Source organism: Arachis hypogaea, chromosome 18 (genome assembly GCF_003086295.3).
Source record: "Arachis hypogaea cultivar Tifrunner chromosome 18, arahy.Tifrunner.gnm2.J5K5, whole genome shotgun sequence".
NCBI classification, from domain to species: Eukaryota; Viridiplantae; Streptophyta; class Magnoliopsida; order Fabales; family Fabaceae; genus Arachis; species Arachis hypogaea.
The window spans coordinates 76496729-76568817 of record NC_092053.1 but is presented as its reverse complement, the minus strand read 5'-3'; the positions used below and the strand labels follow the sequence as shown (position 1 = coordinate 76568817).

General features: G+C 38.6%; 1 protein-coding gene and 2 non-coding genes across 3 annotated transcripts; all 3 read left to right on the top strand.

Annotated features, from left to right (window-relative positions):
* Positions 1-18276: 18276 nt before the first annotated feature.
* LOC112773729 (small nucleolar RNA R71) lies at positions 18277-18383 on the top strand. Its single transcript, XR_003188264.1, has one exon. It is a non-coding gene; the product is annotated as a small nucleolar RNA R71 (small nucleolar RNA).
* A 21496-nt stretch (positions 18384-39879) lies between these two features.
* LOC112770106 (uncharacterized) lies at positions 39880-40686 on the top strand. Its single transcript, XM_025814525.1, has one exon. It carries the CDS (start codon positions 39880-39882, stop codon positions 40684-40686), a length of 807 nt encoding a protein of 268 aa, XP_025670310.1.
* Positions 40687-63257: 22571 nt separating this feature from the next.
* Positions 63258-63365, top strand: LOC112774023 (small nucleolar RNA R71). The gene has a single exon (XR_003188537.1). It is a non-coding gene; the product is annotated as a small nucleolar RNA R71 (small nucleolar RNA).
* The last annotated feature ends 8724 nt before the right edge of the window (positions 63366-72089 follow it).

Below are 72089 nucleotides of genomic sequence, written 5' to 3'. Positions count from 1 at the left end.
TTGAAAGTGTATCTGTACTTCATTTTCATAATTTAAATTAGTGAAATCCATTTTATATTTCTTCTTGAAGGATTTGTTTACTTTTAACTAAGTAGGTAGAAACATTTTGCATGTAGTTGCATTCATAGGTTGCATTTCATACATTCTACCATTCCTCTTCATTTCCTTATAGCTTCTCTTGAGCTTAGCATGAGGACATGCTAATGTTTAAGTGTGGGGAGGTTGAGAAACCACTATTTTATGGTTTATCTTGTACTCAATTGAGTGGTTTTTATTAACTCTTTACCCACTTATTCATACTATTTGCATGGTTTTACATTTGCCTTCCTAATTATGTGCTTTGATTGAAAACATGCTTCTTTGATCTTATATTTGCTTATTATTAATCCTCTCTTATTACCATTAGATGCCTTGATATGTGTGTTAAGTATTTTCAGATATTATAAGGTAGGAATGGCTTGGAGGATGGGAAGAAAGCATGCAAAAGTGGAAGGAATGCAAGAAGTTGAAGAAATTGCTAAGCTGTCCAACCTGACCTCTCTGCACTCAAACGGCTATAACTTTAGCTACAGAGGTCGAAATGACGCAGTTCTAGTTGCATTGGAAAGCTAACATCCGGGGCTTCGATTTAATATATAATATGCTATAGTTCCCCTGATGCTAGGCAACGCAACCGCGTGATCCATGCGGCCGCATCGCAATGACGGAAACCAGCGCATTTGAATTCGCAACCAGCGAATTCTGGGCTATTTCTGACCCAGTTTGCGGCTCAGAAAATATAGATTAGAGGCTATAAAGTGGGAGAATGCATCCATTCATGGGGAGGCTCTCATAATTTACAATTTTAGGAGTAGATGTAGTTTTTAGAGAGAGAGGTTTTCTCCTCTCTCTTAGGATTAGGATTTAGGACTTTTCTTAGTTTTAGGAGTGACTCTCAATCCCAGGTTCTTTATTTTTATTTATTTTTTCAATTAGCTTATGAACTTTTCCATGTTAGATTTTACTACTTTGAATGTATTTTTTTTGAGGTATTCCAGATATTTATGATTTTAATTTAGCTTTCTACATTCTTGGCTTTGGTTAAGGTAATTGGTGACGCTTGAGCTATCAAATAAAACAGTGGTTGAAATTGGCAGATTCTGATTGAACTAGGATTGCTCTAAAGCTAGTCTCTCCACAGGAGTTGACTAGGACTTGAGAATCAAGCCAATCAGCCCACTTAACTTTCCTTTGTTTAGTAAAGGCTAACCAAGTGGGATTAAAATCCAATTCTCATCACAATTGATAAGGATAGGACTTCCAGTTCTTATACTTTGTCAAGAGTTTATTTTATAGTTATTTATTTATCTTATTCTTCTTATGCAACATACTGCTTCCTTACTTTCTAAAACCCCTAATTTACAAGACTCATAACCAATAATAAGAACATACCTCCCTGCAATTCCTTGAGAAGACGACCCGAGGATTAAATACTCGGTTATCAATTTTAAAAGGGGTTTGTTACTTGTGACACCCAAAACATTTGTACGAAGGGATTTTTGTCGGTTTAGAGACTATATCTACAACACGACTGTTTTTATGACATTCTTTACTGGCAAAAATCTTAACGTCACCCTACCTTGATTTGCTGCTCCAAATCCGGTCACTCTTTGAAGTGTTCTTAAAGCACTTTTTCTTCCTAAAACACATCAAGAACAACTTTAAAACTCTAAACCATCAACTAAACAAACTTCAGTAGCATCTTAGAAAGGTTATCCTCACCTTCAACGTGCAGGAAATCAAAGATCCTTGGCCCACAAGTCAAGCTAAGCAAGAGATCTAAGGAAGAACATCAAGAAAACACTTATTTAAGCATGTTTCCTTGAAAACCGAATTGAAGAAGGAGGCAGACAGCCATCTCACCTTATTTCCAGCCTTGATATGTTATATGGTTATGTAGATGAAGAAAAGAGGATCATTTTGGTGAAATTGGAATTTTGATTTGAGTTTTAGTTCAGAAGAAATCAAGCTTTGAAGATTAAGTGTTCATGAAAGTTTCTCTCTTTTCTCTCTTGTTATTTTCGGCGAAAATGAAGAAATGAGACAGCCTTGGAGTGTCTTGGGGGTGTAGGGTGAGTTGTGATTGGTTGTCTTGGAGGTGGGTTAAAATAATATTAAAATATCTCAGGTGTATAACTACTAAAACTAGATGTATCGGAACACTTATAAAAACATCTCTAAAACTTATTTTCTGAGCTACTAGCATAAATGACACTAGTAACATATTTATTATGAGAATAAAATATGTATAATGAGGCCTTAGCATTGCTAAAGTCATCAGAGAGTGCTGGTGCTAAGCTGCACCAGTAAACTGTGAACCCGGTTAAACCGATTTCCTGTTTTTAACTAAAACAGACCAGGTAACCTTATAATATCATTCACGCATCTTCTAATACTAATATAATACTAATATTATACTATTATCTCTATTCTCTCATGAATCGAGTCTGGTTCGTCAAACTGAGACTACTTATGAAAATCAGAATTAAAACTCCAAACCGGTACGGTTCAAAAACTAGGTTCTTCGTGATTGCGTTATCAAGCTTGCCTCAGAAGAAGTTCTAGCTTAAGGATGACATAATGACAATGAGGATCGAGATACTTGTTGATATAGAAGAGGTGTTCCCTTTACTGATCTTTCGGAGGAATCCGTGCCTTTAGAAAAGATCTTGCATACTCGAAAATCAGGGTTGTTACAATTCCTCTCTTATCTATTCAGATAATTGCTAGTTTGTCTGGCTCAATTGTGTTTCCAACTTCTTGAGGGAAGCTCGGGTCTCCTACAATAAGCTTTGTCGGCTTTTTGTCATTTCTGCAAGCATCGAAGCCAAATCTGATGCATTGTTGGGTTGTGGAGGGATAAGAAGGAGTATTGTTGGCTGCACTCTGCAAGAATTGCACTTGTTGTGTAAGAAAGTTCAGCTTCTTCAGGTGTCTTCATTAGACTTTTCCTTAGCTTCCTTTTTTACTATGGTCTTCTCAAATGAGTATAAGTATTGATTGTTACCAACCATCTCAATGAGCTCATCAGCTTCTTCAGGTGTTTTCTTCATATGTATAGAACCACCTACAGAATTATCCAGGGACACCTTTGCTATGTCAAAGAGTCCGTAATAGAAGATATCCAGCTTGACCCAATCTGTGAACATTTCAATAGGGCATCTTCTAAGCATCAGCTTGTACCTCTCCCAAGCATTATAGCGGGACTCGTTCTCTCTTTGCTTAAAGGTCTAAATATCTATCTTGAACTTAGTCAACCTCCTTGGAGGAAAATACTTGTTCAAAAACTTATTAACTACTTTGCTCTATGTGTTTAAGCTCTTTCTAATTTGAGTATCTAACCATTCATTTGCTTGATCTCTCACAGCAAATGGAAAGAGCATCAGCTTGTAGACTTCCGGATCTACTCCATTGGTCTTTACAGTATCATAGATCTGCAAAAAGTTAGAGATGAATTTATTGGGGTCTTCCTATGGGAGTCCATGAAACTAGTAGTTTTGTTGTACTAAGATAATCAACTGTGGGTTGAGCTCAAAATTATCTACTCCAATAGGAGGCACATGATACTCCTTACATAGAAATAAAGAGTGGAAGTTGTGTAAGATCCCAAGGTTCTTCAAGGTTGTGCACTCCCATTCGGGTCCATAGTGAACTCTCCTTACTCCTGCATATACAAACAAGAGACAAAGAAAAATGGGAGTCTCTATGTGAAAGTCTAAAGAGCTCCTAGTGAGATATCCAAAAAAATAAGAAATAAAATAAATTAAAACAAGCTATTAAACTAAAAATTTTGAAAATAAGAATGAGAAACTAAACAAATTTTCAAAAAAAAAAATAAAAAGGGGGAAACACTAAAAGACACCAAACTTAGAATCAGAGATTAAATGGAAATAAATACAATTACATCAGAAAAAAAAAAACAAAAACACACGATTTTGAAAACAAATGCTAAGACACTAAAGGGACACCAAACTTAAAGTCAGAAATTAAAGAAAACTAATTAAAATAAAAACCAAAAATTAAGAGAAATAAACAAGAGAAATCGAAAATTAAAAAGAAAAATAAATAAACAGAAACTAATAAAAATACCTAATCTAAGCAACAAGACAACTGGTAGTTGTCAATACCGAACAATCCCCGACAACGGCGACAAAAATTTGGTGTGCGAAATTAGAACTCGCACAACTTCACAGGCAAGTGCATCGGGTCATCCAAGTAATACTTCATGTGAGTGAAGGTCGATCCCACAAGGATTGTCGGACTGAGCAAGAAATGGTTATCCTGTTGGACTTAGTCAGGGAAACAATAAAGGTTGTTTGTTGGTGTAAAATGCATAAATAGTGAAAAGCAAGTAAATAAATCAAACAAATAGGTTTGGTGTAAAACAATGATGAGAAAACAGTTAAGGTCTCGAAGATGTTTACTTTTTCGGATTAAAACGTCTTACTAACTTTTTTAACAATGAGTGATTCATTCTATGGCAAACCATAAGTGATTAAACCCTAATCTCTTAGTGCTTTAATCTCTTCTAATTCTCATATAACGCCACTCTCTTGGTCACTCAATTCAAATCAGAGGGTGAAGTTCAAAAAACTAGTTTAATGCCATAAAAACCCTAATTACCCAAAGCTAACAAGATTATATGACACATATCCCAATTAGTTCGTGTAATTCGCAATTTAGAAGGAGTGTTTTCAAGCTAGAGTTCAAGCGAGATAACTCTCTCGAGAATCACCAGAACTCATGTGGAAAAGGGTCATACTCTCGTTCCACCCAGTTCATAAGATTAAGAACGAAAGCAATACCTTAGAATTGAATCAAACATTAATTAAAATAGAAGAATAATAGTTCTAATCCATAGAAATAAACAAAGTTCCTAACCTTAACCAGAAGGTTTATTTGCTCATAACTTACAGAGAAAACATTGTTCTGAACGTGCGGAAGGAAGAAGATCCTTCATGCCCTCTAAAGGGTGGATCTTATTCCATATACTAACCTTGTTTGATATGAGAATAAAATAAAGTAATAATTATGAATCTAAAAGATATTATTTGTAAATAAAAATTACACAAAGAAAATAAAATAGGCTAAGAAGTGCTAAATCCACTTGAGAGGCCCAAAGAGGAGTGATTCGGGCTGCTGCTGGCGTTTAACAACAATAATGGGCATTAAACGCCCGAAAGGGGGTCAAAATTCGTATATGCTGAGATTCCCTACTGGCGTTCAACGCCGGCACGGGGAAGTTCCTGGTGCTGCTTTTGTCCCTCTTCGGTGCTAAATGCCAGGTTCGGTGTTTAGCACCAGATTTGGCAGTGATTCTAAAAGAAAAGTCTAGACTATTATATATCGTTGAAAAGCTCTAGAAATTGGCTTTCTAATGTTGTTGAAACCGCATCAATTGGACCTTTGTAACTCAAGTTATGCTTATTGGAATGCAAAGAGGTCAGAGTTGACAACATCTATTATCCATTTTTTGTCTTTGCACAAAACTCTGCAAAATTCGCCCAAATTTCACCTGAAATCATAAAAACACCAAAACAAATCAAAGTAGCATCCAAAGAGGATTTTTGCACTAAAATGAATTAAAAATAAATAAAATCTAACTAAAAATAACTAGAAAATGCTATGAAAAAGGGTATAAAATATTCACGTATCATCCACATAGCTAATTTGATCCTAAACACCAAAATCACATAATCTCTCAAAATCAAAACATCAAAATTCGAAACTGAAGATGTATGAACTGGGCACAAAATTTCAAGTTTCTTACGAAATTGTTTGTTCGATTTCATAGAGAATTTTGAGACGAACGCGTGGCCGCTGACGGCTCGTCAATCGGAGCTCTGGATTGAAAGATATGGAGGATTGAAGGTGAGGTTAGGGTTTGGGGTTTCCTTCTTGCTCCCAGCCCTCTTCAACGTAAAATGTGGAAAATGGGTAAAAGAAGTGGCTAAACTTGCTTGATATATATTGGGCCATGGGTCTGGTCCAACCGGTTCAGTTTGTCGGTTTGATCTTGGGCCAAAACCTTTAAAATTAATGTCAAAATTCATATTTTAATTATTTCTACGCTTCTAACTTATCAAATTTAATTTCCTAATTTCTTTAAATAAAAATTAATTTATTCGTTAACAACTTATTAATTACCCGGAGTTTAAAAAAACCATAATCAAATTCAATTCAGATAATCACTTTGTTGTCTAATGAGCCAACTTCCATAATTCTCCATTTCAATTTCATTATTAAGTTCAAAACATTCCCACTTTCCTTACAACATGCCATTCAACAACTTTACCTCAAATTCTTTTCCTGTAAAACCAATACCACTTCTTTGTGACATGTTCCAAACTTTTAAAACAATTCCACTTAAAACCAAATCTTCTTTTAAAACTCAATCCTCACTTAACCGAAATTTCTCAAACTACTTCAAACTATTTCAAGATTCAAACGTTTTTCAAAAGAAAAATGAAAATCATTTATTAATTAAACTCCTTGACAAGGTCTCTAGACTTTAAGGGAGCGACAACCAATCTCATCTTTTCAAACAAACTTACAAAACTTCCTAAAGAATCAAAATATCAATTTAAAGTAGCCTCACTGTCTCCAACTGTTGTCAAAATTAAATGAGTTAAATCATAAACAATTTTTAAAACCATTTCAAGTTTTAAAACTTTTTCAAGAAGGTTCAAAGTCATACCAGTTAAAAATTGAAAATCCTAATTGAAAAACACAAAAGCATTGAAAAACTCAAAAGCATTTATCCACAAATCCATTACTTTAATTACTCAAAAATCTTTAAAACTATTCATGACACGTCTGTCTTGATAAAATTGTTCAATCCAAACTCATTTTCTTTTAGCCCAAACTTTCAACCCTTTTTCAAAACCATAACCAAAACTCCCAAAACTCTTCAAAATAGAAAGCTTCAATTGAATAAGTGAACTTCAACTTCTTTCATAATTAATCAAAACCCAAAATAGTTTAACTCTCATTATTAAATTTCACTAAAATGCTTATAAAAATTTTGGCAGCACCTACCTTAAAAATCATACTTTGTCACCTTTCTCGGGTCCTATCCAAACCATTATTCAACTCTTTCCAACGGGTTCAAAATCAAATCATTTCCCAACAAAACACAATTGAGATTTCCAAATATCAAGCCATTTTTTATGTCAAACTATTTTGAAATCAAACTAATTTCAATATCAAGTCATCTCCAATTTCAAACCAATTCGGTATCAAATCATTTTCAATAAATCAGAAAAACCAATCCAACAAAATCAAATCAACAACCAAAAATCCAACCTCATCAATCAATCAATAAATCAAAATTCTCAATTCCACAACAAATACAACATTGTCAAGCGACCACTTCAACATTAACTAATTAAATATTCTAAATCAATTGATAAATCAATTAAGCAAACAATTATATCCATCCAAAGTAGCACAGTTCAATTCATAAGACTCACGTAATAATAAATATATAAAGCTTTCATTGATATCGACTTGTAATAATTCTTGTAAATAAAAATGAGTTTTAAGAAAAATCCCTACCTCGATTATCGAACTCGGTAATTATTAAATACAGCAAACCCCATTTTCTCTCAGCCCGCAACAGTGATAGCCGCAACCACAGCTCCGTACTGCTTCTGCCACAACAACAGCAACTCCAAACGCTACATGCAGATATATAACGAGACAATGATTAAAAGGGTTTTCAGAGCAGAACAACTTACTGCATCATAGGAACCAAGAATGGAACAGCCACAACTCTAGCGGCGAACTGCGGCGGCGTCAACGTTGCTCCCAGCGACTGTGCACGGTGGCAACAACTGCAGCAATAGCAGCGGAGCCCCAATCGCAATTTCTCTCTCCTCTACGAGATGTATCTCACTCCTCGAGCTCCTCAGCAACAGTGTTGATGGAGGGCTCTGCGGCTCCCTTCAATGATGGCCCAGGGCACCATGACAGCGAAGGAGGCTTCGGCTCTAGCAAACGGCTCCTCGTCCTCCAAGATACACCCTCCCTCCTGTGCGTCTTTCTCTCTCTCTTCACAGTTTTGTTTCTCGATGGTAGTGATGGTGGGACATCCCCCTTCCTCTCTTCTCTTCTTCTTCCTTGCTGGTCTCTTTGTTTCTTCAGTGTGGGTGTGTGTGTGTGTGTATGTGTGTGTGTGTGTGTGTGAGAGAGAAAGAAAAGGAGGGTGCCAGCTGGAAGTGGGAGTGGTGAGGGAATGTCAGCGTTTAAGAGAATGTATGTAGATTTGGGTTTGTTAATGGAATTGGAAATTTCGGTAAAGTAAGAATTTTAATAAAAATTGAAGGGTAGAGTAATAGTTTTAAAAACCAAATTAAATAAAAAAATAATTATCTTTGAAATACTATTTTATTATCAACTTGCAAATTATTTTCCAATAAATACTAATGCAATAAAAATGGGAGATAATGAAATTGATTTTTCCTTTAAAATCATAAATAAATATCATAATCAAATTTCTAAAAAATATCTGGGGTCTTACAATGCTATTTGGGTAATTGTGGATATATTAATGAAGTCGGCACATTTTCTTCCAATCTGAGTTGATTATACTTTGGAGAGGCTTGCACGAATATACATTCAAGAGATAGTGCGACTGCAAGGGATACCTTCATCAATTATTTATGATCGAGATCAAAGATTTACTTCCAGATTTTAAGGAGCTTTACAGAAGGAATTCGGAACAGAGCTGCACATGAGTACGACATATCATTGATAAACCACTATTTTATAGTTTATTTTGTAGTGAATTGAGTAGATTTTGTCAACTATTTTCACACTTAACCATATAAATTACAGGGTTTTGTGAATCCTTCCTAATTTGTACTTAAGATTGAAAACGTACTTTCTAGGCCTTAAAATTCCGAATTTTTAATCCTATCTTATTACCATTCGATGCCTTGATATGTTTGTCAAGTGATTTCAGGGTTATAAGGCAAGAATGGCTTAGAGGATGGAAAGGAACTAAGGAAGCATGCAAAAGTGGAAGGAACACAAGAATTTGGAGATTTGAGAAGCTGGTGCCGACGCGTATGCATGACTAACGCGTATGCGTGACCAAATGCAGCATCCACCTGACACGTACGCGTGACTGATGCGTAAGCATGACCTTGTGCAAAGTTCGATGACGCGTATGTGTGGCTGACACATACATGTGACAAAGCGGCACATGCCTCAATAAAGTGAAAAATGCTGGGGGCGATTTCTGAGCTAGTTTTTGGTCTAGTTTCAAACTCATTCTGCAAATTAGAGGCTGGGGAGTGAAAAGGGGGGGGGGGAGGAACCAACAATTCATTCATACACACATTAGCTTAGTTTTAGATAGATGTAGAATTCTAGAGAGAGGGGCTCTCTCCTCTCTCTAGGTTTTAGGGTTCTTAGTTTAATTTCTTCTTAGAACTAGATTTTAATCTTGCTTCATTTTAGTTTTCCTTTCATTTTAATTGTTCTAGCACTTTAGTTTATTTACCACTCTTGTTAATTTATTTAATTTGCCAATTTTATTTCATGAACTCTGTAGTCAAATTTCAATTTCCTTTCAATGCAATTTTATGTTTTCATGTCTTTTTATGTTTACCTTAGTTGCTATTGTTAATTTCTTGCTTATGTTAGTTATAGCCTGATGAACGGAAACTTGTCTCTCAACAATTTTCTCTCGGCAAGTATACCGAATTGTCGTCAAGTAAAAACTCACAATAGAGTGAGGTCGAATGCCATAGGGATTGATTGGTCAAGCAACTTTAATCAGAGGAGTGTTCTAGTTAAGCTACGCAGAAATTGAGTTGATATTTGCAGAAACATAAATGGCGGGAAAGTAAATAACAGAAAGTGTAAATGCTGGAGATAAAGAGCAAAATGTAAATGACAGAAAGTAAATTACAGAATCTTAAATGGGGATTTAGGGAAATGAACATAAAAGTAAATGGCAGAAAGTAAAGAGAATGGGTAAGATCATAAATGGGGAATTCATTGGGCTCAGGAGATGTTGTATTCTCCGGATCAAGTTCATTCTCATCTCTTCCTCAATCAATGCATTCATTGATCTCCTTGGTAATCTTAAGTGATTGGATTCCAATTCCTTGGCAACCCAATCTCTCAAATCTTGATCAATAGCCAATTCCTTGGTCTAATTGCTCATGAGAAGAGATAAAGTATGGTCACTAATTATACCACATGTATTCCCAAATTAAAGTGTTGGTAGGATTATATGTCACCATATCCATCCAAACCCCAATTTGGTCCAACATGAGAAAGCATTTCTAGCATGATCTCTTCATTCCTCTTCCAAGGTCCGAAGAGATCCAAGTATGAATAGCTTCTTTTCCAAGACAACTACCCAATAGGATGAAGATTGAAAGCTTTCTAGTAAAATCAAGAGAAAAGAAAGAAGAAGAATAATGAAAACTATTATTGATCCATCAAATTACAACAGAGCTCCCTAACCCAATTAAAGGGGTTTAGTTGTTCATAGCTCTGGGAATGGAAAGCGTAAATGAAAAGTACATTTTGAAAACCCAAACTAGAAGTTGCAGAGAAAGTAAATATACAGAGTGTAATTCTCCAAAATGCAAAAAGCTCCTTATCTAGTTCAAAACTACTCCTATATATACTACTCTTCTGATGTTCTAGTTGGCTCTTCAAGTCTTGGATATGGGCCTTTGGATCTTTTAGTTGAAGCAGTTACAGTCTTCAGTGGGCTCAGCTTTGCTTGCAGAAAAAGTGTGAGTTAGGCATGGACGTTAGTTAGGACGTTAGTGGCGTTAACGTTAAGTGAAAATGTGGGTTCGAGAACGTTAGTGACGATCACCATTTTCACTAACGTTTCAAGCCAAAAATGGTCCACGTTAACTTCAACGTTAGTGGCACTAACGTGACCACTAACGTTGCCTCTTGGTCCTTCGCAAACGTTATTGGCATTCACCTTTTCCAATAACGTTGCTTACTGCCCCTTTCCCCACGTTAGAGTTCACGTTAGTATAACTAACGTGACCATTAACGTGGGCTTGCCTTTCTTTCGAGAGCGTTAGTGACACTTACCTTTGTCACTAACACTCCAAACGCCCCTCCTTCCCACGTTAGAGTTTATGTTAATTAGATTAACGTGGCCTCTATCGTGGTGGTGATTGCCATTCCCAACATTAATGACAAAGGTGAGTGTCACTAACGTTGGTCCATCAATTCTTCCTCCACGTTAGCTTCCACGTTAATGTAACTAACATGGGCAATAATGGCTTAATCCAACATTAGCGACAAAGGTGAGTATCACTAACATTGGCAATTCCTTGTTCCTTCCACGTTAGAGTTCACGTTAATGTAATTAACGTGACTCTTAACATGGCCAAGTGTGCCCCTTTTCCAACGTTAGTGGTATTCACTTTTACCACTAACGCTATAGCTTCCTTTCTCCTCCACATTAACTTCCACGTTAATATAATTAACGTGGCAACTAACGTGGGCTATAATGGCTTTCGAAGGCGTTATTGGCGATCACTTTTCTCATTAACGTTGCAAGCTAGCTCCCATTCCACGTTAGTGGTCACGTTAATTAGACTAACGTGGTTCTTCCTTGCTTCCTTTGTCCTGGAATCAAGCAATTAAAGTGCATCAAAGCTCTATTCAAAGTCATGGGATCATGCATTATCTAATTTGTCATTCAATTCATGCATAATTTTCATAAAATCATGTAAAGTTCACAATGTTTGCTTGAATCAAGATGTAAGTGAATATCTACCCAAAACTTGCTTATTCACTAAGAAAATGCATGAAACTATCCTAAAACAGTAAAAAAAGGTCAGTGAAACTGGCTAAAATGTCCTGGCATCACAACACCAAACTTAAAGCTTGCTTGTCCCTAAGCAAGTACTGAAACATAAGAATGATGAAAGAACAAGAGACATAAGTTCTTATTAAAGAAGTAAAGCTCTTGGTTTATGGGTTTTCATGCATAGCAACTTAGGTTCATTCCTTTACTGGTTTCCAGGTCCTTATCATGCTTTTGAATACTTGCTTGATTGCATCCTATGAGATCCTTATTCTTTGATCCTCCCCTTTTTTTTTCAGGGTTTATTGCATCCTTATGCTAAGTGCTCTGTGAGGGGGCGACTCTTTAAAATAAGCTTTCAGCCAACACTCCCGAACCAGTTGGTTCAAGGTGCTAGGTGTTGAAACACCCCTAAGGACTTACTCCCTCAAGTCTCTCTCCCCCATACATACACACCACAGGCACATGGTTTGTTATTTTCTTTCCTTGAGGACTTGGTGTCCAGCACCTCTTTAGGTTACTAAATGTTCTGTAGCAAGGTTGCTCTTGATAGTGGATTTTCAGTTGATAATCCCGGGTTAGTTAACCCAAGTTACCAAGTAATGAAGCACTCCTAAGAACTTATTCATCCAAGCAGATCCTTGGTACAGGATCACCACAGACACATCCCTCAAGATTTAAACCCTTGGTGCCTAGCCTTATTTTTTATTACTTTTCTTTCTTTTTCAACTCTTATTGTTCTTTTTCTTTTTCTTATTAGGATCTTGTTATTTGGTTAATCTCATAGAATGTGCTTCAAGCATGTTCTTCAGTACACATAAGTGCCCTCATACCTTATAGGTGATCCAACTTAGCTAATCTATTATCCCACCACCAACCTTGAGGACTTATTTCACCATATGAACTCTACTCTAGTTTCTTTCATAACATTCTCTTTCATTAAATTCAATGGGCAAGCATACAAGTAAGTAGGATGAAGATGAAAACAGGTAACTTGGACCAGTACACATATGACAAAAGCAAGGAAAACGAACATTAAATTCTAGTGATTTAAACTAAAGAGTAACTATTAATCAGGGGCACATTCAGACTTCTAATTTTGAGCATTTCCAAGCATATGAATCAAGCAACAATACAACCTTTTGGTGGTGCCTTCTAGCTATCCCTTTGTTGTCATCATCCATAGCTTCTGCATCCTTCTTTGCCTCCTTGGATGATGGTGCACTGTTTTTTTTTCCAGAAGCTTGATTGAATCCCTACAAAGTTATTGGAAGTTGCTTGTTCCCAAAGCACTTAAGAAATGGTTAGCATGCATGTATGCTCGTGAATGTCTGAACTTAATTTGGTATGTGAACACCAAACTTAGTTCCTTGCCTCATGCACAGATTAAATACATGCAGAGAACCTTATGTGCTTTTATTAATAAGACGGCTATGAACTAGAAACTAAACTATTGTTAAGTGGTTTTCCTGATTGGTTGGGGCTAGCAACTTGCCATTGAAGAGGTGTAATGTGATTCTAAATGAAATCTTTGGTGGAACACCAAACTTAGAATTATACGTTCACTCTTGGATTGTTTTGGTGTGCAACACCAAACTTAGCTCCTCACAATACAGGGAAAATTACTTGTATCCTTTATTGAGATGATCATGAAAAGGAAACTACCTTAGGTTGGGTTGCCTCCCAACGAAGTGCTCTTTTAGCGTCGCTAGCTCGACGATTTCTCCATCAGTTGAGATGATATTTCATTTTGGGGCTTTTCCCCATGTTGCCCATGTAGTGCTTGAGCCTTTTTCCATTCACAGTGAAAGTCCTCCTTGAACTTTCCTCCATGATTTCTATGTGTCCATACGGCGAGACCTTTGTGACAAGAAAGGGTCCTGACCACCTTGATTTGAGTTTTCCAGGAAAAAGTCTTAATTTGGAGTTGTAGAGGAGCACTTGCTGTCCTTTTTCGAAACTCCTGGATGTCAGATTGAGGTCGTGCCTTCTCTTTGCCTTTTCTTTAAAGATCTTGGCATTTTCATAGGCTTGAGATCTAAACTCTTCAATTTACTGCAGCTGCAAGACCCTTTTTTCACCAGCAGCAATGCTATCAAAATTTAGTAGCTTGAGAGCCCAGAGGGCTTTGTGTTCCAGCTCCAATGGTAAATGACAGGCCTTTTCATACACCAGTTGATATGGGGACATCCCAATAGGTATTTTGAATGCCGTTCTGTATGCCCAAAGAGCATCATCTAGCTTCTTTGACCAGTCATTTCTTGATGCTCCTACAGTCTTTTCCAGAATCCTTTTTAGCTCTCTATTAGACATCTCAGTTTGCCCACTTGTTTGGGGGTGGTAACGTGTGTCAACCTTGTATTTTACCCCGTATCGTAGGAGGAGAGCTTCTAGTGGTCTGTTACAAAAATGGCTTCCCCCATCACTGATGAGTGCTCCTGGGACTCCGAACTGGCTAAAGATATTTTTTTTGAGGAAGTTCATGACCACCTTGTTATCATTTATTGGGGTTGCAATAGCCTCTACCCACTTGGAAACGTAATCCACTGCCACCAAGATATACTTGTTTGAATATGAGGTTGGGAATGGTCCCATGAAATCGATTCCCCACACATCAAATAGTTCCAGCTCTAAGATGAAATTCTGTGGCATCTCATTTATTTTGGGTAAGTTTCTAGCTCTTTGCCATTCATTGCAGTTCTTTACTAGTTCGTTGGCATCCTTGAAAAGGGTGGGCCAAAAGAATCCACTTTGTAACACCTTGGCTGCAGTTCTTTCCCCTCCAAAATGGCCTCTATAGCATGAGCCGTGGCAGTTCCACAGGACCTCTCGTCCCTCTTCTTCTGACACACATCTTCTCAGGATTCCATCTGAACACTTCTTGAAGAGATATGGTTCATCCTAGACAAAATATTTTGCGTTATTGATGAGCTTTCTTTTTTGATGTTTGTTGATCTCTGGAGGTAAAGCCCCCGGTTGCCTTGAAATTAGCAATGTATGCAAACCAGGGTGCTCTGTGAACTGTCATTAACTACTCATTTGGGAATCACTCAGTCACACTGGCATTATGTGTTCCACCTTTGTCATGAAGGATTCTGGATAGGTGATCGGCTACCTTGTTCTCTACTCCTTTCTTGTCTCTGATCTCAATGTTGAATTCCTGCAATAACAAGATCCATCTTATCAGTCTTGGTTTTGATTCCTGCTCGGCAAATAAATATTTAAGTGTTGTATGATCTATGAAAATGATCACTTTGGCACCAATGAGGTATGATCTAAACTTTTCAAATGCAAAAACTATTGCCAGCAACTCCTTTTCAGTAGTGGTATAATTTCTTTGAGTGTCATTGAGGACTTTGCTGGCATAGTATATCACATGGACCAAGTTATCTTTCCTCTGTCCTAACACTGCCCCAACTGCAAAATCAGATGCATCGCACATCAGTTCAAATGGTAAGTTCCAATCAGGTAGGGAAATGATAGGGGCAGAGGACAGCCTTTTTTTCAAGTTTTCGAATGCTAGCATGCACTTTTCATCAAAGATAAATGGTGTATCAGATACAAGGAGATTGCTTAAGGGCTTGGCTATCTTTGAAAAATCTTTGATAAATCTTCTGTAAAAGCCAGCATGCCATAAAAAGCTCCTAATTGCCTTGACATCACTTGGTGGGGGTAATTTTTCAATGAGTTCTACTTTAGCTCTGTCTACCTCAATGCCTTGGTTAGAAACCTTATGGCTAAAAACTATTCCTCCTGTCACCATAAAGTGACATTTTTCCCAATTCAAGACCAGATTGGTTTCTTGACATCTTTTTAACACCAGGGCAAGGTGATTTAGGCAATTAGGAAAGAAATCCCCGAATACTGAAAAGTCATCCATAAAGACTTCAATGAATTTTTCTATCATATTTGAGAAGATAGAAAGTATGCAGTGTTGAAACGTTGCAGGAGCATTACATAGCCCAAATGGCATGCGCCTGTATGCAAACACTCCATATGGGAAAGTAAATGACATTTTCTCCTGGTCTCTCGGATCAACCACTATTTGATTATATCCTGAGTAACCATCTAGAAAACAGTAATATGCGTGTCCTGCAAGTCTTTCCAACATCTGATCCATGAAGGGAAGTGGGGAGTGATCTTTTCTTGTAGCTTCATTGAGTTTTCTGTAGTCAATGCACATCCTCCATCATGTGACCATTCTTGTAGGGATGCGTTCGTTCCTTTCATTGGGTACTACAGTGATTCCTCCTTTCTTGGGGACCACTTGGACGGGGCTGACCCATGGGCTATCTGAAATTGGGTAGATCACCCCTCCTTGCCACAACTTCATGACTTCCTTCTGTACCACTTCTTTCATGACTGGATTTAGCCTCCTTTGGGGTTGGATGGATGGTTTGGCATCATCTTCCAACAGTATCTTATGCATTCATATGGCCGAACTGATTCCCTTCAAGTCAGCGAGGGTCTATCTAATGGCATCCTTATGCTTTTGTAATACTTGGAGTAGTTCATCCTCTTGTTCTTGGCTGAGGGCCGAGTTTATGATCACTGGATAACTTTCATTCTCTCCTAAATATGCATATTTGAGAGTGGGTGGTAGTGCTTTGAGTTCAAGTTTGGGTGCTTCTTTTCTTTCATTCTTCTCCTCTGGTGTGCCTTGAACATGAATCTCTGCTGTTGCAGCCTCTTCGCTTGATGCTGATTTCTCTTCTGTTAACCCCTCAAGTTCTTCTTCTTCAAAAATCTCTTGTACTGCATCTTCCAGTGAATCCAACCTCATACATTCTCCCAATGGTTCTTGTGGGTAACTCACGGCCTTGAACACATTGAATGTCATCTTCTCATTGTGTAATCTCAGGGTAAGTTCACCTTTTTGGACATCAATGATAGCTCCAGCAGTGGCCAAGAATGGTCTTCCCAGGATGATAGAGGCCTTGGCTCCCTCCTTCATATCCAACACTACAAAGTCTGCTGGGAAGATAAAATCTCTTACCTTCACCAGCAAGTCTTCTACTATGCCGTGAGGAAACTTGAATGATCGGTCTGCCAGTTGTAGGGCCATTTTTGTTGGCTTGGCCTCCTCAATCCTTATTTTTATCATCATAGCTACAGACATTAGATTTATGCTGGCTCCTAAATCACATAAGGCCTTTTTCACTATGACTTCCCCTATAATACAAGGAATCTGGAAGCTCTCAGGATCCTTCAATTTCTGGGGTAGTTTGTGCTGAATGATGGCACTACATTCTTCGGTTAGTATTACAGTCTCGTTGCTCTTCCAGCTTCTCTTCTTAGTCATTAATTCCTTCAAGAACTTGGCATAGAGTGGCATTTGCTCTATTGCTTCAGCAAAGGGTATGTTAATCTGTAGTTTCTTGAAGATTTCCAAAAATCTTGAGAATTGGTTGTCATCCCCCTTCTTTTTCAATTGCTGAGGGTATGGAGCTTTTGGAACATCTGGCCTCAGCATTTCTCCTTTTTGATGTGAATTGAGAGTGGGAACTTGAACTTCATCTTGTTCCTCTTCCCCTTCATTTGAGTTCTTTTGATGTGGTTTATTGGAAGTTTTCTTCAATTCCTTCCCACTTCTGAGGGTGATAGCTTGACATTCCTCCCTTGGGTTTGAATCAGTGTTGCTGCATAGGTTATGGCTGGGAATTTGCTTAAATAGGTAGCCAATTTGTGTCTCAAGTTTCTTGATGGCAGTATCTTGATTCTGCATATTGGACCGCACTTCATCTCGGAACGTCTTACTGTCTTGAACTTCTTTGCATATACGTTCAAGTAGAGTCTCAATCCTTGAGAGTCTATCTTCGGATGCTGGTGAGTTAAGATTGGAGAGATGAGAAGGGCCATTTTGGTTTTGATATGGATGTTGAGAGGTGTTGTTAGGTAAGTTCTGATATGATCTCTGTGTGGAATGTTGGTGAGTTGCATTGTTGTTGGGGTTGTGACGTCTCTGATATTGGCCTTGATCTTGTTGATTTTCCCACCCAAAGTTTAGGTGGTTACTCCAACCAGGATTATAAGTTTTGGAGTATGGATCATGAGTCTGCCTAGGTGAGTTCCCAATGTAGTTGGCTTGTTCCTGATCATCCCCTGCCTCTGCATTCACTCCTTCTTGAGCTACTGATGAGGTAGTGATTACTGCTACTTGGTTCCTTTCCATCTTCTTGGTAAGGTCAGCCAGCTGCTTAGTGATCATCTTGTTTTGAGCCAGCAGTGCATCCACGTTGTTTAGCTCTATCACTCCTCTAGTGTTGCCTCTTTCAGAAGCATAGAAGTAGTCATTCTCAGCTACAGTCTCAATGACATCTATGACTTCTTCAATGGTCTTCTTCTTGTTCAGAGACCCCCCAGATGAGTGGTCTACTGCCTTCTTTGATTCATAAGAAAGACCTTCATAGAAAATGTGTAACTGTACCCATTCATTGAACATATCTGGCGGGCACCTTCTTGTCAAGTCCTTAAACCTCTCCCATGCTTCATAGAGAGTTTCACCATCTTGTTGCCTGAAGGTTTGTACCTCAACTCTCAACCTGTTGATTCTTTTAGGAGGATAGAATCTCGCCAAGAATTTGTTCACTACATCTTCCCAGGTTGTTAAACTCTCCTTCAGGAAAGACTCCAGCCATTTAGATGCCTTGTCCTTGAGTGAAAAGGGGAACAAAAGCAATCTATAGGTGTCAAGATGAACACCATTAGACTTCACAGTATCACATATCCTCAGGAAGGTGGTTAGATATTGTTTGGGGTCTTCTTGGACACTTCCTCTGAATGAACAGTTGTTCTGAACAAGGGTGATAAGCTGTGACTTTAGTTCAAAGTTATTGGCATGTATGGTTGGCTTTTGGATGCTACTTCCACAGTTTCCTGGGTTTGGATTAATATAAGAGCCTAGAACTCTTCTCTCTTATCCAGCATGATGCACTGGACCTTCTCTGCCATGGTTGTGAGCCTCTTCTTCATGACGGTTCTCCATATTCTCATCCATGTCTGGTTCAAAGTACTCTTCTTCTTCCTCAGCACCAACGACTCTCTTTCCTCTTGCTTCCCTCCTTAATCTAAGGAAGGTCATCTCAGGTTCCGAATCAAAGGAAGTTGAAGCCCCGCTTCTTCTACCTGTCATACAACCAACAAGGCAAAAGCAAGAAGGAGAAAATAAATGCAGAAAGTATTCTTATCAGAAATGCTATTAGTGTGAGTGATGCAATATATCAAACAGTTAGTGGATTAGTGAACTAAATTGTAACAAGTAAGAGAACACCACAAACGGGTAAGGGATAAAGGAAAGAAAATAATTAAAACTGAAAGTAAATCACTCAAACAGAAATTAAATCAACAAAAGAAAAATGCTCAATCTAGTTATCCACCAATTTAATCATTGTTGATACAAAATCAATTCCCGGTAATGGCGCCATAAACTTGCTGCACGGAAACTTGTCTCTCAACAATTTTCCCTCAGCAAGTATACCGAATTGTCGTCAAGTAAAAACTCACAATAGATTGAGGTCGAATCCCACAGGGATTGATTGGTCAAGCAACTTTAATCAGAGGAATGTTCTAGTTGAGCTACGCAGAAATTGAGTTGATATTTGCAGAAACATAAATGGCAGGAAAGTAAATAACAGAAAGTGTAAATGCTGGAGATAAAGAGCAAAATGTAAATAACGGAAAGTAAATTACAGAATCTTAAATGGGGATTTGGGGAAATGAACATAAAAGTAAATGGCAGAAAGTAAAGAGAATGGGTAAGATCAGAAATGGGGAATTTATTGGGCTCAGGAGATGTTGTATTATCCGGATCAAGTTCATTCTCATCTCTTCCTCAATCAATGCATTCATTGATCTCTTTGGCAATCTTAAGTGATTGAATTCCAATTCCTTGGCAACCCAATCTCTCAAATCTTGATCAATAGCCAATTCCTTGGTCTAATTGCTCATGAGAAGAGATGAAGTATGGTCACTGATTATACCACATGTATTTCCAAATCAAAGTGTTGGTAGGATTATATGTCACCATATCCATCCAAACCCCAATTTGGTCCAACAGGAGAAAGCATTTCTAGCATGATCTCTTTATTCCTCTTCCAAGGTCCGAAGAGATCCAAGTATGAATAGCTTCTTTTCCAAGATAATTACCCAATAGGATGAAGATTGAAAGCTTTCTAGTAAAATCAAGAGAAAAGAAAGAAGATGAATAATGAAAACTATTATTGATCCATCAAATTACAACAGAGCTCCCTAACCCAATGAAAGGGGTTTAGTTGTTCATAGCTCTGGGAATGGAAAGCGTAAATGAAAAGTACATTTTGAAAACCCAAACTAGAAGTTGCAGAGAAAGTAAATATATAGTGTAATTCTCCAAAATGCAAAAAGCTCCTTATCTAGTTCAAAACTACTCCTATATATACTACTCTTCTGATCTTCTAGTTGGCTCTTCATGTCTTGGATATGGGCCTTTGGATCTTTTAGTTGAAGCAGTTACAGTCTTCAGTGGGCTCAGCTTTGCTTGTAGAAAAAGTGTGAGTTAGGCATGGATGTTAGTTAGAACATTAGTGGCATTAACGTTAAGTGAAAATGTGGGTTCGAGAACGTTAGTGACGATCACCTTTTTCACTAACGTTTCAAGCCAAAAATGGTCCACGTTAACTTCAACGTTAGTGGCACTAACGTGACCACTAACGTTGCCTATTGGTGCTTTGCAAATGTTATTGGCATTCACCTTTTCCAATAACATTGCTTACTGCCCCTTTTCCCCACGTTAGAGTTCACGTTAGTATAACTAACGTGACCATTAACATGGGTTGCCTTTCTTTCGAGAGCATTAGTGACACTTACCTTTGTCACTAACGCTCCAAACGCCCCTCCTTCCCACGTTAGAGTTTACGTTAATTAGATTAACGTGGCCTCTAACGTGGTGGTGATTGCCATTCCCAACATTAGTGACAAAGGTGAGTGTCACTAACGTTGGTCCATCAATTCTTCCTCCACGTTAGCTTCCACGTTAATGTAATTAACGTGGCAACTAACGTGGGCAATAGTGGCTTAATCCAACGTTAGTGACAAAGGTTAGTGTCACTAACGTTGGCAGTTCCTTGTTCCTTCCATGTTAGGGTTCACGTTAATGTAATTAACGTAACTCTTAACGTGGCCAAGTGTGCCCCTTTTCCAACGTTAGTTGTATTCACTTTTACCACTAACGTTAGAGCTTCCTTTCTCCTCCACATTAGCTTCCACGTTAATGTAATTAACGTGGCAACTAACGTGGGCTATAATGGCTTTCGAAGGCGTTATTGGCGATCACTTTTCTCATTAACGTTGCAAGCTAGCTCCCATTCCACGTTAGTGGTCACGTTAATTAGACTAACGTGACTACTAACGTGGTTCTTCCTTGCTTCCTTTATCCTGAAATCAAGCAATTAAAGTGCATCAAAGCTCTATTCCAAGTCATGAGATCATCCATTATCTAATTTGTCATTCAATTCATGCATAATTCTCATAAAATCATGTCAAGTTCACAATGTTTGCTTGAATCAAGATGTAAGTGAATATCTCCCCAAAACTTGCTTATTCACTAAGAAAATGCATGAAACTACCCTAAAACAGTAAAGAAAAGGTCAGTGAAACTGGCCAAAATGCCCTGGCATCATAGACTTTATTAATTCTTTCATTTTGTGATGTTTATCTTTATTGCACTCTAGATATTTGATGAAATATTTCTTTTAGCTATAGAGTAGATTTTTCTATTCTTGGCTTGGGTTAGTTACTTGGGTGACCTTGAGTTGCTTATGTCCAAGTGATTGATAATTGGTGTCCATTGACACTAGTCTTCACTAATTCAATTAGTGAGTGGCTAGGACTTGTAGATTAGGATTGATGAAGCTCATTTGACTTTCCTTCAATTGTTAGAGGATGATTAAATGGGGTTGATCCTTGCAATTATCATGTTGTGGTTAGCAATAAGGATAGTGATCCTTAACCATCAACCCTTGCCAAGACCTTTTGACATTTGATTTTCTTTCCTTTATTAGTTAATTGTCATTTGCTTTCTTGTTCATCATCTTAAAACCCAAAAGACACCTAATAACTAATAGTATGCATACTTTCCTGCAATTTCTTAAGAGACAACCCGAGGTTTGAATACTTCGGTTTATTTTTATTGGGATTTGTACTTGTGACAACCTTCTAAACTTTGATTGGTAGATGAATTATTGGTTTGGACTATGCCTGCAACGAAATTCCTTTGAGAAATTCTAGACCGACATTTATCCCCCATCAATCATCCTCAAACAGATGGACACTCAGAGCGAATAATCCAAACGTTGGAGGATATGTTGTTGTCTTCTGTAGTGGATCATCAAGGCCATTGGGATAAGTATTTACCAATGGTCAAATTCGCCTACCACGACAGTTACCAATAGAGTATTAGAATGGCACAGTATAAAGCTCTTTACAAAAGATGATGTCAGTCACTGTTGTGTTGGTACGACCGAGGGGAAACTAGCATCTTGGATCTAGACCTGGTGCAAGAAACTAGCAATTAGATAAAGAAGATCCTTGAGAAGATTCAAATACCTCGGAGCCGTCAAAAGAGCTATGCTGATAATAAACGTAGACCTTTAGAGTTTAGTGAAGGTGACCATATTTTCTTAAAAGTAACCCTGACTACCGGAGTAGGTCAAGCCCTTATGACTAAGAAACTTAATCGTCGATACGTAGGACCTTTTCAAATACTTAAAATAGTCAGTCAAGTGGCATAGCAAGTAGCCCTTCCTCTTTATCTATCAAACCTTCAAGATGTTTTCCATATTTCACAACTTAAGATATACATTCCCCACGAGAAGAGTCATATTTTACAACCAAAGATAGTATAGTTGAGAAATAATCAGACATATTAAGCATCACCAGTCAAGATCTTGGGAAGGAGCAATAAACAGCTGAAAGGCAAGACAGTTCCTTTAGTCAAAGTAGTGTAGGGACGAAGTGGTGAAGAAGAACACACATGAAAGCTAGAACCCACACGAATAGAGCTCCTAACCCTTTGACAAAAGTTTAGTAACTCATGGAGGAATTCAAAAACAAAAGCAAAGGAGAGGAAGGTGTGGAATCAGATCCAAAGATCCTCCCCTCTCTCGGATGTCCACTCTATGAACAATCTCATTTAAATCCTAAGATTCCTAATAATTCAAATTCAAAAACTAAATCTTTATCTTATCTTTTAAGAAGAGTAAGATAACTAATAACAATAATTCAAATCCTAATAAAAAATAATTTAAATCAAATCCTATCGTATAGAATCTTCCATAATCTTAACCAAAATTACATCATTTAGGGGAGAATGGGCTTCAATTGGTGTGTAAGATGGTCTTGGGCATGTACTGGGCTGTCTGGGTGTGCCACGCAGCTTTCTAGGCATGCCACGCTATTGTCTTGGGTGGTTGGGCGTGCCACATGCTTGTTTGGGCGTGCCACGCCCTGCATCACAGTTCTGATTTCCGAGCCAGAAAGATGAGGGTTGTTTGTGGCCGAAACTGAAAATCCACCATATCGTTCTGAAGCTCTGGGTGTTAGCTTTCCAACACCGTTAGAACCGCCTCATCTGGACCTCTTTAGCTCAAGTTATGATCACTTAAGTGTGAAGAGGCCAGTATTAACAACATTGCAATTTGCTCCCAGTGTTGATTTTCTTTAAGCATGCCACACCGATTTTTCATGTGCATGCCAGCTTTGTTTCTTCAAGGGTGTGGCATGCCTTCACCTAGCATGGCATGCCTAGTCTTCTTCTCCCTAAGTGGTGCATGAATCCCCACACTTCGTACAACTGTACCAGTAAGTGCACTGGGTCGTCCAAGTAATACTTGAGCGAGTCAGGGTCAATCCCATGAGGATTGTGGCTTGAAGCAAGCTATGGTTATCTTGTAGGTCTTAGTCAGGTGAATCAAGAGGTTGTTGGTTTGAATTTGGGTGAAAGCATTAGAGGAATAAAAAGTGTATAAAATATTTTGTAAATTTAAATGGAACCAGTGATAAGAAGATGGTTAAGGATTAGAACTGCTTTGTCTTTCTGAATTAACTCTGGTCTAACTGTCTCCTTCAAGTGTGAATGATTTCTTCTACGGCAGGCTGTATGTGATCAGTGCCGTATGGCCGTGATCATTAATTTCCTCTGCTTCAGATCAAACACTGTAGGCTGCGGTCATCTAATCTGAACGAGGGTGAAGCTCTAGCAGTTCATTCTCTTTGGTGATTCTACTCAAAACGCCACAGACAAGGTCGAATCTTTCGGATCGAGAATGTTGCACCTTTGGGTTCTAGCCTCTAGCACAGAGACCTTAATCTCCCCGTAAATCAGATAAACTAGTGTCTCAAGAAGTCCCTAACGAAGTCATGAATTATCTGTCTGAGAGATGTATAATCAAGCTGGCGGTTCGATACTTTCCAGTCACACGTATTCACATGAACCCAAGAAGACATGGGTGGTTGTCAGGCACGCTGTCTTGGTATGATAAACAGAGCTGATTGTCACCGATCATCCCATTCACCATGTTGAAGAAGGAATACATCTTAGAATCAAATCAAACACGGATTAAAGAGAAACAGTAATACTTTTATTAATTCATAGAACTCAGCAGGATTCCTCCCCTCAACCTAGGAGGTTTAGAAACTCATACAGATAGAAAATACAATGATAAATGAAATATGCTAGAAGAGATCCTAAACAAGTGTGATCTTCTTCCTTAAATACTTAACTAATGACTAGTAAGGATAAGACAGCCTTTTTAGTGCTAAAATCCACTTATGGGGCCCACTTGGTGAGTGTTTGGGCTGAACTTTGATGAGATCCAGATGCTATGAGGCCAGTTTTGGGCCTTCTAATCTGAAGCAATGTATGGACTATTATCCATTGATGGAAAGCTCTGGAAGTTAGCTTTCCATAGCCGTTAAGAACGCTCCATTTTTGGACTTCTGTAGCTCTAGAAAAGCTCTTCCGAGTGCAAGGAGTTCAGATCCGGACAGCATCTGCAGTGCTTTCTCTGTCTTTGAATTAGACTTTTGCTCCAGCTCCCTAATTTAAGCCAGAAAATAAAATTACATAAAAACACACAAACTCAAAGTAGAATCCAAAAATGTGAATTTAACACTAAAACCTATGAAAACTTAATAAAAATTAAACAAAACATACAAAAAATTATATGAAAACAATGCCAAAAAGCGTATAAAATATCCGCTCATCACAATACCAAACTTAAACTGTTGCTTGTCCCCAAGCAACAAAAAACAAAATAGGATGAAAAGAAGAGTAAGATCCAATAAATCCCAGAGTTTTCAATGAAGCTCAGTTTCAATTAGATGAGCGGGACTTAATAGCTTTTTGCTTCTGAATAGTTTTGGCATCTCACTATCCATTGAAACTCAGAATGGTTGGCATCTTTAGGAACTTAGAATTCGGATGATATCATTGATTCTCCTAGTTCAATTCTTTTTTATTCTTGAACACAGCTTTTAGAGTCTTGGCCATGATCCTAAGCACTTTGTTTTCTAGTATTACCACCGGATACATAAATGCCACAGACACTTTAACTGGGTGAACCCTTCCGGATTGTGATTCAGCTTTGCTAGAATCCCCATATAGAGGTGTCCAGAGTTCTTAAGCACACTCTTTTTGCTTTATACAACGACTTTAACTGTTCAGTCTCAAGCTTTTCACTTGACACCTTCATGCCACAAGCACATGGTTAGGGACTGATAAACCCATATTTTATGATGTATTTTGTGCCCAATTCAAGTGATTTATTCAATCCCTCACCCACTTATTCATGTAAATTGAATGGTTTTACTTTCCCTTCCTTATTATGTGATATATGTAAAAAACATGTTTCCTATGCTTTAAAAATATTAATTTTAATTACCCTTTATTACCATTCGATGTCATGATTTGTGTGTTAAGTATTTTCAGATCTCCCAAGGCAGGAATGGCTTAGAGGACATAAAGGAAACATACAAAATTGGAAGGAAAGCACAAAAATGGAGTTTTGAAGAAAAGGGCAGCGACGCGAACACATGGACGACGCGGCCGCGTGCCTAGCGCGAAAAGGCAGTGACGCGAACACGTGACTGACGCGGATGCGTGCCTTGAGCAGAACACAAATGACGCGTACGCGTGACTGAAGCGAACACGTGACAAGGAAAACTCCCAGTTGACGCGACCGCGTGACCCACGCGGACGCGTGACAGACGCCACGTGTAGAAACCGCAGAAAACGCCCCCAGCGATTTCTGGACCCTTTTTCAACCCAATTCTGAATCCAAAAACACAGAATATAAGCCAGAGAATGGAGGAATCAAAAGGATATATATCATACATTCATAATTTTAGGATGAGATGTAGTTTTTAGAGAGAGAGGTTCTCTCCTCTCTCTTAGGTTTTAGGATTAGCATTCCTCTTAAAGGATTTAGGATTTCAACTTTCTCTTAGGTTCAATATTCCTTTTATATTTTTATTTATTCTAGTGCTTTTATTCGTATCTGACTTATGTTACCAATTTGGCTCATGAACTCTTTATGTTTAGATTGATTTTCTTTTATTAATGCAATTTAGGTATTTCAGATTTATCTTTAGCTTTTTCATATTCTTGGCTTTAATTGATTAATTGGAGACTCTTGAGTTATCAAACTCGTCGTGATTGATAACTGTTATTTTTGCTAATTGAATTGAATCCCAATAACTCTAGTCTTTCCTTAGGAGTTGGCTAGGACTTAAGGATCAAACTAATTAGTTCACTTGACTTTCCTTTGCTCTAGTAAAGGTTAACTAAGTGGGATTAAAACTCAATTCTCATCACCATCGATAAGGATAACTAGGATAGGTCTTCCAAATTTTCATACCTTGCCAAGAGTTCGATTAGATATTAATTTATTAATTTCTGCAATTTATTTTCCTTGTTCAAACCTTTTGAAACCCAAAAACACTGTTTTTCATAACCAATAATAAATCATACTTCCCTGCAATTCCTTGAGAAGACGACCCGAGGTTTGAATACTTCGGTTTATAAATTTTATTGGGTTTGTTACTTGTGACAACCAAAACGTTTGTAAGAAAGGAATTCTTGTCGGTCTAGAAGCTATACTTACAACGCGAATTTATTTGCGAAAATTCTAGATCGCGCGAGAGTTTCGTTCTTTCAAAATGGCGCCATTGCCGGGAATTGCAAACGTGTGCCTTATTATTGGTTATTGTAAGTATTTTTCTTTTGCTTGTTTATTTGTTTCTGTTTTCATTTTTAATTCTTATTAGCTACTATGAATTCTCACCCCTCTCGGTTTGAGTTTGGTTCTAATATTGTTGAAGGGAATGAAAGCTATAGCAGGAACATGCATCAAGGTCAGAGCAATCAAGGATGGATGGAGCCACGAGGACTTGATCAACCCTTTAGGCAACAACACCCTCCACAGTATCACAGACGACGACCATTCTACAATGCATGCCAAGGCAATAGATACAGTGGATCCTGTTGTAGTTACCAACAAGTTCCACCCTGTGCTTATGAACCACCCTCTCAAAATAGCTTTGAACCACCACACTCACAATTTCCTTTTCACCATTCACCACCATATGACCCTTATCCACCACAATTACAATCCAATTACTCCCAAGAACCACCACATTCTTATTATGAACCCTCTCTCCCAACCAATGAACCCTCATATCTACACCAATCTACAATGGATGACAAACTTCATGTTCTTCTTCAAGGGCAAGCGAAGATGCAAAGGGACGTACTGGAACTCACTACTGCCTTAACCGAGGTGGTAAATAAATTAGCTTCCCAACATCTGAGCACTCAAAGTACTCCCATGGCTACATGTGGAGAATCAAAAGAACAGCGTAGCATGAAGGAAACACTAGAAACTTCAGTGGACAATGAGGAGCATGGCTCCGTACTGGAACAAGTGGAGGAAGCCATAATAGCTGTAGAGGAAGAAGTGGCTGAAGATTTAGGAGATACTGAACCTCCATGGGAATCGAGAACTGTAAAGGATTCCACCGAGAAGTTCGAATTTGATGCCAAGGAGAATAGCGCACAACCTCCAAAGCATATACCTTGTAAAAAATTGGACGGAACAGACCAAGAAATTGATTCCTTATGCAGTGATGATCATGAATCAAGCTCTGCTAGTCATGAACTTGCATCTGCAACTGAACTCCTTGAGACTGAAGAACCTTATCCAAGTAAATACGAAGATGATGTCGAAGTAGATTTCTCTCAACCTCCAACTTATGACTTGAGTGACGAAGAAGACATAGAAGGCTTTGATCAAGACGCAGTTGCAGTTGAAGAACTTTGCAAAGAAGTGGAGGAATTCACAGTAGAAAACAAGGGTGTAAAGCTTACAGAACCACTGGAAACACCTATCCCAAGGCCATTACCACCTAATACAAGCTTCAAGTGGGTACAATCCTTAACCTTTATCTTTACTTTTCCACTTGAATATGGTTTGCTTGAAACAGATGGCTAGTTTAGAGCTCTCTGCAGCTTCAAGAGTAAGAAGGAAATGGCTCGTAGTCAGAGCTGGTGTGCAAGGTTAAATAAGGTTCCACGCTTCAATTCGAAGTGCACGGATTGGTATCAAGTTCAATTGAATGGATCTCGGAAGGCGTTTGGTCATCTTGGTGAGAATACAATTTCTAAACCGCATGGATGGAAGAATATAGATCAAGACAAAGGCGGATTTAAAAGCAAAGTTTGGGATCCTGAAATCTATTCTGACATTCGTCACCCCGGGATCCTGAGAATCTATTTGAAGCTGCTCAGAAACTTTACATGCCTAGTTTGGAACCCCGGAGGCTGTTGGCATTCCAATCATTGGTGGAGATTTCTGGATGAATTTAAGCACAAGCCACCATAACAGGAAGCTCATCAAATGTCCAACTTAAGGACTTTAACTAAAAGTGCTAGGTGGGAGACAATCCACCATGGTATGATCGTTTCTTTTTCAATCTTATTTTGTGTTGTTTGTTTTTATTTTATTTTATTTTCATCGAACCTGGAAGTATTCATAGCATCTACATTAGCACTGCATATTGAATACTGCATAATTGTAAAAAAAAAAAAGAGATCACCCCACGCGAGCGCGCAGGCCACGCGTGGGCTTGAGAAGGAAATCGGCGTAAAGATCCAATGCCCAGAAAGTTGGGCTAGAATCGTGCGGCTGGTGTGCGTTTAGCACAAAACGGCCCACGCGTTCGCGTCCCTGACGCGAACGCGTCACATGCAAAACACTCATCCCACGGAAAAGCCTGAGCGACGCGTCTGCGTCGTATGGATATAATGGCCCCCTAAATGGAAACAGAGAGTTACGCTGAAATGACACTGGAAGTGTCTGTCTAGCACAATCTTCAGCGACGCGGTCACGTGCCTTGCGCGTCCGCGTCACCCATCTTTTATCCAGCCCACGCAATTGCGTCGATCACGCGACCACGCCAAATCCATTTCACCCTAGTCACGCGAACGCGTGCTCCACGCGTTCGCGTCGATTCAAAAATACTAACCCACTTCACGCGAAATCCTACCCGTCGCGCCCCGATACCCCCCCTTCTCCTTCTCTTCTCTGCAACCCCCTCCCTCCTCTGCCACCTAACCACCACCACTCCCAGCCACCACCGCCGACCACCGCACCCCACCACCGAAACCCACCCTCCCTCCTTCTCTTCTTTCTCTTTTTTCCTCCACCATTCTCTTCCACCCCTCTCACACACCGCTGCCCTCCTCCGCCACTCCCCCCCACCGCGGCCAACCTCAGACCGTCGTCTTGCACCACCACAGCCCCCACAACCCTCGCCCCCTCCTTCTTTCCTCTCCCACCTCCTCCAACCTAAACTCCAACCTCCACCCCGCCCCTGCGCCACCGCAGAACGCCGCCGCGCCACCCTCCCGGCACCGCCACGTCTCCACCACCATCTCTCTGTCCTCATCTCTGTTCATACACATACCAGATTCCACCAAACACCAATTTCTCTATCTTCCCTAGTTAGTTGCATATTTTTCAGATTCTGTTCAATTTAGGATAGTTAGAGATGCATGTTTGTAGTGGATTCTAGGTGGTTAGGTAGCTAGCATGTGGTTAGTGGATTTAGGCCTGATAATTGTGCCGTTCTTGTTACTTGTTTTTCCTATTCTGCAATTTTGATCTGTCTGTGATGTTAATACTATTCATATGCTATTCCTTAATGTTTCATGCTGCTATTAGATTGTTCTTTACTGTTCCTACTGTTTATGACTCTTTCAACATTTCTTTTTATCTCATATGAACTGTTTTTCTTGCTGTTTATTACTCGGGAACATCCAATTTTAGCTGGAATGCTGCCCAATTTTCTGCAAATTATTTTCATGTATTGAGTTTGGAAACTTACTATTTTGCCTTACTTGGCTCTAACCAAACCAATTCATGACTGCCCAGGCTAGCATTCTTATTCCTTTTGATCCCCTAGTTAATAACTTGCACTATTGATGATTTCATGTTAGTTTTGCAACTTTTCTATCCTTATGAATTATCATCAATACACTGAAATTTTTGCTCGAATATGAGTTGATTATTTTTTAAATTTGTGGATTTATTGTTACCTAGGAAACATTTATCATCCCACTCACTTTAACTTTCTTTTACTAACTCACGGCTTTCACTTTCTAACTTCTTTTTCACCTATTAACCGACTTTAACTTTCTAACTTCTCTTTTTGCTTTTAACCTAACTACTTCAACTTTCTAACTCAGGGAATGATAATTGTTTTCCCTATATAACTTGAATTCCGCTTATCCTATATTTTGGATTGCATTTTTTTTATTTTCAGACTTTTTTTTCACTCGCATACAATCCAAATTGTACATATATTCAACTCATTTCATGCTTCTCTTTCTCTTTTGCCACTATGTGCTCATATTGCCATTATTCTATTCGCCTACTTATTTTCCTGCTTTTGTTCTTCAATTATATCCTGGAATTTCTGCTTTTCAGGATGTCTGACCCTCAGTGCAAAGGAAAAGGCAAAGCAACCACTGGCAAGAGGAAAAGAGGCGAATCCTCTATGACCATCCTCGATATCTTGCATGATGATTCCTGGCGGGAAAAGAACTTTACCGCACAGGAAAAGGCTGACTAGTTGGTACCTGCAGCTGACCCGGTAAAATTTGCAAACAAATACTGTGAGCTGAAGTACCCAGTTTTGCCACTTCCAGGAACCTGTACCTGGAGAAAAATCTAAAAATTCCAAAAGAATTACAGCAGTACACCTCCGAATAGATAAACCAGAGAGGCTAGTTCTTTTTGGAACGAAACTTGACAGAGGTCAATGCTTCCTGGGACAGAGAGTTTTACTGCAACTATTTCAAGACTTCCCTGGATGCAGTGCACCTCAGAGGGAAACAGATTTTGGTCACTGAGGAAGCTATTGAGAACATCGTCCACCTTCAGCCTAAGTCTGATCAGCTTGACGGTTACCAAAAGGCTGAAGAGGATATGCAATTTATGAGATTTGACTGGATGCTGTCAAGCAGAGAATAGCCCTTGATCCTACTGTCCCATGGGCCATGGGAAAGAATACAGCACTGCCTAAGGGAATCAAGCTAATTTACCTGAATGATGAGGCTCGGCTCTGGCACCAGATTCTGAGCAACTATGTGATACCGAGCACTCATGAGACAGAGCTGTCCGCTGCTATGATCACGCTCATCTGGTGTGTGATGGAGGGTAAGGACCTGTATCTTCCACGTTTCATCAAGCATTATATGGCCAGGGTCCATGTCAGAGGCACTCTCCCTTTCCCTTATCTGATCACCAAGCTAGGCTACCGAGCTGACGTGCATTGGGAGCTGGCCGATGCGAAGCCAACTGCTGGAGATTGCAAGAAGATCATTCCTCACAGTAGGAAGATCATATGGAGCGTCGCAACAAGCGGCACTATGAGCACCTTAAGTTGATGATCCGATCCGGCAGTGACATCCCCTCTGAGCCTGACACCCCTTCTGATACATCTGAGGCGGAGGCGAGCGACCCTGAGGCAGAGACACATGCCCAGGTTGAGCAGGCAGGACCAGAGCATGCTGCACCACAGCATGAGGAGCCACACCAGATTCAGGTCGCAGACCTGGAGATTTCTCTACAGTCAGAGCCTCCACTGCAGCAGACTGATCCTCCTACACTTATCCAGCCTACAGATATTCAGCCTACCATAGAGACACCAGCAGCACATCCTTCTGGTGGTGACGCTTCTTCACACCCAGCTTGAGTGAGCATCGAGGAAGATGCTATATTTTAAGTGTGGGAAGGTCGCCATCCCTGGCTTATCTTTTTGGTAAACCAGTACAGACTCTTCTATCTTATTTTGTTTATTCTTCTGTATTTTTATTTTTATTTTTCAATACTTACACATTGTTCTTTTGTTGTATTTTTACTTTATTTCTGCAATTTGCACTTTAGTTTATTTCTTAGACATTTAGTTTAGTTTACAATTCTAAACTTATTAGTTATTTAAAAATGTGGATTAATTAGTATAGTTTACCCCTTTAGCATATATTAGTTTGGTTTAATTGAAAATAAAAAGGAGTAAACTAGAAACTTTAGTAAATTAAAACAATCCACACACCTTGTATATATAGCATTACATGTTAGTTAGTTAACAACATTTCATCAAGGAGAAACACTAAGATTTTAAAGGCCACCCTAAGATTTACATTGAGAATAATGGGAACTCTTGATTTCTACTTGCATGACATGTATAACTGAGATATGATTTTTGAGCTGGAGAACACACAGCCTGTGAGTTTTGAGCTTAATTGTATGGTTACATTCAAACCATAAATTTCATTCCTGTGTGTTTTGCCCTTCTTTTTCATTTTGATGTTCTTTTCTTTGTTTTAATCTATATATCCAATATAGAATATAGATACATACCAAGAGATGATTGAGACCATCATTTGAATTTTTCCTCACTTATCCCAATTTAGCCTACCTTTTACATCACCCTTGTTAGCCCCCTTGAGCTTTTTAATCCCCTCACGTTCTATAACCACATTACTAGCCTTAAGCAGAAAAACAAAATAAAAATCCCAAGTTGAATCCTTGGTTAACTTAAGATAGATATTGTGTACAATTTAAGTGTAGGGAATTTTATGGGAACATGGGATGATAGAAACAAAGTAGGGATTTAAAATGAATAAGTTATTTCAGAAATTTGGAAAGCATGCTCATGTGAAATCAAAATAACTAAATTACCATGTGCATAGATTTAAAAAAAATAATAAAATAATAATAATAATTCTATATTTTCAGTACTCAAATAAGGGGATACAAAAATTCCCCAAGTGCAAAATAAAAAAAAAAAATCAATGCACATGGGACAAAATTTCAAAATTAAATTTAATGCATGAGCTTATAAATACAAAGTGGGAAAATTTGGGTAAATAGGTAAAGAAACTTTAAATTATATAAAGTATGTAATGTAGGTGAGATCTTAGACTAATCAAGGATTCACTTTGTTAGCTCACTTAGCCTTATACATATACCCTTACCTTTACCTTGGCCCCATTACAACCTCGAAAAAGACCTCATGATTTTTGTATGTCTGTATTCCATATCTGTTGATTGGTTAGATGAAAAACAATGTTTTAGAAAGCAAGGATAGAAAGAAGAATAGAGTGATTAACCCAATAAACACTGAGTGACTAGAGAGTAAACACAAAATTCAGTGAGGGTTCAATAGCTCATCACCATATATCTCTGCTTAATTGTTAATTGTCTTGCAAGTTTCTGAAATACTTTTACCCATCTCAATTGTAAAAGTGCTTTAACATTATCTAGGGTTTGGCTATGCATATATGATTCCTTGAGGACATGAATTAATTGAATTACATGTAAGCTTTATATACAAGTGGATAATAATTAGAATTGCATGATTCATTTAGGTAGTTGCACTTAGAATAGAATGCATTGCTTGAGATTCCACCATTCTCACTTTACCCTTTCTCTTGGATTTAGCATGAGGACATGCTATTGTTTAAGTGTGGGGAGGTTGATAAACCCATATTTTATGATGTATTTTGTGCCCAATTCAAGTGATTTATTCAATCCCTCACCCACATATTCATGTAAATTGAATGGTTTTACTTTTCCTTCCTTATTATGTGATATATGTGAAAAACATGTTTCCTATGCTTTAAAAATATTAATTTTAATTACCCTTTATTACCATTCGATGCCGTGATTTGTGTGTTAAGTATTTTCAGATCTCCCAAGGCAGGAATGGCTTAGAGGACAGAAAGGAAACATACAAAATCGGAAGGAAAGCACAAAAATAGAGTTTTGAAGAAAAGGGCAGCGACGCGAACGCATGGACGACGCGGCCGTGTGCCTAGCGCGAAAAGGCAGTGACACGAACGCATGACTAACGCAGACGCGTGCCTTGAGTCGAACGCAAATGACGCGTACGCGTGACTGAAGCGAACGCGTGACAAGGAAAACTCCCAGATGACGCGACCGCGTGACCCACGTGGACGCGTGACAAACGCCACGTGCAGAAACTGCAGAAAATGCCCCCAGCAATTTCTGGACCCTTTTTCGGCCCAATTCTGAATCCAGAAACATAGAATATAAGCCATAGAATGGAGGAATCAAAAGGATATATATCATACATTCATAATTTTAGGATGAGATGTAGTTTTTAGAGAGAGAGGTTCTCTTCTCTCTCTTAGGTTTTAGGATTAGGATTCCTCTTAAACGATTTAAGATTTCAACTTCCTCTCAGGTTCAATATTCCTTTTATATTAAAATTTATTCTAGTGCTTTTATTCGTATCTGACTTATGTTACCAATTTGGCTCATGAACTCTTTATGTTTAGATTGAGTTTCTTTTATTAATGCAATTGAGGTATTTCAGATTTATCTTTAGCTTTTTCATATTCTTGGCTTTAATTGATTAATTGGAGACTCTTGAGTTATCAAACTCATCGTGATTGATAATTGTTATTTTTGCTAATTGAATTGAATCCCAATAACTCTAGTCTTTCCTTAGGAGTTGGCTAGACTTAAGGATCAAACTAATTAGTTCACTTGACTTTTCTTTGCTCTAGTAAAGGATAACTAAGTGGGATTAAAACTCAATTCTCATCACCATCGATAAGGATAACTAGGATAGGACTTCCAAATTTTCATACCTTACCAAGAGTTCGATTAGATATTAATTTATTAATTCCTGCAATTTATTTTCCTTGTTCAAACCTTTTGAAACCCAAAAATACTGTTTTTCATAACCAATAATAAATCATACTTACCTGCAATTCCTTGAGAAGACGACCCGAGGTTTGAATACTTCGGTTTATAAATTTTATTGGGTTTGTTACTTGTGACAACCAAAACGTTTGTAAGAAAGGAATTCTTGTCGGTCTAGAAGCTATACTTACAACGCGAATTTATTTGCGAAAATTCTAGATCGCGCGTGAGTTTCGTTCTTTTAGGGACAGCTTAGTTGAGCCGCTTAGGCCAGGATTTTGTTTCCTTTAGACCCTCCTAACCATTGATGCTCAAAGCCTTGGATCCTTTTACCATTGCCTTTTGGTTTAAAGGGTTACTGGCTTTTTGCTTTTGCCTTTTTGTTTAAAGAGCTAATGGCTTTTTCTTTCTTTTCCTATTTTCTTTTCTTTTCACGATTTTTTTCTGCTTTTTCTTGCTTCAAGAATCAATTTTTGGATTTTTCAGATTATTAATAATATTTCTTCTTTTTTATCATTCTTTCAAGAGCTAGCATCCTTAATTTCAACTTCAAATATATACTGTTTATTCATACATTCAGAAAACTAAAGCAATGCCACCACATCAAAATAATTGACTATTCTTTACTGTAGAACTCGAAAATTTATGCATCTTTAATTCTTCTAAAAAAAATCCACTATTTTATTCATGTTTAATGATGATAAGAGGAATATTTTTTAGCAAATTAGAAAATAAAAATTAATTAATACTAATGCTTATTTAATTCTAAAAATTAAAAGAAATAAAATAAATAAAAACGTAAATACTACTAGTGATCATGTAAGCCTAAATATGAGACATAGGAATTAGAATAATAGAAAATATGAGAAATAGGAATTAGAATAGCCATGGAGTTGAAACTCAACAACCTTCAGCTTGAGGGGCATTGGGCTCTTCAGTTTAAGGGGCGCTGGGCTCTTCAGGGGAGAGCTTCTGGCGCTTCAACTCATCCATTTCATGCCCCTGCTTCTCTTGCTCCTTGATCAGTTTGCAAATCATGCTAGTTGATGACAAGTCATCTTATGTTAATTTTACAAGCATTTTTCATTAGTTTCATTAGGTTTTATGTACTTTCTTGCATAATAAGTTAGTGATTGGAGTGGATTTTCATGACTATGTTCAATTAATCAAACATCAATTATTTTACACAAACTCATAGGTTTTATGCTAGAATTAATTGATTTTATAAATGATACAAGATCTTGTGATTTTGGTGAGACTTTGATGTATTTGTTTGGTTGATAATAGGTAAAAAGATAAAGAAAAAGAAGCAGAAAGCACAAATTTAGCCCGAACAGAGGAAAGGAGAATTTTGGGGCACACTTTGAAGTTTGAGCACGCTTTGGACCTTAGGCCACGCTTTTAAAAGCATGGCCCATGGTAGTAAAGCGTTGCGTTCACAAGGAAACCAACCAAACCAAGGCATGAGCATTCAAGCAAGTGAACGCTACGTTCACTTTAGTGAACGTTTTCGAGCGCTCAATCAAGATGCACCAAATGGTGCAACAAAGCAACAAGGGTGGCGCTCAAAAGTCCCAACGTAGTGTTCAGTTTTGTGAACGTTTTCGTGACCTCTCAACCAAGGGAAGCTGGGCTCAAAGTAATCAACCAAGGTAGCGTTCAAAGAAGTGAACGCTACGTTCACTTCTCCACCTTTGTCGTGGATTGCTAGCCTAGGAAGAAAGGCACGCACCAAAGAGGCAGCGTTTGGAAATTAGAACGTAGCATTCTCTTGTAGCAATGTTTTCGTGCTTCAAGCCTTGGGGAGGAAGACTCAGCAAGAGCTACGTTCAAAGAGTGAACATAGTGTTCACTTAGTGAACACTATGGGCAAGGAGGCTTGGCACGAGGAAGGCATGCAAGGCAAGAGTGAACGTAGCGTTCACAAAACCAAATAGAGCACTCGACTGGAGCTAGTACCCCTGACCCATTTTCAATGAAATGCCATCCGGATCCATTGGTTCTTCAAATCCAAAATCAAAAGGCCCATTGCAAGATCTTAAGACCAAAATAGAAAGTGTATAAATAGGATCAAATTCAATTTGTAAAAGGACCTTTTAGCTCACTTTAGTTTCTTACTTTTTAATTTTTATTTTGAATTTGGGAATTGGGATTGGATCTATTTTCTTTATTTTTTTTCTTTCTTCTGCAACTTCTACTTTCTATTTTAAATTGAGATTGAAGAGCTCCATTGATTCTTAATCTGAGAATCATCTTTACTTTTCTTCTCATAGTTCTAAGAATTGGATCTTAATTTTCTTTTCTGGTTTTCATTTTCATTTTCTTCTGCAATGTCTCTTCTGCTTAGTCAAGAGAGTAATTGAGATCTAGATTTACTTTCTGATCTCATTGCTCTTCTTCGATCTTCAATTTTTCTTTTAGAATTTCATAACTGAGCTAAGTTTTCTTGCTGTTTGTTTCTTAAATCAATTTTCCATTTCTGTTTTGCTACTGAGCTGGATATCTTCATCTCATAGCTCTCTGATTTACTTCAATTTACATTTTCTTGTTCAATTCTGAATCCCAATACCCAAATTCCTTTTATTCTTCAAGCAATTTACATTTCCCAGCAATTTAGATTCACCAATTTACATTTTTTGTACTTTAAGTTTCAGTCATTTACTTTTCTTGCAATTTAAGTTTCAGCTCTTTTACTTTCTTGCTCTTTAAGTTTCTGCAATTTACTTCTTCAGCACCTTTAGATTCTGTCAATTTACCTTCTCCCTTTTATATACTTGCAATTTAGCTTTTGTTAATCAAGTTTCACTCATATCATCAAATATTCGCTTAACTAAATTCATCACCTAACAGAAATTGCTCAATCCATCAATCTCTGTGGGATCGACCTTACTCTTGTGAGTTATTACTACTTGATGTAACCCGGTACACTTGCCGATGAGTTTGTGTGGAATTGTTTTTTCCCTCATCAAGTTTTTGGCATCATTGCCAGGGATTGATTTAGATTGACAATGATTAAGTAGGGTGATAATCTAGATTGAGAATTTTCTTTTTATTTTTACTAAGCATACTAACTGTTTGAGTTTTTGTTTATGCTAACATTCACCTCACTCTAGCTGTAGAGTGAATTGCTTTTGGTTTCTGGTTTTGTGCTTTATGTCTGGAGGAGGAAGAGGTGAATCCACATCTTTTAACCTTGACGAGAGAACCCTCCGAAGATTGAGAAGAGAAGCAAGAGGAAAGGGAATTATTGGTGAAGAGGAGTCAAAGGAGGAAGATCAAGTGATGGAGGATAACATCCCAAATCACAATGATGGTATGGCCAACAACAATGGCCAGCCTCATAGAAGAGTCTTAGCCTCCTATACTATCCCCAACCCAAAGAATTATGGGAGTAGTATCCAAACCCCCAATGTCAATGCCAATAACTTTGAACTCAAGCCTCAATTGATTACCCTGGTTCAAAATAATTGTCAATATGGAGGTAGTACTGCTGAAGATTCAAACCAACACCTCTCTGTGTTTTTGAGAATCTGTGACACTGTCAAAACCAATGGAGTCAACCCTGACATCTATAAGCTTCTTTTATTCCCATTTTCACTGAGAGACAAAGCCACACATTGGTTAGAAACCTTCCCTCAATAGAGCATTTTCAGCTGGGATGATTTGGTTAGGAAATTTCTAGCGAAATTCTATCCACCGCAAAGAGTCATCAAGCTAAAAACTGATGTTCAAACCTTCAGACAACAAGAAGGAGAATCATTGTATGAAGCTTGGGAGAGGTACAAAGCTCTAATCAGAAGGTGTCTAGAAGGAATGTTCAGTGAATGGGTGGAGTTGCAGAATTTCTATGAAGGCCTGTCTTTACCTTCAAGGAAAGCTTTGGATTATTCATCAGGAGGATCTTTGCAAATAATGAAAACTGCTTAAGAGGCACATGATCTCATAGACATGGTGGCCAACAATGAGTATTTTTATTCCTCTAAAAGGTAAGCAGCTCCAAAGAAAGGTGTATTTGAGTTTGAAGGAATTGATACCATATTGACTCAAAACAAACTCATGCACCAGCAGCTCCAACAACAAATTGAAACAATGTCAAAGAGAATGGATGGATTGCAACTTGTAGCAGCGAGTACAACTAACCAACCATCAGTGGTGTGGGGATAGCAGGAGGAAAGTTATGAGGAATAGCAGCCTGAACAAGTGTAGTACATGCACAACCAAGGTTCTAGATCAAATGACTTCCATTGAGACACTTACAACTCATCCTAGAGAAACCACCCCAATCTGAAATGGGGAGAGAACCAAAACCAGCAACCTTGGTAAAGAAATTCAAACCAAAACAACTTCAGAAAAACAAACCATCAAAACCCGCAAAACACTAACCAAAACCAATACAAAAAACCACAAAACAATCAACCTTAACCCAACTACTATCCACCCAACAACTCATCCACTAACCAAAACAACTATCATTCACCCTCAACATCCCATAATCAGCCACAACCACCCCAAGAATCTCAAAGGATCTCCAACTTGGAGATGATGATGGAGAAGATGATCAAGCATCAAGAACTGGTCAACAAAAACCATGAAGCTTCACTACGAAATCTAGAGAGGCAAATTGGTCAGTTGTCCAAGCAAACAGTGGCTGAAAGAGCAACCAATACATTACCAAGTGACACCATTCCCAACCCCAAGGAAGAATGCAAAGCCATCCAATTAAGGAGCAGAAGAACCTTGGTGAACGACAAGAGGCCAGCTGAGAAAGAAACTATGAAGAAACCTATGGAGAATGATGTTGGCAGCAAAAAGCAAGAAGGAGAAAAAGACAAGCAAGACCAAGAGAAGCTCAAGGAGAAGGAGGAACCTCAAGCCTCAAAGAAGGGAAAGCAAGCTATTGAGGAACAATCACAAGAACAGAGGAAGGAGGAAAGACCATACACTCCCTCAATCCCATATCCTCAAAGGTTTAACAGAGAGCTTAAAGATCAACAGTTCCCCAAGTTCCTAGAGGTGTTTAAGAAGCTAGAGATCAATATTCCACTTGCTGAGGCTCTAGAACAAATACCTCTATATGCAAAATTCCTCAAAGAGCTCAACAATAAGAAAAGGAGCTGGAATGAGAGAGAGACAGTGATCCTAACCCAGGAATGCAGTGCAGCGATCCAAGAAGGCATCCCACCAAAACTCAATGACCCTGGGAGTTTCTACTTGCCATGTACCATTGGTAACACAGTTATTGACAAGACACTGTGTGATTTGGGCTCCATTATCAACCTCATGCCTCTATCTATGATGACAAGGCTATCTATAGAAGAAGCGAAGTCTACACAGATGTCATTGGAGCTAGTGGATAGATCTCTGGTAATTCCTGAGGGGGTGATTGAAAATCTCTTGGTCAGAGTAGGGAAATTCATATTTCCAGCAGACTTTGTAATCTTTGACTTAGAAGAAGAGGGGAATGATTCTATCAATTTGGGAAGACCTTTCCTGGCCACAGTAAGGGCCATCATTGATGTTGAACAAGGAGAAATGACCTTGAGGGTAAATGATGAGAAGATCACCTTAAATGTCTTCTAGGAAGTACAGCATACTATTGAAGAAACAAGCTACATGAGAGTTGAAGAAGAAGAGTTACAGTGGAAAGAAAAACCTAATGAAGAGCTCATCAGCTCACTTGTAAAACAAGAGATGGACAGTGGAGAAGAAAAAGAGGGTAAGGAATAGGAGAAGGCTAAAAAGAGAAAGCAGGAAGAGATTGAAGATTCGATCTATGGGAAGGAAGTTCCTGACATTAAATCCGATGTAAAGACAGAAGAGCCACCAAAGAAAGGAAAGAAGAACAAGAAAAGAGCTCCAAAAGGGTGGAAGAACAAAAGGATACCAACTAAAGGATTCTCAGAAGGGGATAGAGTAAGATTGATCTATCAACAGTTGGAGACAGATCCACAAACTATTGATTACTACACCATCAACAAGATACTCTCACTGGAGCATGTAGAGATTGACCATCAACATAGAGGAAGAAGTCTCACAGTGAGAGGAGAAAAATTGAGGCACCACAATCATCAACCACCCTAACAAGGGGTCAATGTCAAGCTAGTGACAATAAAAGAGCGCTCCATGGGAGGCAGCCCATGATTTAATATTCTGTTTTTTGCTTTCAATAAATAATGGTATTTCTAGCATAAGTTTGAGCTCTCATGAGTGGATTTGATAATTGCACACATCACTTTGAAGCATATGTTTGACTCCTAAGTTTGGTGTGCCTAAAGGCACTTTAAAATAGCTTGCATAATTGATTATAGAACAAATTTGGGATATATACTCATTCATTTTGTTTAAGTATATAGCCAAACATTAAGTTTGGTGTCCGTATATGCTATGAATTTTAAGAAATTCACTTCTACTCAAAAGCTTAACTTCATGAATAGATAAACCAAATATTTCATCATTTTCTGAGTTTATGGTAGTATGGTAGCAAATAAAATGTTCCTTATAATGAATATATCAATCATGACAGATATTCATTGGGTTTTATATGGATTACTTAGAAGAAAACAAGTTTGGTGTTCACCAAAATTTTGTTCAATCTCTAAGAGGCATAATTGCTTATTCACAAATGAGGAACACATAGCAACATTTTCTTTTTATATATAGTACACCACCACCGTATGACATTTAAAAGTTTAAGCTCACTAATTATTTGGTTTACGTGGATAGGAATGGTGAGATTGAAGAAAAGGACAGAAGGCATGCATGTACGGTTATCACAAGATGAAAAAGGGAGTCACATGCGCTTAGGGGAGTGTGCTCTCTTGGAAACAAAACCTGCATGGTTTATCACCTAAGAGGCCGAACCACATGCAACCAATGAGGGAGTAATCCTTGTCTTCATCCATCTCCACATGCACACCGTCCATTTAATGGCTTTTCAACAATGAATTGTTCAATCCCCACTATTCCTTCCAACTCAACCGAATCCTCCAACTCTTTGCTTTGTTTCATGCCTTGGCTATAAATTGGCAGTGATACTTCTGGAGTTCACATGTCTTTGCTTTCTCTATAACTCAAACATTCCTCCCAAACACGTTATATCCTTATTCTTTCACCCAAAGGCATCATACAACACCTTACCTCCCATTCTTTTCATCAAAACCGTGCCTCAACCAACTTCCCCCCTTCCTCCCTTCTTAATCTATGGCTTCATCAAGTTCTAGAAGAAGGAAAAGAAAGGAACCAGCTGTAGCTGAACCACCAACATATGATACCAAGAGATTTAAGTCCTAATTTCATGAATCAAGGTATTATAGGCTAATGGAATCAAAGAAGGTCATTCCAGAGATGGGGTTCAAGTTGAAAGATGGAGAATATCCCATCATGAGAAGAATAGAGGCAGAGAGGAGATGGGAACTTCTATGTGAGCCTCTCACAGATGTGAGTGCAGTCATGATAAGGGAGTTTTATGCAAATGCTGTGAGGACAAGCAAGGACAACCCTCCCTATAAGAGCTACGTTAGAGGGGTTGAGGTAGATTTCATCCCACCATCCATTATGAGAGCCTTACAGATAAGGGTGAGATCATATGGAGAACCCAGCTTTGAGGAAAGACTGCACATAAGATATTAAATTGGTTATGTTTTGAAGGCAAGGATTGGGAAAGGGACTCAGAGGGAGGTCCAAGCCACTTGAAGAGAATGGATCTCAAACCTGAAGCCAAAGGTTGGTACGAGATAGTGAGAAGATCCATACTCCCTACTGCGAACACATCTGAGGACATAATAAAGAGAGCAATTCTGACATATTGCATACTTAGGGGAGGAGAAGTCAATGTCCCACAGCTCATCGCATAAAGTATTCAAGAGATAGCTGAAGATACTGGTAAATCAAGTAGACTTGGTCACCCAAGCACTATTCTGAGGCAGTGCAAAAGAGCAGAAGTACTCTTTAAGGATGAAAATACTGAGAAGGTAAAAGGAAGCAGAGGGGTCACCAAGCAAAGCATGGAAGTTGTCACTGATGACACTGACAATCAACAAGAAAGAAGAGCTCAAGGAAGAAGGAGGAGACCACAAGTGGAGGGGGAACAAGCTCCTGGTGCAATGGATCTGAGCCAAATGCAAAGAGCCATTGAAGAAATGTCTCAACAATACATGAGAGCACAGGAGCAACAACAGGATCAATACTTGAGGCAACAAGAGCAGTATTTGAAGGATCGTGAGCAACAACAGCATTGGCAGCAGCAAATGATGGAGAAGCAAGAAAGCTTTCAACTCAAGATGTTGGATCAACAAAGAAAGTTTCAAGCAAGAATTCTTGAGGGGCAAGGGGAACAATCAGCAAACTTTCAAGAATCATTTAATAGATTGTCCCTACGACAGTCCAAGTATGGGGAGTACACCCAAAATCTCTACCAATGGAAGAATAGCTATCATACAATTGGAGAACATAGGAACTTTGACAGAATGGAGTATGATATAGCAACTCAAGCAAAGTTGGACTATGTAGTCTATAGCATGCCAGCATTGAACTAACAGATCAAGCCATTTGAGCAATGCCAAGAATTGGTAGACCATCAGAGAGCACTAGCCAATAAAAATACAGCACACATGCAACAAGGATTGAAGGATGCTGGGCTCTGGGGTCAGATAGACCACATTTGGGATCGAAGATGCCCTGTTGAAGAACCCCAAGAAACAAGCAAGAAGAGGAAGAAGAAGAAAGGAGAATGCATCAAAGGGAAAGAGCATGACAACTAGAGGTGGTGGAGTTCCTTTTATAGTTTTAATTAAATAAGGATGATGCATATCTGAAACATGATATGCCTCCAAATATTTTATATTCTGCACTTTCATATCTTGAGTAGTTTTCTTGATAGGATTTGCATTATGCTTGTTATCACTCATCTATCTTAAATTCTATCTTCTTTCCTTTTGCATCAATAAGAGAAAATGTTTGAAATAGAGAGTAAGTGTCCAATTTGGTAGGAATTAGAATGAAGTTCAGTGGTGGTAATTTGCTTGATTGAATGGAAAGCTCAATAATAAAAGCTGCATAATAGAGTGTTCTATGTAGTGTGAACTTAGTTGCTGTCATAAAACCTTTTATTAATGAAAATCCCTGGAAAATGAAGCAAAGTAAGAAAGAAAAAGAAAAGAAAAGCCAAGAATTGGCAAAGAAACAAACAATAAGGCTAGACACCAATAGCTTGGACCTTAGGACATATGTCTGTGGCGCTTTTTGTACTAGGATATGCTTGGATAATTAGTTTCTGAGGAGTCTTTTAAAACATGGTAACTTGGATTAACTAATCTGGGATTACCAACCGAAAGTCTATCATCAAGAGCAACCTAGCTACAAAGCATTTAGTGATCCAAAGAGATGCTGGGCATCAATGTTCCTAAGAAGAATCATGAGCCAAGTGTCTGTAGTGAAGAAGTGTTGAGCAAAATTAAGCCAAAAGGCTACTGCAACACTTGACACTGAGTTATCATTGAGAAATAAGCTTTCTAAGCAAAAGAAAGATAGAAAAATCAAAAAGGGATCAATCAAACAGCAAGGCATTATGACAGCAACTCTAGTGAATCCTCAAAGAAACATCTCTTATCTATCAGCAAAGAATAAGTGAGCTGCATTTTTGTCTGCATTATGACAAGTCATCTTATGCTAGTTTTACAAGCATTTTTCATCAGTTTCATTAGGTTTTATGCACTTTCTTGCATAATAAGTAAGTGATTGGAGTGGATTTTCATGACTATGTTGAATCAATCAAACATCAATTATTTTACACAAAATCATAGGTTTTATGCTAGAATTAATTGATTTTATAAATGATACAAGATCTTGTGATTTTGGTGAGACTTTGATGTATTTTTTTAGTTGATAATAGGTAAAAAGATAAAGGAAAAAAAGCAAAAAGCACAAATTTAGCCCAAACAGAGGAAAGGAGAATTTTGGGGGCACACTTTGAAGTTTGAGCACGCTTTGGACCTTAGGTCACACTTTTAAAAGCGTGGCCCATGATAGTAAAGCATTGCATTCACAAGGAAACCAACCAAACCAAGGCATGAGCGTTCAAGCAAGTGAACGCTACGTTCACTTTAGTGAACATTTTCGAGAGCTCAATCAAGATGCACTAAATGGTGCAACAAAGCAACAAGGGTGGCACTCAAAAGTCCCAACGTAGTGTTCACTTTTGTGAACGTTTTCATGACCTCTCAACCAAGGGAAGCTGGGCTCAAAGCAATCAACCAAGGTAGTGTTCAAAGAAGTGAACGCTACGTTCACTATCTCCACCTTTGTCATGGATTGCTAGCCTAGGAAGAAAGGCACGCACCAAAGAGGCAGCGTTTGGAAATTAGAACGTAGCAATTTCTTGTGGCAATGTTTTTGTGCTTCAAGCCTTGGGGAGGAAGACTTATCAAGAGCTACGTTCAAAGAGTGAACGTAGCGTTCACTTAGTGAACGCTATAGGCAAGGAGGCTTGGCACGAGGAAGGCATGCAAGGCAAGAGTGAACGTAGTGTTCACAAAACCAAACGGAACGCTCGACTGGAGCTAGCACCCCTGACCCATTTTCAATGAAATGCCATCCGGATCCATTGGTTCTTCAAATCCGAAATCAAAAGGCCCATTCCAAGATCTGAAGACCAAAATAGAAAGTGTATAAATAGGATCAAATTCAATTTGTAAAAGGACCTTTTAGCTCACTTTAGTTTTTTACTTTTTAATTTTCATTTTGAATTTGGGAATTGGGATTAGATCTATTTTCTTTCTTTTTGTTCTTTCTTCTGCAACTTCTACTTTCTGTTTTAAATTGAGATTGAAGAGCTCCATTGATTCTTAATCTGAGAATCATCTTTACTTTTTTTCTCAATAGTTCTAAGAATTGGATCTTAATTTTCTTTTCTAGTTTTCATTTTCGTTTTCTTCTGTAATTTCTCTTCTGCTTGGTCAAGAGAGTAATTGAGATCTAGATCTGCTTTCTAATCTCATTGCTCTTCTTCAATTTTCAATTTCTCTTTTAGAATTTCATAAATGAGCTAAGTTTTCTTGCTATTTATTTCTTAAATCAATTTTCCATTTCTGTTTTGCTACTGAGCTGAATATCTTCCTCTCATAGCTCTCTGATTTACTTCAATTTACATTTTCTCATTCAATTCTGAATCCCAATACTCAAATCCCTTTTATTCTTTAAGCAATTTACATTTCCCAGCAATTTAGATTCAGCAATTTACATTTCTTGCACTTTAAGTTTCAGTCATTTACTTTTCTTGTAATTTAAGTTTCAGTTCTTTTACTTTCTTGCTCTTTAAGTTTCTACAATTTACTTCTTCAGCACCTTTAGATTCTCTCAATTTACCTTCTCCCTTTTATATACTTGCTATTTAGCTTCTATTAATCAAGTTTCACTCAAATCATCAAATATTGACTTAACTAAATTCATCACCTAACTAAAATTGCTCAATCCATCAATCTCTGTGGGATCGACCTCACTCTTATGAGTTATTACTACTTGATGCGATCCGGTACACTTGTCGATGAGTTTGTGTGGAATTATTTTTTCCTTCATCTCTAGTCTGATCTTTCTGCTCCTCTCTGAGTTGATCTAAGGTGCTTTGCAAGTGTATCACAGACGCCTTTAGCTGATCCCAATACTCAATTGGAGGGATCTCTTGAGGAGGCTTAGGTGCCTTCCTTTTGGGTTGATCCTCTTGTATCTTGGAACTCTCCATCACCTGCTTGGTGATCGAGCTTTCCACTAGAATAAAATTGTCCACATGGATCAGAACCTTAGCCTCTTGGCATAGGCGAAAGATGAGATTTGGATAAGCCAGCATCGCATTAGTAGACATCCTGTTTGCCAACTTGTCGATCTCACAGGGGATTATTTGGTGGACGTCTACCTCATTCCTCATCATGATGCATCGAATCACCACATCTCTTGGAATAGTGACTTCAGAGCAGTTACTTGTGGGGAGTATAGAACGCCCAATGAAGTCTAGTCATCCTCTAGCAATTGGCTTGAGGTTCACCCTTTTCAGCTGGTTCGGTTTGCCTTTTGCATTCTCAATCTATTGAGTTCTAGGCAGGCATATGTCCTCTAGGATTTGATCTAGCTTTGGGTTGGCTACCACCCTTCTATTGTATGATTCAGGGTCATCCCTTTGCAAGGGTAATTTGAAGATCTCTCTCACCCTATCCAGATGAAAATACATGATCTTCACCCTGACTATAGTGCAAAAAGTATGGAATGCTATTCCATCTTTCTTTTGCTTATCTGTCATCCATAGATTTGCATAGAATTCATGGATCATGTTGTATCCAACTTTAAACTCAAGATCAGTTAGAATCTCCTAGCCTCTCCTTCGAATTTGCTCTTGGATCTCCGGGTATTCTTCTTCTCCTAAATTGAATCCCACCTCAGGGATTACTGGCCTTTTACTCATTATCTTGTGATAATGTTCTTCATGTTGCTTGGTAAGGAATCGAACAGGTTTGAAAACAACTATGGAGTTATCTTCTTTCTTGTTCTTCGGGGCGGTCTTGTCACTTCTTGGAGCCATGGGATTAGAATTTTTTGATGAGAGACAGGGCTCCTTCCACACCAAACTTAGAAGATTTGCTCGTCCTCGAGCAAAAGGTAAGAAAGAAAGAAGAAGAAAAGTGAAGTAGAAGAGAAAAGTAGAATAGAATTCGAAAGAGAGGTGGTGAGTGAGGGAGAGGGGGCACGGACATACATATATATAGGGAGGGGGGGTAGGGATTTTCGAAAATAATCTTTGAAGAAAGATAAAGAAGTTTTGAGAAGGATAGAAAAGATAAGTTGTTAAATTTGAAAGATAAGAAAAAGATATGAACAAGATATACAAGATAAAAAAGATAAGATAAAAAAGATTTTAAAGTTTAATAAAAGATATGAACAAGAATTACTAAAGATGAGAAAAGACTATGAAAGAATTTGAAAACTAGTTGAAAAATATATGAAATTTTGAAAAGATTTGAAAAGATTTGAAAATATGTTAAATTTGAAATTAAATTGAAAAGATTTGATTTAAAAATCAAAGAATACTTAAAATTGAATTTGAAAAAGTTAGATTGACTAAAGAAAAGATAAGAATTTTGAAATTACTTCCATGCTGTCTTGCTGGCGTTTAATTGCCCAGAGTGCCTGCATTCTGGCGTTTAACGCCATATTACACCTCCTTCTTGGGGGTTAAACACCCAGCCAGGGCTCCCTGGCTGGCGTTTAATGATAAACCCCAATTTTCTGGTTTATCTTGTGCTTAATTTGGGGGATTTTATCACCTTTTCTCACATTTATTCAATGAAATAGCATTGTTTTGCAATTCTCCCTTGATTTGTGCTTAAATGTGAAAACATACTTTTTAGGCCTTAAAATAGCTAAATTTAACTCACTTTAATTCCATTCGATGCCTTGATATGTTTTCTAAGTGGTTTTAGGTTTATAAGGCAAGTATTGGATGGAAGAAGTGAGGAGAAAAGCATGCAAAGTGGGAGAACTCATGAAGAAATGAAGAAACTGTAAAGCTGTCAAGCCTGACCTCTTTGCACTCAATTGATCATAACCCGAGTTACAGAGGTTCAAATGAGGCGGTTTTAGTTGCGTTGGAAAGCTAACATCCAGGGCTTCAAAATGATATAAAATTTGCCATAGTTTCCTAACGTCTAGGGATGCGAACGTGCACTGTACGTGTGCGCGTTGATGGAGCAGCGTGGGTCCACTTTAAGCAACTCGTTGGGGGCAATTTATAGCTCATTTTGGGCCCAATCCAACTCATGTCTAATGCTATTGAACCCAAGATTGAAGACAGAATGAACCAAGTAGTCATAGTTTAGTTTTCATCATATTTTAGGTTAGAATTCTAGAGAGAGAAGCTCTCCCTTCTCTCTAGAATTTAGGGTAGTTTAGGTCAATCTTTCTAAAATTCATCTTTCAATTCTTGTTTTGATTACAATTCTCTTATATTTTAGTGTTCTATTGTCTTAATCTTCTTAGTTTCTTTTGTTAGTTTCTTATTTTTCTCTCTTTTATGTTTATGAGCAATTGTTAGATCTTGATTTCCTCTAATGAAATTTTATGTTTTCATGTTTCTTTTATGTTGATCTTGATTGCTATTATTGATTTCTTGCTTATGCTAGTTATTGGTTTCCCTTAATTCTTGTATTTGGTGATGTTTACTTTTCTTGCATTCTAGGTGTTTGATAAAATTTTTCCTCTAGTTTTTGAGTAGTTTTCTTGACTTTTGGCCTAGGCTAAGGGAATTGAGTGACCTTGAGTCATTAGGTCTCATTGAATTGGTGATTTGAGAACCCTTGGTGATCAATTTGATACCCATTGACACTAACCCACTACTAATCTAATTAGTAGATAGGTTGGGACTTATGGGTTGATTTTGATTAAGCTATTTGATATACTACAAGTATAGAAGTACACTTAATGAGCTTGGTTCCTCATAATTATCAATATTTGGTTTGTAGACAAGGATGGTGATCTCAATTACCTATGTCTAGCCAAGCGTACTTTTCCGTTATTTTATTAGTTCTTATCATTTTACTTTCTTGTCATTTAATTTTTCTTGCCGTTTATTTTCTTGCAAAAATATAAAATCAAACCCCCCTTGTTCTTCATAGCCAATAATTGATCATTTCATTGCAATTCCTTGTGAGACGATCTGAGGTTTAAATACTTCGGTTAATTCTTATTTGGAGTTTGTACTTGTGACAACTCAAATTTTTTATGTAGGAATTATTTTTTGGTTTGGAGCTATGCTTACAACGAAGTTCTTATTTCTATGAGAGAAATTCTAGACCGATACGACAAAATCTCACTCATCAAAATGGCGCCGTTGCCGGGGAGTTGCAATGGTGTTATGTTATTGGCTGTTGTATATATGTTAATATACTTCCTTGCTAGTTTTTTCTTGTTTTAGGAGTTAGTTTTTATTAGTTCTTACTAGTTTTGTTTTTATTTTCATTTACTATTATGAATTCTCAGCCCTTTGGCTATGAGTTTGGTTCAAATTATGTTGTAGGAAATGAGAAATATAGTGACAATATGCATCAAGGATGGAACAATCAAACGTGGGAGGAGCCTCAAGGGATTGATCAGCCTTCTTGGCAACAACAACCTCTGGATTCTTATGGGTATAACTCTCATCCTAATGCATATCAATCTAATGGATGTGGTGACCCTTATTGTGATTGTCAACAACCATCACCACATGCCTATGAACTACCCCCTCAACAAGGTTTTGAACCACCTTACTCACAAGCCCTATACCACCAAATACCCCCATATGACCCTAATCTTTATCCACCATACCAACCACCTTCTGAGCCATATGAACCATACATAGAACCACCACAATTCCAACACAACTACTCCCAAGAACCACCTCCATATACACCATCTCCATACCCTTACCAATATGAGCCACCTTCCAACTACAACGCCTTTCTCTCAAACAATGAACCCTCTCTTCCACCACTGCCCCCCGATGAAGCCCTCATGCTAGAACTAGGAGATCTTAACTCTCAATTCCAAAGGCAACAAGAGAGGATAGAAAAGGAGTTTAAGGAGCTAGAAGCCAAGATGGCTATCCTAGTGGAAGCCGTTAGCAATATGGCCTCCTCCCAACTAAGCCTAAGCAACCAAGACACTCCCATTGTCGAATGTGGAGAAGCAACTAAGGAGCATAGTGAGGGAGTGTCTTGGTTGTGTAGTGGTTGGACACACCACTCTAAGTTCATGATGGTTGCATGCTCGAAGTTGGATGGCAATGGTTGGTGTAGAACCAAATTGCATGGGTCTAGGATAATGTTTGGATGCTTAATTGAGAATTCGAAGGTCATACCACCCAATTGGAATCATGATGATCAATTTGAAGATGGGTGTCAAAACAAAGTGTGGGATCCCGTATCGCACAAGGAGAATCAAATTTGGGAGCCCATTGCTTGTGTGGAACTCCATCAAGGCTTGGTGTTATCATCTTTGAAGACTAAAGCTTATTGGAGATTCAAAAATTGGTGGATGTTCAAGGATAGCTTCAAGCACAAGCCACCTTAAGAGGAGCTCTCCATAAGTCCAACTTAAAGACAATAAACAAAAGTGCTACGTGGGAGACACCCCACCATGGTAAATTCTTTTCATTTTTCCCTTTTGTACATACTGGTAATTAGTCTAATTTCATGTTTTGTTGAGTTTGTTGAGTATAATTGGTAGTTTAGTAGGTTAAATAAGGTTTTAAGGTGTTTTGGTAGCTGTTTGGAGGTTTGGAAGGCTTGGTTTGGTGCAAGAACTTGGAAAAATTTTGAAAAACAGAGCACCAACCCGCACGTGCACGCACTTGGCGCGTACGTGCGCCTCAAGCATTTTTGACCATCCACACGGACGTGCCAAGTACGCGTACACGTGGATTGAAAAATTCATCCCTCCATACATTAACCTAAGAGTTGCGCCTACACTGCACCAGCTTTCATCCCTCAATACCCTAGCGTGTACGCGTCCATAAGCTAAATGCGCAATGCACGCGCACGCACGCTGTGCGCGCGCGCGCCGATAGCACCACCTGCCCTCCTGGTACATCTTCCAGAGAGTTGGGCCAACCTTGGGCTGACTCTGTGCCCCGCGCATAATCGCACCCACGCGTGCGCGCACCTGGCGCTTACGCACCCTTCGGCCAAACTGCGCATCGATGCGTAAGCGTGCATGACACGTCCGCGCCGATAAAAAAAGAGTTTTTTTTTTCTCATCTTACGTTTTCTTTTGTCCATTTCATTCGTATACTTTTATGCTTCGCATTTTCATTTTGTTTTTATAGCTTGTTTTTACTTTATTTTTTTCGAGTTTCTTATTTTAATAATGGTGTTGAATGCTCTTACTCAATTGTTGAGAATTTCTTGGTTACTCTTGGTGTTTCATGACTTGTTTGGCATTAATTGTAATATTTTCTCTACACACAAGATTAGTGTTTTAGTCCTTCCTGACTCATGATCCCTTATTTTTGTACCTCATCATCATTGAGTTAGGATGGGACCAAATGCTCTCATGCTTATCACTAATATTTTTTGTGTTAATTGTTGTTTGAACTTGATGCTCGACATGCTCTTCATGTTATTCACTTATGCTTTGACTTTCCTCTTGCATCAGGTATTAATTGATATGCCCTTTGCCTATATTATTTTCTCACTTACATGCGTAGCTAACATGTGGTGAGAACCTTACTCTTATTTGGCATTAGCCCCCGCCTATGTTTTATTGCTTTGATATCTTTGTTGTAGGCTTAATTTCCTTTCTTTCTCTTTTCTTTTAGGTAGGCCGCTAGTGCACAAAATCACAATCACACTTTTGCAATTCCGCACAACTAACCAGCAAGTGCACTGGGTCGTCCAAGTAATACCTTACGTGAGTAAGGGTCGATTCCATGGAAATTGTCAGCTTGAAGCACGCTATGGTTATCTTGTAACTCTTAGTCAGGATATCAATAATTCTCAGATTTAATTGTAAAAAGTAAAAGAACATGAAATAAATACTTGTTTGCAGTAATGGAGAACAGGTTGAGGTTTTGGAGATGCTCCGTCCCCTGAATCAATGCTTTCCTACTATCTTCTTCTTCACACATGCAAGGCTCCTTCCATGGCAAGCTTTATGTTGGGCATCACCGTTGTCAATGGCTACTTCCCGTCCTCTCAGTGAAAATGTTCCAAATACGCTGTCACCGCATGGCTAATCATCTGTCGGTTCTCGATCATGTTGGAATAGGATCCATTGATCCTTTTGCGTCTGTCACACGCCCAACAATCGCGAGTTTGAAGCTCGTCACAGTCATCCCTTCCAAGATCCTACTCGGAATACCACAGATAAGGTTTAGACTTTCCGGATCTCAAGAATGACCGCCAATAATTCTAGCCTATACCACGAAGGTTTCAATCTTAGATTAGAAACCCAAGAGATACACATTGAAGCTTTATTGCACGTAGAGCGGAAGTGGTTGTCAGGCACGCGTTCATAGGTGAGACACTCATCATCACATTCATCAGGTTGAAGTGCGACTGAATATCTTAGAATAGAAGCAAGCATGATAGAATGGAAAATAGTAGTAATTGCATTAATTCATCGAAACACAACAGAGCTCCTCACCCCCAACAATGGGGTTCAGAGACTCATGCTATAGAAGATACAATATGAAACGTGTAAAGTGTCATGAGGTACAAGATGAATAACTAAAAGTAGTTTTTATAGTTAACTAGTGACCTAGGATTACAGAAAATGAGTAAGCTAGGGTGTTTAGTGTAAAATAATTCACTTCTGGGGCCCACTTGGTGTGTGCTTGGGCTGAGCATTGAAGCTTTCATGTGTAGAGACTTTTCTTGGAGTTAAATGCCATCTTTTGTGCTAGTTTGGGCGTTTAACTCCAGCTTTTATGCCAGTTCTGGCGTTAAACGCCAGAATTCCTAAGCTGAATTAGAATGCCAGTTTGGGCCATCAAATCTTGGGCAAAGTATGGACTATTAAATATTGCTGGAAAGCCCAGGATGTCTACTTTCCAACACAATTAAGAGCATGCCAATTGGGCTTCTGTAGCTCCAGGAAATTCGCTTCGAGTGCAGGGAGGTCAGAATCCAACAGCATCTGCAGTCCTTTTTTAGCCTCTGAATCAGATTTTTGCTCAGGTCCCTTAATTTCAGCCAGAAAATACATGAAATCATAGAAAAATACACAAACTTATAGTAAAGTCCAGAAAGGTGAATTTTAAATAAAAACTAATAAAAATATAATAAAAACTAACTAAAATATACTAAAAACATACTAAAAATAGTGCCAAAAAGCGTATAAATTATCCGCTCATCACAACACCAAACTTAAATTGTTGCTTGTCCCCAAGCAACTGAAAATCAAATAGGATAAAAAGAAGAGAATATACAATGAATTCCAAAAACATCTACGAAGATCAATATTAATTAGATGAGCGGGGCTTTTAGCTTTTTGCCTCTGAACAGTTTTGGCATCTCACTTTATCCTTTGAAGTTCAGAATGATTGGCTTCTATATGAACTTAGAATCCTGATAGTGTTATTGATTCTCCTAGTTAAGTATGTTGATTCTTGAACACATCTACTTTATGAGTCTTGGCCGTGACCCTAAGTGTTTTTCTTTCCAGTGTTACCATCGGATACATAAATGCCACAAACACATAACTGGGTGAACCTTTTCAGATTGTGACCCAGCTTTGCTAGAGTCCCCAATTAGAGGTGTCCAGAGCTCTTAAGCACACTCTTTTTTGCTTTGGACCACGACTTTAACCGCTCAGTCTCAAGTTTTCACTTGACACCTTCACGCCACAAGCACATGGTTAGGGATAGCTTGGTTTAGCCGCTTAGGCCAGGATTTTATTCCTGAGGGCCCTCCTATCCACTGATGCTCAAAGCCTTGGATCCTTTTTATTACCCTTGCCTTTTGGTTTAAAGGGCTATTGGCTTCTTCTGCTTGCTTCTTCTTTCTTTTTCTTCTTTTTTTTTGCATATCATCCTCTCTTTTTTTTTTCTATTCACTGCTTTTTCTTGCTTCAAGAATCAATTTTTTTTTTCAGATTATCAATAACACTTCTCCTTTTCCATCATTTTTTGAAGAGCCAACAATTTTAACATTCATAAACAACAAATTCAAACATATGCACTGTTCAAACATTCATTCAAAAAATAAGAGTATTGCCACCACATCAAAGTAATTAAACTGTTTTAAAATTTGAAATTCATGTACTTCTTTTTCTTTTTCAATTAAAAACACTTTTTATTTAAGAAAGGTGATGGATTCATAGGACATTCATAGCTTTAAGACATAAATGACTCTTAAAATAGACTCTTAATAATAAAGGTTATCACAGAGTTAGGACTCAACAACCTTGATCTTGAGAAGTGGATGATCCCTCAATCTGTGGGGTGCTTGGTCCTTCAAGGGAGAGCTTCTGGTGCTTCAGCTCCTGTAGCTCACGCCCCTGCTTCTCTTGTTCCTTCAGCAGTTTGCAGAGCATGCAGTTTTGATTCTGCTGTTCTTCCTTAAGTTGTTCCATAGCTTATTGCAGCTTGGTAACAGATGCTTTTAGGCGGGTCCAGTAGTCAATTTCAGGAATTTCTGGGAGGAACTTCTGCGCCCTCCTTTTTATGGAGTTGTCTTGCACTTGTCCTTCCATTGACTTCTTGGTGATTGGGTGTTCGATTGGGGTGAATTCATCTACTCCCATCCTCACCCCAGCATCTTTACATAGCAGCGAAATTAAGCTTGGGTAGGCCAGTTTGGCTTCAGTGGAGTTCTTGTTTGCAATTGTGTAAATCTCACAAGAAATCAGATGATGAATCTCCACTTTTTTTCCAAGCTAATACAATGAATCATCACTGCTCTTTTGACAGTGACCTCAGAGCGGTTGCTAGTGGACAATATAGGATGTCCAATGAAGTCCAACCAGCCACTTGCAACTGGTTTGAGATCTCCCCTCTTGAGTTGGTTTGGGACACCTTTTGAATTGGTTATCCACTTAGTTCCAGGGAGGCATATATCCTCTAGAACTTGATCCAACCCCTTATCTACTCTCACCATTCTCCTATTAAAGGATTCTGGATCATCTTGTAGTTGAGGCAGTTTGAAGACCTCTCTTATTTTGTCCAGATGGAAGTAAATAAGCCTCCCTCTGACCATGGTTCGGTAGGTATGAAAAGCGGTTCCAGTTATTCTCTGCTTATCTGTTAGCCACAGATTTGAGTAGAATTCCTGAACCATGTTTCTTCCAATCTTTGTTTCAGGATTAGCTAGAATTTCCATCCTCTGTTTCGAATTTGCTCTTGGATCTCCGGATATTCATCTTCTTTCAGATTGAATTTAACTTCCGGGAAAACTGACCTCAGACCCATTATTTTGTGGTAATGGTCTGCGTGTTCTTTGGTTAGGAACCTCTCTTGATTCCAAAGACTCTTTGGAGTATTCTCTTTCTTGCCTCTTGATTTGGTTTGCTTTCCCTTAGGTGCCATGATCTTGATGAGTCTTAGCTCAGTGATCACGGAAAAACACACCAAACTTAGAGGTTTGCTTGCCCTCAAGCAAAAGAAAGGAAAGGGGAGAGAGAGGAGAAGAAGCAAATTCGAATGGTGGAGAGGAGAGGATGGCCGAATGTGTATTTATAAGAGGAGGGGGGTTTCGAAAATTTTGAAAGAGATATGCCATAGAGATATAATTGGTGGAAGAAAATAAAATCATGATATGAAAAAGATGAGATTTTCAATTGAAAAAGATATAAAGAAGTTAAATCTAATAATTTGGTTATGCATCTAAGAAATACGAGATGATATGATGGGTTTGAAAAGATTTGAAAAGAAATTGAAAAAATACTTGGGTTTTTGAAAAAGATTTAGGAAGGATTTGAAAGAGAATTAAAAAAGAGATTTAGAGAATTGTTGAATTTTTGAAAATTGAGGGTGAATAATGAAAGTTTGAAACATGTTTATTGGCATGCGAAATCGTGATCACTCAGATTTAGATTTGTAAAATTATTTGTTCGTTCTTTCCCATGCAATGGCACCAAAAACGGATGCACAGAACCATGGTCCAAACATAACTTCACAACTTCGCATAACTAACCAGCAAATCCACTGGGTCGTCCAAGTAATAAAACCTTACGTGAGTAAGGGTCGATCCCACGGAGATTGTTGGTATGAAGCAAGCTATGGTCACCTTGTAAATCTCAGTCAGGCGGATATCAAATGGTTATGGAGTTTTTGAAAATAATAGTAATTAAACAGAAAATAAAGATAGAAATACTTATATATATCACTGGTGAGAATTTCAGATAAGCGTATAGAGATGCTTTCGTTCCCCTGAATCTCTGCTTTCCCGCTGTCTTCATGCAATCAGTCTTACTCCTTTCCATGGATGGCTTTATGTAAGGACATCACCATTGTCAATGGATACTTTTCATCCTCTCTGTGAAAATGGTCCGATGCGCTGTCACTACATGGCTAATCATCTGGAGGCATCACCATGGTCAATGGCTGCATCCCATCCTCTTGTGAAAATAGTCCAAATGCTCTGTCACAGCACGGCTAATCATCTGAGGTTCTCGATCATACTGGAATAGGATTCACCCTCCTTTTGCGTCTGTCACTACGCCCAGCACTCGCGAGTTTGAAGTTCATCACAGTCATTCAATCCCAGAGTCCTACTCGAAATACCACAGAAAAGGTTTAGACTTTCTGGACTCTCATGAATGCCGCCATCAATCTAGCTTATACCGCGAAGATTCTGATTAAGGATCCAAGAGATACTCATTCAATCTAAGGTAGAACGGAGGTGGTTATCAGGCACGCGTTTGTGGGGGAATGATGATGATTGTCACGTTCATCACATTCATATTGAAGTACGAATGAATATCTTAGAAGCGGAATAAGTTGAATTGAATAGAAAAACAGTAGTACTTTCCATTAATTCATGAGGAACAGCAGAGCTCCACACCTTAATCTATGGAGTGCAGAAACTCTACCGTTTGAAAATACATAAGTGATGAAGGTCCAGGCATGGCCGAATGGCCAGCCCCAAACATGATCAATATGATCCTAAGATGAACTAAAAATCAAAAGATGTCTAATACAATAGTAAAAAGTCCTATTTATACTAAACTAGTTACTAGGGTTTACAGAGATAAGTAATTGATGCATAAATCAACTTCTGGGGCCCACTTGGTATGTGCTTGGGCTGAGCTTGAATGTTACACGTGCAGAGGCTCTTTCTGGAGTTGAACGCCAGGTTGTAACGTGTTTCTGGCGTTCAATTCTGGTTCGTGACGTGTTTCTGGCGTTTAACTCCAGATTGCAGCGTAGAACTGGCGTTCAACGCCCTTTTGCATTGTCTAAACTCGGTCAAAGTATGGACTATTATATATTGCTGGAAAGCCCTGGATGTCTACTTTCCAACGCAATTGGAAGCGCATCATTTTGAGTTCTGTAGCTACAGAAAATCCACTTTTGAGTGCAGGGAGGTCAGAATCCAACAGCATCAGCAGTCCTTCTTCTACCTCTGAATCTGATTTTTGCTCAAGTTCCTCAATTTCAGACAAAAAATACCTGAAATCACAGGAAAACACACAAACTCATAGTAAAGTCCAGAAATGTGAATTTAACATAAAAACTAATAAAAACATCCCTAAAAGTAACTAGATCCTACTAAAAACAATGCCAAAAAGCGTATAAATTATCCGCTCATCACAATACCAAACTTAAATTGTTGCTTGTCCCCAAGCGACTGAAAATCAAGTAGGATAAAAAGAAGAGAATATACTATAAATTCCCAAATATCAATGAAACATAGCTCCAATAAGATAAGCGGGACTTGTAGCTTTTTGCCTCTTGAATAGTTTTGGCATCTCACTTTATCCATTGAGGTTCAGAATGATTGGCATCTAGAGGAACTCAGAGTTCAAATAGTGATATTGATTCTCCTAGTTCAGTATGTTGATTCTTGAACACAGCTACTTTATGAGTCTTGGCCATGGCCCTAAGCACTTTGTTTTCCAGTATTACCACTGGATACATAAATGCCACAGACACATAATTGGGTGAACCTTTTCAGATTGTGACTCAGCTTTGCTAAAGTCCCCAATTAGAGGTGTCCAGGGTTCTTAAGCACACTCTTCTTTTGCTTTGGATGTTGACTTTAACCGCTCAGTCTCAAGTTTTCACTTGACACCTTCACGCCACAAGCACATGGTTAGGGACAGCTTGGTTTAGCCGCTTAGGCCAAGATTTTATTCCTTTAGGCCCTCCTATCCACTGATGCTCAAACCCTTGGGATCCTTTTTATTAACCTTGCCTTTTGGTTTTAAAGGTTACTGGCTTTTTGCTCTTGCCACTTAGTTTTAAGAGCTTTTGGCTTTTTCTGCTTGCTTTTTCTCTTTTTTTTTTCGCCATTTTTTTCTGCAAGCTTTGTTTTTTGCTGCTTTTTCTTGCTTCAAGAATCATTTTTATGATTTTTCAGATTATCAATTAACATGTCTCATTGTCATCATTCTTTCAAGAGCCAACGTATTTAACATTCTAAAACACCAACTTCAAAAGACATATGCACTGTTCAAGCATTCATTCAGAAAACAAAAAGTATTGTCACCACATCAATATAATTAAACTAAGTTCAAGGATAAATTCGAAACTCATGTACTTCTTGATCTTTTGAATTAAAACATTTTTTCATTTAAGAGAGGTGATGGATTCATAGGACATTCATAACTTTAAGACATAGTTACTAAATACTAATGATCATGTAATAAGATACAAACTTGGATAAGCACTTAACATAAAGAAAACGAAAAACAGAGAATGTAAGAACAAGGAATGAATCCACCTTAGTGATGGTGGCATTTTCTTCTTGAGGAACCAATGATGTCCTTGAGCTCTTCTATGTCTCTTCCTTGTCTTTGTTGCTCCTCCCTCATTGCTTTTTGATCTTCTCTAATTTTATGAAGGATGATGGAGTGCTCTTGATGTTCCACCCTTAATTGTCCCATGTTGGAACTTAATTCTCCTAGGGAGGTGTTGATTTGCTCCCAATAGTTTTGTGGAGAAAAATGCATTTGAGGCGTCTCCGGGATCTCATGGTGATGAGCTTCATGTGTCTCTTGAGCTCCATGAATGGGCTCTCTTGTTTGCTCCATCCTTTTCTTAGTGATGGGCTTCTCTTCCTCAATGGGAATGTCTCCTTCTATGTCAATCCCAGCCGAATTGCATAGATGGCAAATGAGGTGAGGAAAAGCTAACCTTGCCATAGTGGAGGACTTATCAGCCACCTTGTAGAGTTCTTGAGGTATAATCTCATGAACCTCCACCTCTTCTCCAATCATGATGATATGGATCATGATGGCCTGGTCTATAGTAACTTCAGATCGGTTGCTAGTGGGAATGATTGAGCGTTAAATGAATTCCAACCATCCTCTAGCTACAGGCTTAAGGTCCAGTCTTCTCAGTTGAACCGGTTTGCCTTTTGAGTCAATCTTCCATTGAGCTCCTTCCACACATATGTCCATGAGGACTTGGTCCAACCTTTGATCAAAGTTGACTCTCCTTGTGTAGGGGCGTGCGTTCTCTTCCATCATTGGCAAGTTGAACGCCAACCTTATATTTTCCGGACGAAAATCTAAGTAATTCCCCCGAACCATGGTGAGATAATTCTTTGGGTTCGGGTTCTTACTTTGATCATGGTTCCTTGTGATCCATGCATTAGCATAGAACTCTTGAACCATTAGAATTCTGACTTGTTGGATGGGGTTTGTTAGAACTTCCCAACCTCTTCTTTGGATTTCATGTCGGATCTCCGAAAACTCATTTCTCTTGAGCTTGAAAGGGACCTCGGGGATCACCTTCTTCTTGGCCACAACATCATAGAAGTGGTCTTGATGAGCTTTAGAGATGAATCTTTCCATCTCCCATGAATCGGAGGTGGAAGCTTTTGTCTTCCCTTTCCCTTTTCTAGAGGATTCTCCAGTCTTAGGTGCCATCAATGGTAATGGAAAAACAAAAAGAATAGATGAAGAAGAAGAAGAAAATATGGAGGAGAGGAGGGAGAGGTGTATTCAGCCAAAAAGGGGAAGAGAGGGTTGTGTTGTGTGAAAATGAGAAAGAATGGAGGGCTTTATATAGGGAAGGAAGGGGGTAAGGTTCGGCCAAAAGGGTGGGTTTTGGGTGGGAAATTGATTTTGAATTTTGAAGGTAGGTGGGGTTTATGAGGTAGGTTTATGGGGAAGAGTGGATGGATGTGAGTGGTGAAGTGGTGATAGGGAAGAGGGATTGAGGTGATTGGTGAAGAGTTTTGGGGAAGAGTGTTTATTGGGAAGAGAGGATGAACATTGAGAAGAGGGAAGACAGTGAGTGGTGGTGGGTGGGGATACTGTGGGGTCCACAAATGCTGAGATGATCCTATGGGGTCCACAGATCTTGAGGTGTCAAGGATTTACATCCCTGCACCCATTAGGCATGTAAAATGCCTTTGCATGCAATTCTGGCATTTAAACGCCGAATTAATGCTTGTTCTGGGCGTTCAGCGCCTAGATGCAGCATATTTCTGGCGTTGAACGCCAGCTAGATGCTTGTTTCTGGCGTTCAGCGCCAGCTTTCCTCACTGTGCATTTCTGGCGTCTGAACGCCAGGATGCTGCTTGTTTCTGGCGTTCAACGCCAGAAACATGCTCTTTTCTGGCGTTGAACGCCAGCCAGATGCTCCTTACTGGCGTTTAAACGCCAGTAAGATCCTCCTCCAGGGTGTGATTTTTCTTCTGCTATTTTTGATTCTGTTTTTGATTTTTCTATTTATTTTGTGACTGCGCATGATCATGAACCTATGAAGACATATAACTAATAAAAATATAATTAAATAAAAATTGGGTTGCCTCCCAACAAGCGCTTCTTTAATGTCAATAGCTTGACAGTGGGCTCTTATGGAGCCTCACAGATGTTCAGAGCATTGTTGAGACTCCCCAACACCAAACTTAGAGTTTGGTTGTGGCCTCCCAACACCAAACTTAGAGTTTGACTTGGGGGCTCTGGTTGACTCTGTTTTGAGAGAAGCTTACTGTGCCTCTTTCCCATGTTTACAGAAGGATGTCCTTGAGTTTTAAACTCAAGGGAGTCCTCATTCAATTGAAGGACTAGTTCACCTCTGTTAACATCAATCACAGCTCTTGCTGTGGCTAGGAAGGGTCTTCCAAGGATGATGGATTCATCCTCATCCTTCCAAGTATCTAGGATTATGAAATCAGCAGGGATGTAAAGGCCTTCAACCTTTACTAATATGTCCTCTACTTGTCCATAAGCCTCTTTTCTTGAGTTGTCTGCCATCTCTATGAGATTTTAGCAGCTTGCACCTCAAAGATTCCCAGTTTCTCCATTACAGAGAGGGGCATGAGGTTTATCCCTGACCCAAGGTCATATAGAGCCTTCTCAAAGGTCATGGTGCCTATGGTACAAGGTATTAGGAACTTTCTAGGATCCTATTTCTTCTGAGGTAATCTCAGTTGATCCAATGCATTTAGTTCATTGGTGAACAGGGGAGGTTCATTTCCCCAAGTCTCTTTACCAAATAAATTGGCATTCAGCTTCATGATTGCACCAAGGAACTTGGCAACTTGCTCTTCAGTAACATCCTCATTCTCTTCAGAAGAAGAATACTCATCAGAGCTCATGAAGGGCGTATGGAGGTTCATTGGAATCTCTATGGTCTCTAGATGAGCCTCAGATTCCTTTGGTTCCTCAGAGGGGAACTCCTTATTGATCACTGGACATCCCAGGAGGTCTTCCACCTTGGGATTTACGTCCTTCCCTTCTTCCTTGGATTCGGCCATGATCGTTATATCAATGGCCTTGCACTCTCCTTTTGGATTTTCTTCTGTATTGCTTGGGAGAGTACTAGGAGGGATTTCAGTGATCCTTTTACTCAGCTGGCCCACTTGTGCTTCCAAATTTCTAATGGAGGATCTTATTTCATTCATGAAACTCACAGTGGCCTTAGATAGATCAGAGACTAAATTTGCTAAGCTAGATGGATTCTGCTCAGAATTCTCTGTCTGTTGATGAGTGGATGATGGAAAAGGCTTGCTATTGCTAAACCTGTTTCTTCCACCATTATTAAAGCCTTGTTGAGGCTTTTGTTGATCCTTCCATGAGAGATTTGGGTGATTTCTCCATGAGGGATTATAGGTGTTTCCATATGGTTCACCCATGTAATTCACCTCTGCTATTGCAGGGTTCTCAGGATCATAAGCTTCTTCTTCAGAAGATGCCTCTTGAGTATTGTTGGATGCAGCTTGCATTCCATTCAGACTCTGAGAAATCATATTGACTTGCTGAGTCAATATTTTATTCTGAGCCAATATGGCATTCAGAGTATCAATTTCAAGAACTCCCTTCTTCTGAGGCGTCCCATTACTCACAGGGTTCCTCTCAGAAGTGTACATGAACTGGTTATTAGCAACCATGTTAATGAGTTCTTGAGCTTCTGCAGGCGTTTTCTTTAGGTGAATGGATCCACCTGCAGAAGTGTCCAATGACATCTTAGCTAATTCAGACAGACCATCATAGAATAAGTCCAGGATGGTCCATTTTGAAAGCATGTCAGAAGGACACTTTTTGGTCAGTTGCTTTTATCTCTCCCAAGCTTCATAGAGGGATTCACCTTCTTTCTGTCTGAAGGTTTGAACATCCACTCTAAGCTTGCTTAGCTTTTGAGGAGGAAAGAACTTGGCTAAGAAAGCCGTGACCAGCTTATCCCAAGAGTTCAGGCTATCTTTGGGTTGAGAGTCTAACCACACTCTAGCTCTGTCTCTTACAGCAAAAGGGAAAAGCATGAGCCTGTAGACTTCAGGATCTACTCCATTAGTCTTAACAGTATCACAGATCTGCAAGAATTCAGTTAAGAACTGAAAAGGATCTTCAGATGGAAGTCCATAAAACTTGCAGTTTTGCTGCATTAGAGAAACTAATTGAGGTTTTAGCTCAAAGTTGTTTGCTCCAATGGCAGAGATGGAGATGCTTCTTCCATGTAAATTGGAATTAGGTGCAGTAAAGACACCAAGCATCTTCCTTGCATTATTATTATTTTCGGCTGCCATCTCCTCTTCCTGTTCGAAAATGTCTGAAAGGTGCTTGCTGGATTGTTGTAATTTAGCTTCTTTTAGTTTCCTCTTCAGAGTCCTTTCAGGTTCTGGATCTGCTTCAACAAGAATGTTCTTGTCCTTGCTCCTGCTCATATGAAAAAGAAGGGAACAGAAAAATAATAATAATAGGGATCCTTTTTGCCCAGGTATAGAGGTTCCCCTGTGTGAGTAGAAGAAGAAAAGAATATAATGTAAAGAAGAGAAGAGGAAAAACTCGAACACAGAGAGGGAGGTAGTGTTCGAATTTTTGGATGGGAGAGAAGTGTTAGTAGATGAATAAATAAATAGAAGGAGATGAGAGAGAAGGATTTTCGAAAATTATTTTTTAAAAAATGGTTAGTGATTTTCGAAAATTAGGAATGAAATCAAGTTAAAATTAAAAATTGAAACAATTAGTTAATTAAAAAGAATTTTTGAAAAAGAGGGAGATATTTTCGAAAATTAGAGAGAGAGAGTTAGTTAGGTAGTTTTGAAAAAGATAAGAAACAAACAAAAAGTTAGTTAGTTAGTTGAAACAAATTTGAAAATCAATTTTGAAAAGATAAGAAGATAAGAAGTTAGAAAAGATATTTTAAAATCAAATTTTTGAAAAAGATATGATTTTGAAAAAGATAAGATAAAAAGATATTTTTGAAAAGATATGATTGAAATTAGTTTTGAAAAAGATTTGATTTTTAAAATCACAATTAATGACTTGATTCACAAGAAATCACAAAATATGATTCTAGAACTTAAAGTTTGAATCTTTCTTAACAAGTAAGTAACAAACTTGAAATTTTTGAATCAAAACATTAATTGTTGATGATATTTTCGAAAATTATGAGATAAAATTAAGAAAAAGATTTTTGAAAAATATTTTTAAAATTTTCGAAAATAAATAAGAAAAATGAAAAAGATTTGATTTTTGAAAAAGATAAGATTTTTAAATTGAAAATTTGTTTTGACTCATAAGAAACAATTGAATTTTTAAAAATTTTTGAAAAAGTCAATCTAAATTTTTGAAATTTATGAGAGAAAAAAAGAAAGATATTTTTTTGATTTTTGAATTTTTAATGATGAAAGAGAAAAAACATGAAAATGATGCAATGCATGAAAATTTTTAGATCAAAATGATGAATGCATGCAAGAATACTATGAATGTCAAGATGAACACCAAGAACACTTTGAAGATCAAGATGAACACCAAGAACTTATTTTTGAAAAATTTTTTACGCAAAGAAAACATGCAAGACACCAAACTTAGAAATCTTTAATGCTTAGACACTAAGAATTCAAGAATGCATATGAAAAACACCATACAACACAAAACAATATAATATGAAGATCAATCAAGAAGGTTTATCAAGAACAACTTGAAGATCATGAAGAACACTATGAATGCATGAATTTTTGAAAAATGCAGAGAATTTTTAGAAAAAATGAAGTTGACACCAAACTTGAAATTGACTCAAGACTCAAACAAGAAACACAAAATATTTTTGATTTTTTTATGATTTTGTGATTTTTTTGTATTTTTATTTTATATTTTTCGAAAATTAGTGTGAAAAAGAAAAATAAGGATTCCAAAATTTTTAATATGAATTACAGGAATCTTGCACTCTTATTCTAAAGCTCCAATCTGAGGGTTAGACATGGCTTAATAGCCAGTCAAGCTTTAGCATGTAAATCTTTTGGATCTGGAACAGCAGCAGGTGGATTAGCAACAACTAGCTTGCTCTTGATAATGTTGGGTTGGAAGCCCCAGTCCAAATGAATTTAGACATGGCTTTACAGCCAGTCAGGCTTCAACATGCTTCATGAAACACTAGAATTCATTCTTAAAAAAAATTTTAGAATAATTTTTAAAAACAGATGAGAAATTTTTGAAAGATTTTTGAAATTTTTTTTTGAAAACTTTTTTTTTTGAATATAAGAAGAAAATTACCCAATCTAAGCAACAAGATTAACCGTCAGTTGTCCAAACTCGAACAATCCCCGGCTACGGCGCCAAAAATATGGTATGTGAAATCGTGATCACTCAGATTTAGATTTGTAAAATTATTTGTTCGTTCTTTCCCTGGCAACGGCACCAAAAACGGATGCACAGAACCATGGTCCAAACATAACTTCACAACTTCGCATAACTAACCAGCAAGTGCACTGGGTCGTCCAAGTAATAAAACCTTACGTGAGTAAGGGTCGATCCCACGGAGATTGTTGGTATGAAGCAAGCTACGGTCACCTTGTAAATCTCAGTCAGGCGGATATCAAATGGTTATGGAGTTTTCGAAAATAATAGTAATTAAACAGAAAATAAAGATAGAAATACTTATGTATATCACTGGTGAGAATTTCAGATAAGCGTATAGAGATGCTTTCGTTCCCCTGAATCTCTGCTTTCCCGCTGTCTTCATGCAATCAGTCTTACTCATTTCCATGGCTGGCTTTATGTAAGGACATCACCATTGTCAATGACTACTTTTCATCCTCTCTATGAAAATGGTCCGATGCGCTGTCACTGCATGGCTAATCATCTTGAGGCATCACCGTGGTCAATGGCTGCATCCCATCCTCTTGTGAAAATGGTCCAAATGCTCTATCACAGCACAGCTAATCATCTGAGGTTCTCGATCATACTGGAATAGGATTCACCCTCCTTTTGCGTCTGTCACTACGCCCAGCACTCGCGAGTTTGAAGTTTGTCACAATCATTCAATCCCAGAGTCCTACTCGAAATACCACAGACAAGGATTAGACTTTCCGGACTCTCATGAATGCCGCCATCAATCTAGCATATACCACGAAGATTCTGATTAAGGATCCAAGAGATACTCATTCAATCTAAGGTAGAACGGAGGTGGTTATCAGGCACGCGTTCGTGGGGGAATGATGATGATTGTCATGTTCATCACATTCATATTGAAGTACGAATGAATATCTTAGAAGCGAAATAAGTTGAATTGAATAGAAAAACAGTAGTACTTTGCATTAATTCATGAGGAACAACAGAGCTCCACACCTTAATCTTTGGAGTGCAGAAACTCTACCGTTTGAAAATACATAAGTGATGAAGGTCCAGGCATGGCCGAATGGCCAGCCCCAAACGTGATCAATATGATCCTAAGATGAACTAAAAATCATAAGATGTCTAATACAATAGTAAAAAGTCCTATTTATACTAAACTAGTTACTAGGGTTTACAGAGATAAGTAATTGATGCATAAATCAACTTCTGGGGCCCACTTGGTATGTTCTTGGGCTGAGCTTGAATGTTACACGTGCAGAGGCTCTTTCTGGAGTTGAACGCCAGGTTGTAACGTGTTTCTGGCGTTCAACTCTGGTTCGTGACGTGTTTTTGGCGTTTAACTCCAGACTGCAGCGTAGAACTGGCGTTCAACGCCCTTTTGCGTAGTCTAAACTCGGTCAAAGTATGGACTATTATATATTGCTGGAAAGCCCTGGATGTCTACTTTCCAACGCAATTGGAGGTGCGCCATTTTGAGTTCTGTAACTCCCGAAAATCGACTTTGAGTGCAGGGAGGTCAGAATCCAACAACATCAGCAGTCCTTCTTCTACCTCTGAATCTGATTTTTGCTCAAGTCCCTCAATTTCAGCCAGAAAATACCTGAAATCATAGAAAAACACACAAACTCATAGTAAAGTCTAGAAATGTGAATTTAACATAAAAACTAATAAAAACATCCCTAAAAGTAACTAGATCCTACAAAAACAATGCCAAAAAGCGTATAAATTATCCGCTCATCATTTATGCAGAAAATTATGAGTTAAAACATGAAAATTTGAAAAAAAAAATTGAATTTGGAAACAAAATCTCCTCCCCCTGCCTTTCTGGCGTTAAACGCCCAGAATGGTATCCATTCTGGCGTTTAATGCCCAATTGTTGGCCATTATGGGCGTTTAACGCCCAGCCAGGTACCCTAACTGGCGTTAAACGCCAGAAACCCCTTTATCACTGGGCGTTTTACTGAACACCCAGGATGCTGCAATTCTGGCGTTAATCGCCCAGAATGGTGCCAATTCTGGCGTTTAACGCCCAAAATGGTATCCATTCTGGTGTTTAACACCCAAAATGCCCTTTACTGGCTTTTTCTTGTCAGTAAGCTCCTTTTCTCTACTTTTTGCACTGAATCCTTCTGTAACGCTGTGAATTCCTTCAATTTTGATGATTGACCTTTGAAGAAAGTGTATATCAAATTTCTACAAGTATTATTTAAAACAAATAACTTGCTAATGGTCGGGTTTCCTCCCAGCAAGCGCTTCTTTATTATCTTTAGCTGGACCTTTACTGAGCTTCATTCAAGCCTAAGTTTTGAGCATTCTTGCTCAAAATTGCTTTCAAGATAATTGGTGCACGAAATCGTGATTGTTCATTCCTTGGTAACGGCGCTAAAAACTTGGTACGCACGTTCATAATTTTAGTTCTTTTCACAATTTCGATACAACTAACCAGCAAGTGCACTGGGTCGTCCAAGTAATAAACCTTAAGTGAGTATGGGTCGATCCCACGGAGATTGTCGGCTTGAAGCAAGCTATGGTCACCTTCTAAATCTCAGTCAGGCGGATTCAAAAGGTTATAGAGTTTTAATAATTAAAAGATAAATAAAACATAAACTAGGATAGGGATACTTATGTAATTCATTGGTGAGAATTTCAGATAAGCATATAGAGATGCTTTCGTTCCTTTGAACCTCTGCTTTCCTGCTGTCTTCATCCAATCATTCCTACTCCCTTCCATGGCAAGCTTTATGTAGGGCATCACCGTTGTCAATGGCTACATCCCATCCTCTCTGTGAAAATGGTCCAATGCGCTGTCACTGCATGGCTAATCATCTGTCGGTTCTCGATCATACTGGAATAGGATTTACTATCCTTTTGCGTCTGTCACTACGCCCAGCACTCGCGAGTTTGAAGCTCGTCACAGCCATCCCTTCCCAGATCCTACTCGGAACACCACAGACAAGGTTTAGACTTTCCGGATCTCAAGAATGGCCATCCATGGGTTCTAACTTATACCACGAAGACTCTAATATCTCGGACTCTGTCCTCTGTATTAGATATCTAAGAGATACTCATTCTAGCTTGTTTGCATGTAGAACGAAAGTGTTTGTCAGGCACGCGTTCATAAGTGAGAATGATGATGAGCGTCACATAATCATCACATTTATCATGTTCTTGAGTGCGAATGGATATCTTAGAATAGAAATAAGCTTGAATTGAATAGAAAAACAATAGTACTTTGCATTAATTCATGAGAAACAGCAGAGCTCCACACCTTAATCTATGGTGTGTAGAAACTCTACCGTTGAAAATACATAAGTGATAATAGAGTTCATTGGTCTCGGCCCCAGAGGGGGAACCAGAAGAACTAACCTCAAATGATCCGAAAATAAAACTCCCGGATGTAAATACAATAGTAAAAAGTCCTATTTATGCTAAACTAGTTACTAGGGTTTACAGAAATGAGTAAATGATGCAGAAATCCACTTCCAGGGCCCACATGGTGTGTGCTTGGGCTGAGCATTGAGCTTTACACGTGTAGAGGCTTCTCTTGGAGTTGAACGCCACTTTGTAACCTGTTTCTGGCGTTTAACTCCACTTTGCAACCTGTTTCTGGCGTTTGACTCCAGAATGTAGCATGGAACTGGCGTTCAACGCCAGTTTGCATTGTCTAAACTCGGGCAAAGTATGGACTATTATATATTGTTGGAAAGCCCTAGATGTCTACTTTCCAACTCAATTGAGAGCGTGCCATTTGGAGTTTTGTAGCTCCAGAAAAATCCACTTTGAGTGCAGGGAGGTCAGAATCCAACAGCATCTGCAGTCCTTCTTCAACCTCTGAATCTGATTTTTGCTCAGGTCCCTCAATTTCAGCCAGAAAATACCTGAAATCACAGAAAAACTCACAAGCTCATAATAAAGTCCAGAAATGTGAATTTTAATTAAAAACTAATAAAAATATACTAAAAACTAACTAACTTATACTGAAAACTATGTAAAAATAATGCCAAAAAGCGTATAAATTATCCGCTCATTAATAATGTTTGATTCTTTGTCCATTAACAATGAACTTTTTGTCAGAATCAATAGCTCGAAGCTCAACATATCCATATGGTGACACTCCTGTAATCATATAATGTCCCCTCCACCGGGATTTTAGTTTCTCGGGGAATAATCTGAGCCTAGAGTTGAACAGCAGAACTTTTTGTCCTGGCTCAAAGACTCTGGATGACAATTTCTTGCCATGCCAATTTTTTGCTTTTTCCTTATAAATTTTTGTATTTTCGAAAGCATTGAGTCTGAACTCCTCTAGCTCATTTAGCTGGAGCAATCTTTTCTCACCAGCTAACTTAGCATCCAGGTTTAGGAATCTGGTTGCCTAGTAGGCTTTATGTTCCAGTTCCACAGGCAGATGACAGGCCTTGCCATACACAAGCTGGTATGGAGAGGTTCCTATAGGAGTCTTGAATGCTGTTTTGTATGCCCACAGAGCATCATCCAAGCTCTTTGCCCAATCCTTTCTACGGGCAATTACAGTCCGTTCCAGGATTCTTTTTAGCTCTCTATTAGAGACTTCAGCCTGCCCATTTGTCTATGGATGATATGGAGTTGCTACTTTGTGGCTAATTCTATATCGGACCATGGCAGAGTAAAGCTGTTTATTGTAGAAATGGGTGCCTCCATCACTGATTAGTACTCTGGAAACACCAAATCTGCTGAAAATATGTTTCTGGAGGAACTTCAGCACAGTCTTGGTATCATTAGTGGGTGTGGCAATTGCCTCCACCCATTTAGATACGTAATCTATTGCCACCAGAATGTAAGTGTTTGTGTATGATGGTGGGAAAGGACCCATAAAGTCAATACCGCATACATCAAACAACTCAATCTCTAAGATCCCTTGTTGAGGCATGGCGTAACCATGAGGTAAGTTTCCAGCTCTTTGGCAACTGTCACATTTATGCACAAACTCTCGGGCATCTCAATAGAGAGTAGGCCAGTAGAAACCACATTGGAGGACTTTAGTGGCTGTGCGCTTACTTCCGAAATGTCCTCCATACTGTGATCCATGGTAATACCACAGGATCTTCTGTGCCTCCTCTCTAGGGACGCATCTGTCGATCATTCCGTCTGCACATCTCTTAAAGAGATATGGTTCATCCCACAAGTAGTACTTTGCATCAGAAATTAGTTTTTCTTTTGCACCCTGCTGTACTCTTGGGGTGTGAACCTCACAGCTTTATAATTTGCAATGTCTGCAAACCATGGTGCTTCCTGAATGGCAAAGAGTTGCTCATCTGGAAAGGTCTCGGAGATTTCAGTAGAAGGGAAGGACGCCACAGCTATTGGTTCTATCCGGGACAGGTGATCAGCTACCTGGTTCTCTGTCCCTTTTCTGTCTCTTATTTCTATATCAAACTCTTGCATAAGCAACACCCATCTTATGAGCCTGGGTTTTGAATCCTGCTTTGTGAGTAAATATTTAAGAGCAGCATGGTCAGTGTACACAATCACTTTTGATCCTACTAAATAGAATCTAAACTTGTCAATGGCATAAACCACTACTAGAAGCTCTTTTTCTGTGGTTGTGTAATTCTTCTGTGCGTCATTTAGAACACGACTGGCATAGTAAATGACGTGTAGAAGCTTGTTATGCCTTTGTCCCAATACTGCACCAATGGCATGGTCACTGGCATCACACATTAATTTGAATTGTAATGTCCAGTCAGGTGCAGAGATGACTGGTGCTGTGACCAGCTTGGCTTTCAGGGTTTCAAACGCCTGCAGACACTCTGTGTCAAACACAAATGGCATGTGAGCTAGCAGGTTGCTTAGAGGTTTTGCAATTTTTGAAAAATCCTTTATGAACCTCCTATAGAATCCTGCATGCCCTAGAAAGCTTCTGATTGCCTTAACATTGGCAGGTGGTGGTAATTTTTCAATCACCTTTACCTTGGCTTGATCCACCTCTATTCCCTTGCTTGAAATTTTTCCCAGTTTAAGACCAGGTTAGTCTCTTGGCACCTTTTCAGGACAAGTGCTAGATGATCAAGACAGGAGCCGCATGAGTCTCCAAATACTGAGAAGTCATCCATGAAGACTTCCAGGAACTTCTCTACCATATCAGAGAAGATAGAGAGCATGCACCTTTGAAAGGTTGCAGGTGCATTGCACAGACTAAAAGGCATTCTTCTGTAAGCAAATACTCCAGATGGACATGTGAATGCTGTTTTCTCTTGGTCTTGAGGATCCACTACAATTTGGTTGTAGCCTGAATAGCCATC

Bases quoted from the DNA above. Each gene is read 5' to 3' on its own strand.
- LOC112770106 (XM_025814525.1), top strand. From the start codon at position 39,880: ATGAAGAAACCTATGGAGAATGATGTTGGCAGCAAAAAGCAAGAAGGA.